General features: G+C 38.2%; 10 protein-coding genes, 1 non-coding gene and 1 pseudogene across 19 annotated transcripts in view; 4 read left to right on the top strand and 8 right to left on the bottom strand.

Annotated features, from left to right (window-relative positions):
* The first annotated feature begins 4,752 nt into the window (after positions 1-4,752).
* Positions 4,753-7,614, top strand: LOC114827088 (uncharacterized). The gene is made up of 5 exons (XM_070805351.1): positions 4,753-5,101; positions 6,700-6,771; positions 6,888-6,977; positions 7,239-7,281; positions 7,378-7,614. Exons 1-5 carry the CDS (start codon positions 4,913-4,915, stop codon positions 7,515-7,517), a joined length of 534 nt encoding a protein of 177 aa, XP_070661452.1. The 5' UTR covers positions 4,753-4,912; the 3' UTR covers positions 7,518-7,614.
* A 79-nt stretch (positions 7,615-7,693) lies between these two features.
* Positions 7,694-9,006, top strand: LOC114826730 (uncharacterized). Its single transcript, XM_029107510.2, has 4 exons — positions 7,694-7,822; positions 7,908-8,101; positions 8,484-8,553; positions 8,641-9,006. The coding sequence occupies exons 1-4, from the start codon at positions 7,784-7,786 to the stop codon at positions 8,767-8,769; spliced, it is 432 nt and encodes a 143-aa protein (XP_028963343.1). The 5' UTR covers positions 7,694-7,783; the 3' UTR covers positions 8,770-9,006.
* A 106-nt stretch (positions 9,007-9,112) lies between these two features.
* Positions 9,113-9,326, top strand: LOC114827230 (small nucleolar RNA U3). The gene has a single exon (XR_003776448.1). It is a non-coding gene; the product is annotated as a small nucleolar RNA U3 (small nucleolar RNA).
* Positions 9,327-10,554: 1,228 nt separating this feature from the next.
* LOC103416429 (uncharacterized) lies at positions 10,555-13,732 on the bottom strand. The gene is made up of 3 exons (XM_029107871.2): positions 13,196-13,732; positions 11,048-12,516; positions 10,555-10,870 (listed from the first exon to the last, which is right to left on the bottom strand). Exons 1-3 carry the CDS (start codon positions 13,508-13,510, stop codon positions 10,669-10,671), a joined length of 1,986 nt encoding a protein of 661 aa, XP_028963704.1. The 5' UTR covers positions 13,511-13,732; the 3' UTR covers positions 10,555-10,668.
* Positions 13,733-16,372: 2,640 nt separating this feature from the next.
* Positions 16,373-18,477, top strand: LOC114826929 (uncharacterized). The gene is made up of 3 exons (XM_029107872.2): positions 16,373-16,574; positions 16,862-16,885; positions 17,818-18,477. The coding sequence occupies exons 1-3, from the start codon at positions 16,373-16,375 to the stop codon at positions 18,162-18,164; spliced, it is 573 nt and encodes a 190-aa protein (XP_028963705.1). The 3' UTR covers positions 18,165-18,477.
* A 1,482-nt stretch (positions 18,478-19,959) lies between these two features.
* LOC114819168 (fatty acid hydroperoxide lyase, chloroplastic-like) lies at positions 19,960-23,760 on the bottom strand. The gene is made up of 3 exons (XM_029107873.2): positions 23,064-23,760; positions 21,225-21,606; positions 19,960-20,797 (listed from the first exon to the last, which is right to left on the bottom strand). The coding sequence occupies exons 1-3, from the start codon at positions 23,496-23,498 to the stop codon at positions 20,157-20,159; spliced, it is 1,458 nt and encodes a 485-aa protein (XP_028963706.1). The 5' UTR covers positions 23,499-23,760; the 3' UTR covers positions 19,960-20,156.
* A 2,616-nt stretch (positions 23,761-26,376) lies between these two features.
* LOC103416430 (condensin complex subunit 2) lies at positions 26,377-30,636 on the bottom strand. Its single transcript, XM_029107874.2, has 13 exons — positions 30,216-30,636; positions 29,957-30,058; positions 29,682-29,799; positions 29,183-29,256; positions 29,044-29,104; positions 28,752-28,952; positions 28,351-28,637; positions 28,084-28,228; positions 27,744-27,988; positions 27,615-27,645; positions 27,296-27,435; positions 26,955-27,065; positions 26,377-26,720 (listed from the first exon to the last, which is right to left on the bottom strand). The coding sequence occupies exons 1-13, from the start codon at positions 30,483-30,485 to the stop codon at positions 26,532-26,534; spliced, it is 1,974 nt and encodes a 657-aa protein (XP_028963707.1). The 5' UTR covers positions 30,486-30,636; the 3' UTR covers positions 26,377-26,531.
* Positions 30,637-33,143: 2,507 nt separating this feature from the next.
* On the bottom strand, positions 33,144-36,267 carry LOC114826930 (glycosyltransferase BC10-like). Its single transcript, XM_029107875.2, has 10 exons — positions 35,556-36,267; positions 35,267-35,383; positions 35,071-35,171; positions 34,877-34,948; positions 34,679-34,760; positions 34,466-34,546; positions 34,300-34,341; positions 34,100-34,192; positions 33,837-33,983; positions 33,144-33,606 (listed from the first exon to the last, which is right to left on the bottom strand). Exons 1-10 carry the CDS (start codon positions 35,844-35,846, stop codon positions 33,430-33,432), a joined length of 1,203 nt encoding a protein of 400 aa, XP_028963708.1. The 5' UTR covers positions 35,847-36,267; the 3' UTR covers positions 33,144-33,429.
* A 521-nt stretch (positions 36,268-36,788) lies between these two features.
* Positions 36,789-38,583, bottom strand: LOC114826931 (uncharacterized). 2 transcript variants are annotated; one of them, XM_029107876.2, is made up of 5 exons: positions 38,318-38,583; positions 38,065-38,221; positions 37,927-37,977; positions 37,621-37,713; positions 36,789-37,112 (listed from the first exon to the last, which is right to left on the bottom strand). In XM_029107876.2, exons 1-5 carry the CDS (start codon positions 38,455-38,457, stop codon positions 37,053-37,055), a joined length of 501 nt encoding a protein of 166 aa, XP_028963709.1. In that variant the 5' UTR covers positions 38,458-38,583; the 3' UTR covers positions 36,789-37,052. The 2 variants fall into 2 exon arrangements, with proteins under 2 accessions (XP_028963709.1, XP_028963710.1); XM_029107877.2 differs by having other exon boundaries at positions 37,621-37,679; positions 38,318-38,542.
* Positions 38,584-41,729: 3,146 nt separating this feature from the next.
* LOC114826932 (uncharacterized) lies at positions 41,730-44,768 on the bottom strand. The gene is made up of 3 exons (XM_029107878.2): positions 44,404-44,768; positions 42,443-43,744; positions 41,730-42,294 (listed from the first exon to the last, which is right to left on the bottom strand). Exons 1-3 carry the CDS (start codon positions 44,584-44,586, stop codon positions 42,067-42,069), a joined length of 1,713 nt encoding a protein of 570 aa, XP_028963711.1. The 5' UTR covers positions 44,587-44,768; the 3' UTR covers positions 41,730-42,066.
* Positions 44,769-59,529: 14,761 nt separating this feature from the next.
* LOC103411271 (AP2/ERF and B3 domain-containing transcription repressor RAV2-like) lies at positions 59,530-60,734 on the bottom strand (annotated as a pseudogene).
* Positions 60,735-64,312: 3,578 nt separating this feature from the next.
* LOC103411273 (uncharacterized) overlaps positions 64,313-68,494 on the bottom strand; it is an 8,400-nt gene continuing 4,218 nt past the window's right edge. For 4 of the 8 annotated variants that reach the window (XR_011571432.1, XR_011571425.1, XR_011571426.1 and 1 more), the window contains 2 exons: positions 64,982-65,113; positions 64,313-64,783 (listed from right to left, as the gene is read on the bottom strand). The gene's annotated coding sequence lies outside the window, so the exon portion shown is untranslated. Of the gene's footprint in view, positions 64,784-64,981; positions 65,114-65,541; positions 66,115-66,872; positions 67,054-68,494 lie in introns of those variants that run through there. The other 4 variants (XR_011571431.1, XR_011571428.1, XR_011571423.1 and 1 more) reach the window with 2 other exon arrangements.

The raw sequence follows: 68,494 nt of genomic DNA on the forward strand, positions 1-68,494 counted from the left end.
GTTTCATTCAAAATTCTAAATGTTAAATCGTGTACAATTGCTGTGTTTCTGCAATTGTGCACAATGTATATTTGATGTGTGCCAGCCGTATATCTTTGTGTCGTGGTTCAACAATTTTTCTGTGCCGTGTTTGTCGCTACAGTATTTGCAAATTTGCCACATTTTGCAGTCTATGTTACTATCTTACTGTAAATGAACAATGTTTAGGGTATCTGTGTATCAGTGTCGTTACAGCTTCTGCCTGGAAGTACTGTCTACTTGGTAGGATCTCACCAAACAAAACAGTCTAGTTTGGTAGGATCTCATCGAATAGAGTTATCCAATTTGGCAGGACCTCACCAAATAGAACAGTCTAGTTTGGCCGATCAGTACCGAAGAGAACCGTGTTCTTCAGCAGGATTTTCCAAACTACCTAGTATGCATGTTATACCTCTCTTTGATCATGTAGTGCTCATTCCATCCCCTCTGAATATTCAAGAGGTAAGTATTTTAAATGATAATACAACTCATCATAATAATGGTGTCAGTACTTACAAATTTTCAGCAAGGCAAAATCATGGTGTCCGACAAGTTCTCTGTGGAAGGAAAAGTAAATTATCCAATTGCTAATTACGTATCATGTGAGCAATGTTCACCAGAGCAAAGGACATTAATAAATCACATGGAATTAATCAAAATTCCAATTAGGTAGAAGAAGGCCTACGAGACCTAAGTGGATACAAGCTATAGAAGAAGAGATATCAGCTTTGTAGAAAAATAAAACCTAGGAGGTAGTGCAGTTACCAAAAGGGATGGAATCTGTTGGTTGTCGTTAGGTGTTTACAATCAAGTATAAGGTTGATGGATTAGTGGATATGTACAAAGCAAGGTTAGTGGCTAAGGGGTACGCTCAAACATACGGTGTAGATTACCGAGAAACATTTGCTCCGATGGCAAAAACAAATACGGTACGTGTTTTGATTTCCTTAGCTACAAATATGGATTTGTCTCTTAAACAGTTTGACATGAAGAATGCGTTCCTTCATATGAACTTGGAAGAAGATGAGTGCAGATTGCATGTCTCTTTATGGACTCAAGCAATCGCCCCATGCTTAGTTTGATAGGTTTACTTAGGCAATGAAAAAATACGAGTATCACCAAAGTCATTTAGATCACACTTTGTTTTTGAAGCATAGGCTTAGCAAATTGACTGCTTTATTAATTTATATGGATGATATGAATATTACAGGGGGTGATTCAGAAGAAATCCATAAGTTACAAGTAAATCTTGCATCTGAATTTGTGATGAAAGATTTGGGAGAGTTGAAGTATTTCTTTGGGGGTTGAGGTTGCTCGTTCACCTAAATGTATTTTCTTATTGAAACAAAATATGTGTTGGATTTGTTGAAAAAGACTGGTATGTTAGGGTGTAAACATGTGGAAAAGACTTGTATGTTAGGGTGAAAAAGACTCGTTCACCTGATGGAGGTGGATATCAAGGACTTGTGGGGAATTGATTTATTTATCTCATACTCGTTATGATATTTCTCTATTATGAGTGTTGTAAGTCAGTTTATGCACTCACCCAATGAAGATCACAAGGTTGCGGTAATGCAAATTTTAGCATATCTGAAGTTTGCAACCAATAAGAAAATACTTTATTTGAAAACATGGGTATCTAAAGGTTAAGCAGTTTACAGATTGGGAAAATCATCTCCCTAGTTTATGAAATAATAAATGTTGTAGTTTATATATATATATATAAAATTTAAATTTGATTCTTGTACATTTTCATAAAATTAAGTGCACTTGACATAAAAACGATGACGCAAAAGAGGACAAAGTTGAACTTATCTTCATAAAGTTACATAAGTTAGGAGAAGCAGGGAGTGCAAATCTCTTCCTTCTTAGACCATCTCCAACCCTGACCTAAAACCTAAAAATATTTAGCCCAGAAAATTTAGGTTTTAGCCCAGAAATAGCTTTTCTACTCCAACCCTTTTGGCCTAAAATTTGAGCCCCAGATTATCAAAAAATGAATTAAGGCTATTTTTTTTTAAATTAACTTTTTTTTTTTTAAAAAAATTATGTAGACTATCCTAAATTAATTTTATGAACATTTTAACCTAAAAATATTTAAATTCCGATAAATTTTGAAAAATCACTAAATCAATACATGAAAATCATGATAAACCACATAAACTTAAAAAAAAAGACAATTAATAAACCACATAAATTTTAAGATTATTCTAGCCATTGGATTTAAATTTGGACCGTTAGATCTTTTTTTTTTACTGTTAGATTTGATTATATTCGATTTAAACCGTTGGATTCAATAAATATATAAATATAAAACAAAAAAAAATTGAATGTGGACCGTTGGATTAACCAACGGTCCAATTACCACCACCACCCGATGAAGAAAAGTAGTCGTTGGCTACAGGACAATGCCCACTTTTCACTCTCATCCGTGGGTCCCAGCAGCTTTTGTGGGCTAAATTTGTGACCTATATTTGCCTTCATTTTAAGTTTTAGGTTTTGGGTTGGAGTGGATTTGGGGGGAAAAAAAAGGGGAAAATTTAGGTTATAGGTCAGGGTTGGAGATGGTCTTAGAGCCTCTCTAATTTTGTCCTATGTAATTTTAAGTTAATTTTAGTTAGAAAGACTAGAAATCTATTTTAAGAACTCTTTTTTATACTCCAAACTGCTCCCTAGTTTATGGAGTAATAAACATTTAAGTTCTTTTTTTAATTCTATATATATATATATATATATATATATATATATATTATAAAAACGAGTGCAGGGTGGCATATAAACGCAGACAATGAAGCAAAGAATAAAAAATTGAGCTATTTGCATGTCGGGATTTGGAACTAAGGGCCGTTGCACAAACTAGTAGAAATAAAAAGTGCAAATCTCATCCTTCTTAAGCATCTCCAATCATGCTTTTTGTTTTAAAATTGTAGTTAAAAAGACTAAAAACTTACTAAGATCGTTTTATAAATTTTATTATACTCCAACCATGCTCACTATTAGAGAGTAATAATATTTTATTAATTGTTCAATTGAATTTTGATACTAGGTAAATGTAAAATTCTTAAAACCTAAAGTAAAGATTCGTTACTCGATCAGTACTATGGTCTGGTGGTATTCCTCTTTGCTTAGAAGTGAGAGGCATTAGGTTCGAATCTCGTGGATGGCGAATTCGATACTAAATGCTTAGCCGAACTCCCCCTCCCTATAGTGTAAAAATATCGATTCACTAAAAAAAAAAAAAAGTAATGTGCAAAATAACCTTAAACATTAGTCATTTGGAGCCAATGTCTCTCTTCTTATCTTATAAAGAACATGTTTGAAGTTGAGTATTACTAACTTAATAAATTTTAACTTAGAAGTTCATTCAGAGTATGAGAATTCCCACTATTTTTCTATCTTCCTTTTCTTATTAACTTGTGTAATAAAAATTCTTATTTTGGTCTAATAAATAAAAATATAATCTTCAAGGAAGATCCACTCATTTATATTTAGTGAACCTTTTTTTGGATATACTTTATGACATTTGGGAGAAGAGAAGTGGAATGTGTTGAGTTACAACACAAGGTAAAATAGTGTTAAGTGTGAGTACAGAGTAGAGTTTTAAGTACATTACCATTGGTGTTTACATTCATTTAAAAAAAAATTTCATTGTAAAAGAAGAAATATTTGCCACATAATATTATGGTGTAGTAATATTCCTTTTTACTTGTACGTGAGAGGTTTTAGATTCGAATCTCGTGAAAAGTGAGTTCAAAAAGAATTTATTCCCCCACTATTTATTGTAAATAAATCACTATGTCATATATATATATATATATATATATATATATATATTTCATTTCTTTTAGGCTTTTTATCCAAAATAGTCCATGAGATTGGTATAATTCTTTATTTTGGTCATTAAGATTTGAAATCGATAGAAGTGGTCCCTGAGTTTGTCTACCATCAATCATTTTGGTCTTTCTACAGTCCTTCTATGAAAAATCTTGTTAAATTAGAACCAAAATGACAAATATACTCTGAATTTAATAAACAATGGGCCAAAATAATATGACAAAGATAGAGGATACATTTGTCATTTTTTCCTTATTTAACGGAGATTTTTCACGAAAGTACCAAAATAATTAATGGTAGAGAAACTCAATTATCATTTCTATCAATTTTAAATTTCAATGATCAAAATAAAGAGTTATGTCATCTCAAGGGCAATTTGGCTAAAAAGCCTTTTTTTTTTTTTTTTTTTTTTGCAACGAAAAAATCATGTAAAATCATGATATGCATTTAAAGACTATATCCAACAAAAATTTGACTAAATCCAACAAAAACTAAGAATTTTGACTCACACTATGACATTAAATTATCGTTTACGATATTTGTAATTGTATTTAGAATTATGATTATATTCTAATTACGGACGAGAGACAAATGAATGATGGACGCGTAAGTTCATTGTATTATGATTAAGCATGATCTGGGCTCTCAGATGTAAGAATTTTAATTCAACCGACGCGCTTTCTCGCATGCAATGTACGTGACTCACGAAAAACAACGGGCCGCATTTACTGTGGGTGAAAGCCGGGGTGGAACAAGCGATGCGCATTAATAAATATCGCGAAAATTCCGGGGATAAAAAAGGATAAAACAAAATTTAAAAAAAATGGAAAAATGTAAAGAAAATAGCAAAGGGACACCTTTTGCTAGGCTATAAAACCCAAGAGGTTTTTTTGAGAGTCCAAGTCCCAACCAAACGCGTCCATACCAATCTCTTCAGTCTCTTCCCTCACTACTACACACAGTAATCAAAGAAATTGAGATCTGAAGAGACCAAGGTATACAAGTGCCTGGTTTTTTGTTCTCTTTAATTGTGCTACATTGTCAAATAAATTCTCGAACCATGGCTACTCTTCCAGAGTCTTTGTTGGCCGATCAATCGTCATTACCGGGAAACCAAGCGGGTCAACCTGCGTCCCGGCCACCCCAACCCGGTGACGGCGACCAGTCCAGAAGGGTTCCTGTGGAGCAGTTGATTCTAGAGCTTAACGATGATCGTACCCGAGAAAATGCCCTACAACGCCTCTCTAAGGTCACGATCATAATTCATATATTCCTTTTATGATAATTTTCTCCCTCTCTCTCTCTCTCTCTTTTTTTTTTTTTTTTGCCTTATTTCTTTTCTAATCGAATTGCATGTTATATACATGTATTTCTTGGTTTATTACCTCAATTATATTTTTTTTGCATCAACAGTGGCTTTGCATGTCACGCTCAGAGTCTTGTGTGTCACGTACACTGATTTTTTTCAAGTTATAATTATAAAATTAATATTTTTTAGGGAGCAGCAATTTTTTATGGTGCAGTTCTGTTTAATTCTTGTTTAGTGATTGACTTCTTCTTTTAAATGTTTTTATTTACCCCATTTTTGTTGGTTCCTACTGATGATAGAGAGGTTTTATATTAAGAGGTGCAAATTAGCTATTAAAATTAGAGGATAATTGCGGGTTTTTCTATACAGAACCTCAAGTTTCATCTAACTATGGAGTGTTGTGAAAATATAGGTAATGACAAGGGGTTGCTTCATATGATACATGCATATGGACTATGTACAGATATAACGCTTAGCAGATCAATTTTTTATTTATTATAAGGATAATACTTTTTCCTCAATTTCCCATTAAATTGACATAAGTAGCCAATATAAAACGTCATAATAGGGACTATTTGTCACATCCCGGCCCGGGGTGGATCCCTTCCCGGGCCCGCTTCACTACCGTAGCACGATATTGTTCGCTTTGAGCCTTGACCACGCCCTCACAGTTTTGTTTCTGAGAACTCACGAGCAACCTCCCAGTGGGTCACCCATCCTGGGAGTGCTCTAGCCACCTTCTCGCTTAACTTCGGGTTCCGAAGCCAGTAAGCTCCCAAAAAGCCTCGTGCTAGGTAGGGATTAGAATATACATTTAAAGATCACTCTCCTGAGCGATGTGGGATGTCACAATCCACTCCCCTTACGGGCTCGACGTCCTCGTCGGCACACTTTTGGCCAGGGATTGGCTCTGATACCATTTGTCACATCCCAGCCCAAGGCGGATCACTTCCTAGGCCCGCACCACTACCGTAGCACGATATTGTCCACTTTGGGCCCTGACCACGCCCTCACGATTTTATTTTTGGGAACTCACGATCAACTTCTCAGTGGTCACCCATCATGGGAGTACTCTGGCCACCTTCTTGCTTAACTTCGGAGTTTCGACAGAACCCGAAGCCAGTGAGCTCCCAAAATGCCGCGTGCTAGGTAAGGATGGAAATATACATTTAAGGATCACTCCCCTGGACGATGTGGGATGTCACACTATTCATTTTCTTTGTCATCATCTAAAAATCTATCTGTAGAAAAATTTATATGATTCAAATATGTGTAGTCATTCATATGTGTCAAACAAATCGATGGTTCATCATAATTGTCGATTTGTTTGACATAAATAGATGACTACATAATTTTCAAATTGAAATAATTTCCTTAGAGATGATCTTTAGATGATGATAAGAAGAATAAACAATTTTAATTATGAAGCTTGTACAGTGAAATAATGTCACATTAAAGGAAACGACACTTGTACTAACTCACATCTTACCTAGTGAAAAAAAGTTCTTATTGATAATTATCACTCTCTCTAAGTTCAGATTAGGGAAATTCGTGAAGACTTGGCTCCATTACTGTGGCACTCATTTGGTACTACATTTACGCTGTTGAAGGTATGGCATGCATGTCACTTGGCTGTTTTAATTAATAAATTTCAATTAAAATTGAGTGAATTCCCAGATTAAAATTTACGATGATTTAGTTCGTTCATATTTTTCGTTATTTGCAGGAAATAATTGCAGTGTACCGCTTACTTTCAACCCCAAATCTTACTCAGGAATCATCAAATCGGGCATGCAATACTCTCTCTCTATTTCAGGTCAGTACTCTCACAATAATTTTAATTCAATTTGTCTACAGTAAAATGATTTCCACAGTACTCTTTTTCTGTTTCACACAGTTGCGTTTATTTTGGTTAAATTGAGTAAATTAAAGAAGAATCACTGAACAATAACAAAAAGGTGCGCGTAGCTGCTGAGCTAACGACTTTTGCTACTGTGATTTTGGTTAAATCATCATGTTTCCTTTGTGTTAAGCTAATGACATTTGCTACTGTGAATTTGGTTTTGATTTTTAACAGTGCATAGCTGCTCATCCTGAGACAAGAGAGCCATTCCTCCGGGGTAATTTTCTTTTGCTAAATAAATCTGTATAAACCGTGACCTCTTATGACCCCAAAATTAATGATAAACTTAAATGAGTTTTGATCTTGTTTGCAGCTATTGTGCCGTTCTATATTTACCCTTTCCTCAACACGACCGAAAAGGACAAGCCTCATGAATACTTAAGGCTGTCGAGCTTAGGCGTTATTGGTGCCCTTGTCAAGGCATGTACATATGGAATCATGGATTACATTTGAGAAATGCACAGATGAAACTAGTTACAAATATTTAATCCAAACAATAATCCATATACAAACAACGATTTAGCACCTCTTTATTGTTTGTTTAGTGTCCTGCAAATAGTTTATACTTCTTATATATCCCATTTTCATGTCTTTCTATGAGCTTGAATGTTCATTAACATAATGACATAATTAAATTTGGATTTCCCTTTTCCCCGGTTCAGGACAATGATGAAGAGACTGTTCTTTTCCTTCTTCAAACTCAAATATTCTACCATTGCATGCGCTGCATTGAAGTTGGCACTGGACTGTCAAAAACTGTAAGAAACTAACAAAGGAAGTTTATAATAATTAATTATTTCTAAACTTAATTATGCTGAAAAATCTTTTTTTCTGTATATGCAGGTGGCCACATTCATAATGGAGAGGATTCTGATGAGTCCTGAGGGACAGAAGTACTGCTGCGCTTTCCATGATCGTTTTTTCGTAGTCACTCAAGCTCTTACCAAGATGCTCGACAGGATTACTACAGAAGAGCCTTCCCTCCGGCTGCTTAAACTCATCGTTCGTTGCTGTATGAGGCTCGCAGAAGGCCAAAAGTAAATTACTCTTCATACTTAATACTTCCAGGTCTAAGCTCATCGCGAGTCTCGGACTAGACAAGATTGGAATTGAGTTCGAGCAAGTTTTAATATATTTGTGTCTAATACAATTAACTAGTCCAGTCTCAACAATTTCAAGTTCATTAAATATCCGTTGTCCTTTAGTCTAATTTAACTAAAATATTCGAGTTCAGGATCGAGCTTGCAACACTCTAAATAAGACTAGTAACATACAATGTGTTAGACTGGTCTCCACTTTATCTATAAGTTTACCGAATGACATTAGTCTAATTTAGTTGAAATAGTCGAGTCCAGATCGAGTCAGCAAACGAGGAACATTATTACATTTGTTAATTGGTGTTTGAATTTTTCATTGCAGGGACGCCGACTACAGAAATTTGTGTCTTCCTAAGAGCTTGAAGGATCCTAAAGTCATTAACCTCATCGCTGTAAGTTCTTCGAACACTTTTTGTTGGATTTCTTCCCACAGCCCCTTTATTTTTTACTGAAACAATTCTTCTTGATTTAATTTCCAGGACGACCCAACATCCATGGCATGTATGAGACGACTTGTTCAGTGTCTTACAACTACGAGAAGGGCTCCTCCGACAGACGCAGGCGCGGAGGTCGAAAACGGGCACCCGGTGAAGACTGAACAGGAGTAGCAGACGAACCATGTTATCATCACCCATGCTGGTCAATCCCCACCACAGATGAAATACCAAAACCATGCAGACTGAAAACTGTTGTAATATGTTGCTTCTAATGTGCACTTTGTTTTTCGTTGTTGTAATTTTACTTTTAAACTGTACCATGTTATTAGCGCTTGTACTTGTTGTCGAACTGCTGTAAAATGTTCTTCCTAGACTGAAATGTACCTGTAGACCGCTGTTTGTGTTAAAGTTGCCTTGCTTTTTATTGCTTTTTGGCATTGGTTGAGTTAGTCCCACATCGACTAGTTGAGAAGAAGATATAGACTTTATAAAGCTCTTTCGCGCCTCATTGGTCACGACCTTACTTGAACAGGATCTGTTCTATAGGTTGTACATCTGTATCCTTGATTTCTAAGGAGACAGGAACCCCAGTCTGGTGGATGAACCATGACCGTGCGATCAGAGCGTGATTAACAGCACTGTGATCCTTGGATCATTCGAGCAGTAGATGATCGTTCTCAGCCGTTGTAACAACCGGCTGGGGTGGTCACACGGTTGTCTGACAGACCCCCTTCCCCAACCTTTTTGGTTTTTTCTTCGGTTAAATTTCACATTCCGTCCGGGCAGAGGCATTGTGCCCGCCGTATTGCATCCCGTCTCCGATCGCCGGGTCAAAAATACTTCCAGTATATGTCTTCCATTCTCAATCATGAACTCAATACTCTCATTTCTTTCTAGTCTGGCTTTAGCATTTCTTAGACCTGACAATTTCTTATACGACACGAAAATAATGGGTTTCTAATCAACACGATAACTAATCGGATCATTATCGGGTCACACGATAATAACGGGTCCTTAACAGATTTACACGAGAATGACACGCGAGTAACTTGTTTCGACACGATAAGAAAAAAGTTATTTTGATAATTTTATTTTTTTTAACTACAAAAAAAAACGTACAATAAAATACAAAAAATATAATGAATATGTATATGTTGTTTATTAATTATTATTCTATATAAATTATAAAATTTAAGTTTTTTTTATTTATTTATTTTTATACTATATTATAGGCAAGATTGAAATTAAAAATTATAAAACACATTAAAAATAAAAATATCAAGTAATTTAAAAATACAAAACACATTAAAAAAAATTATAATAATTAATTTACATGTGCGAAAAATATGAAAAAATATGCAAACACTCGTAGTCACATCCTCTACACTTTGAGGATGAGTCTATGATCGTTTGAATTTTTAAACCATCCAAACTCTTTTAAGGGAGTTCAAAATAAACAAAATTCATAATCATTAATGTATAAGTCTGAAAAATATGAAAGCATAACAAACGTTTATAATTGCATCATCAACACTTAGACGATGGTTACATGGTTGTTTAGATTTTTAAAACCCTCCAAATCTCATGATCAGTGTTTTTTATTTGAGTGCCAAATTAATAATAATTATTGTAGAAATGTGCAAAATGTAATCACTCGTAATGAAAAACTTTACAATTTTCATGAAATGATCAACTCCAAAATTTAGTATGTATATACTAATTTAGTATTATGTTTTACTTTTTTTTTGGGTCAAATTATGTTTTTCATTTTCATTTTTATTGATTTAAAATATATTTTTCTTAACAGGGTAACAAATCGGATCATCTTACCTAATAATATTAACGGGTTGATTTCGGGTCGGATCATATTACTTGTTTACTTTAACGGATATTACAAGATACGACCCGTTAAGCTATCGGGTATGATATAAAAACAACACGAACACGATAAACACGTCACGAATGCCATTTCTACACGATATTATAAATAATAAAATACAAAATTGGGAACAAACAGAAGTAGAATTATATGAACATCCATCATGTAGAACCTCATAAACGAATTCCGTCTCAATCTTTAGAAGGGGGATGTAATTCGTCTTGCTTGGGAGGCATTGAAAGAGTGCTTTCGAGCATGAACGAGAGATCATGCATCTGTGACAGTATTCTCTCCACATCGTCAGATTTTGATCCTGCTCTTGCACTGGAAACATCTCCGCCCCCCGCCACATCTTCAGATTTTTTTCCCTTGTTTGTGCTTGCATCAGCCAACCTAAACACGCAACAGAAAAGGTGGTTAAGATATGTTCATCAAAGAATGTACCGATACATTTTCCATGAAGCTTCGTGTATGAGATTATTGAAAACAGCAAATATAGCATTCCACGGTGGCTCCAAACAGGATTCTGAGGTTATAATAGCACCCATATAAATTGGCTTATACACGCACCTGTCTAATACAGAAGGCTCTGGCTGCGCTCCATCCACTACAGTTGAACCGCTGGAGCTGTTAAATGCTCCTGCCGATAAATCTGGTTGCAAAAAGCTACCAAAATCCAAGTCACCAGAGTTGCTAGCTGCGCCGAACAAATTTACTTCTGAAGTGTGATCAACAGGTGTTGTCTGATTATTACTTTGTTTTACAGAACTATCTGCAAGATTTGATGCATTATTTGAGCTAGTAAAATCATTCCAAGCGTCGAATGAATCGTCATCCGGATCAGTAGTCTTATTATCAGCAGCCTTGTTGACAGTGGTCTGCAATTGGTTGTCTTGAACCCAATCAACACCACTTTGTTTTACAGAACTATCCACAACATTTGGTGCATTACTCGAGCTTGCAAAATCATTCCAAGCATCAAATGGATCATCATCCTCATCGGTGGTCTTATTATCAGGAGCCTTGCTGCTAGTGGTCTGCAATTGGTTGTCTTGAACCCAATCAACACCATTTTGTTTTACAGAGCTATCCACAAGATTTGGTGCACTACTCAAGCTTGTGAAATCATTCCAAGCATCAAATGAATCATCATCTTTATCTGTAGTCTTATTATCAGAAGCCTTGCTGCTAGTGGTCTGCAATTGGTTATCTTGGACACCACCCTTCACCTCCGCAAGCGTTTCGAACTGTTCGGGCCCTCCAGAAAACCCAGAGTTGGAAACGCCCAACAGATCATCTTGAAACCAGTCGGTCGACATGGATGTAGACCCAGTCAAACTATGGTTTGATTTTTCATTCGTTGAGTCCACTACAGACCCAAATACTGTGTCTATGTGGGTAGAAAGATCCACCGTGGAACCCACAAAGGGGTCAAGGGATTTTGATTCTTGGGGAAAGCTTTCAGAAGCTTGAGGAAGGGTTTCAGAAGCTTGAGGAAGGTTTTCAGAAGCTTGAGGAAGTTTTTCAGAAGCTTGAGGAAGTTTTTCAGAAGCTTGAGGAAGGTTTTCAGAAGCTCGAGGAAGGGTTTCAGAAGCTTGAGGAAGGTTTCCAGAAGCTTGAGGAAGCGATTCAGAAACAGCAAACTGAAAACTTGCCGCCCAACCAGAATCGCCACTCTCTCCTTCAGTAGTCTGCACAACTGTCTCAAAAGGCTTTACATTCTCAAACAAACTAAGAGTTTCATGACCTTGGAAACTCTCTTTACTGACAATCTGTGTGTTAGACCCAAACAGCTCTTCAGAACTACTTGAAGCATCATCTTTGTTTCCTTCAAAGAAAAAGTTGTCAAGATTGACTCCAGCCAAATCTGGTAATTTGGGCAGATTGGGGGTCTCATTTGAGAGATCAGTCTCAATTTTCTCTGGCCTAGAGGTCCACTTTATTTCAAGATTTAAGAGATCAGACAGACTTAACTCATCCTTCCGTGCAGTCTGTCCTCTGTTTAATTCATTTGTTCCAATAGGTAAATCCACTATCTCCTGCAAACCAAAGTCTCAAACTTCACCCCAAGTATTCAAGAAGTCCCACAAAATTAATATCAAAGTCTACAATTTACGTTAACGAGAGGACAATAATCCTCATTTCTAGCAAACAAATGATAGGCAGACAACTATAATTTCCCACATACATGATATGGTTACTGAAAAAATGGACTACAAATCTGTAGCACCTACAAAATTTCGAGTGTGATCTGCTTATAATCTCACTAAGTAGATTTTGATACAAATCATATACAAATACAATGTATTATTTCTACATCTCTGCATAATCTCAGAATCGCCTTTAAGCATTCAAGCTTTTTAGTTTTCTATGCACTGTAGATTAACTCAATTAGCTTCGAATCAGAAAACGCAATTAACGAAGTCATTACTCCGTTGGGTGGCTACAACAAGCTGGTAAAACACATTAAGTACACTAAAACAATCAAAGCTTCGATCTTTTTCATCATCCGGAAGCACCAAAACAAATAATTTGTTAAAATCCCTGCTTTTTCCTGAAAAACAGAACTTCATTCCACAAGAACGCATTGATAATTCAAATTCCGTTTCTTTCTAGTTTTCGCATCAACCAAATAGAACAAGAATCCCCTTTTTATTCCCCATCTTAATCTCAATTTTCTCATCAACCAAACAAAAGATAGAAAATCAAGTCGCATACCGATCCACTTAAGCTCAGGGACTGGAGCAGCCACCGGTACCCAAAAGTATCCCGGAAATTGATGGGGTCAGGAGGGAGGTCCTTGCAGAGTTCTCTGCCGCAGAAGACGCAGGTTAGCGTCTGAACGCCCCTCAGCAGCCGCCCTTTGCAATGCTTGCACCTCAGGTACGGCGGCGATGGATCCAACTCCGCCAGGGTTTCTTCGACCGAAGGCAGATTGGGCAACGGCGTGTCGTCTGGGTCGTAGGACGACATGTTCGCTTCTTTCCGAAGCGAGATCTGCACCTGCTTTATCACATCCATCGGGATTTCCATCGCCACTTTCAGGGTTGGTGGCTGTCGATGCGTGTGGTGGAATAGGGCGGTTGAGTGATGAGGGGCACAGAGTGACTAGATCGCCCTACTTCCCACCACTTTATGTTCAACTCTCATCACTCGTGATACGGTGGTAATCTCCTAAAATCATCTCCAAATCTGGTCTAAAAGCCAGATTACCTTCCCCAAAACACTTTTCAATACATGTTAAAATTTTAGAATAAATGCCAAATGTTATTTATGGGTCAAATACCCCCAGCTTCCCCCGGGCTAAATGACAAATGTTTATCTGAATTTAAATTTTTTTAGATTAAAATGTTCATAAAATTAATTTACAATAATCTATATATATATATATATATTTTTTTTTTTTAAATTGATTTAAGAAAAAAATTAGCCTAAGTTCATTTTTTAATAATTCCGGGCTAAAATTTTAGGGCAGAAGGGTTGGAGTAGAAAATATGTTTTTGGGCTAAAAGCCAAATTTTCCGGGCTAAAAAATTTGACTTTTAGCCCAAGGGTTGGAGATTGTCTAAGAGGTTAAATTATTATTTGTTGTATTAACGCCTCACATATTGTTGAATATACCCAATATACTTAACACATCTCATATATGTTTTTTTCAATTAAAATTTATCTATTACACTTTACGTAATTTTCCATAATACCCTCACACTCCTAACATACATCTTACATCTTCTACATACATTCCATATTTTTTACATACACTCCATATTTTCTACTTACACTCCACTCTCTTCATAATGGTTTCTTTATTCTTATGTCATTTGATACAAAATCATTCATGTCATGAAGGATTTGCTCAACTTTTTTCCCCTAAATTATTTTTTGGCAACAAGGATTTGCTCAACTTTTTTTCTAACTAGTGAACATTGATTAGTGAAGGTGTGTGTCCAAAAAATGACAATACATTTTAACCTTCATCCACATGTGATAGTACATTTTGAACACAGTTTGAGCCATAAGTTAAGGCAGCTCCCAAGTGAATTCCATAAATGACAATACATTTTAGCCTTCGTCCACCTGTGACTGTACATTTTGAACACAGTCTAGGCCAGAAGTTCAAGCGGCCCCTCGGAACTAGGATTAACTTCTCAATGTTTGAGGATATAGAGTTACTAAAAGTAGCTTACTTAGATATATGTCTTATAGCTGTGAAGGCCAAGGCATCCCATCCCGCCCATGACTTGGATATCTATCCTATATTCGCAAAACTAATCTACTTGAATCAACCTAAGTGTAATTTATGGTGGATTTTCGCTTGACTGATTTTTAGTTGGGCTTCTTTTCTTGCTGCAATGCATGTGTGTGACAAGCTCTTGAGATTCCAAACAAACCGCTACCCTATTTGCCGACAACCAGTTGAGAGACATTTGACGATAAAGGTCAACAATGGCCCTTATGAATTAGTCATCAGTGGATGTGTTCTACAAAGGAAGGTGAAAGTGCTTTTGACAAAAAGAGTTGAAGTCTTGAAGAGGATAAATAATTTTGGGATATACACATTAAAACTGATTTGAGATGTATTTAGAATTTTCTAAACCCTATAAGGTCGAACTTATCTTTACATGTTAGATATAGAAGTCTTTTAACATTAAATTTTTAATGTAAAGTGCATTCAACATTACGTGTGATGCTAATAAAAAAAAGTCTTGGTTTTTTTTTTTCGTTGGGTTTTTTATTTAATTTTTAATTTTTATTCTCATCCTTTTTTTTAACAAGAGAATATATAATGTCATACTCAAAAAAAAGAAAAAAAAATAGAGAATTTATTTTGTTTTGTAAAAATTGTTTTTTTTAAAGGAGACCATCTAGTGGTTACATAACAATCTACTTTTTTGTAAGCCGAAAAGATTCACAGAAGTATTTTAGTATCCCATGTCCACTGTCGTGCGATTTACCAACGCCAAGAACTTTATAAAAAATTTACTATTATAAATTTACTAAGAGAGAAAGATTATTCAATTCGGACACGTAAGTAGAACTTAACACTCTATTCATTAAGACCAATGTAAAAGAAAGCGAAGATGTTCCATTATAGATGTTAACTTTTAATCATCAGGACGTCTACAAAGACCAAAAACATTAATTGCAACATCGAAAAACTAATTTCACTTATATATGGTTTGAGTTTGTATGCACTTGATTTCTTTGGGTAACTGACCGAAATGATGAATTTACAAATCTTAAAAATTGTTTTAACAAACTTCCATCTTGTTTTGTTTTGGACTTCGTTGGCATACATTTACTGATTCACTTTGAAATAAATAACATTGTTTATTTAATTCACCTACACTATTAGAGATGCTCTAAAACTGTTTTCAAATTGTTTAAAACATTTTCCTAAACTATGCATGCTGGCGATTGTGACGAAACTCAACAATCGCATTCTTCACGAAAGCTATTACTCAAAAATTTTAACAGATTATGAAGAAATTTAATTTTGTAAACCCAAACGCTACTTAAACACAAATAAACTGAGATTTTTTTTAATACATCAATATTTTTATACTAAAAAAAATAAAAAATTCAGCTAATAAATTGAAAAAATTATTTACTAAGAAATAAAAAAACCGAAAAAATGAAACCGTTTCGTAATATCGCGTAGTCGGACCAACTGGCAATCTCACTCCCAAAACAGTGAATTTTAAATAAAAATAAAAAAAGCAGCGTCAGTGCGTCCCTCCCCACAAATCAGAAAGCAGCCATCTTTGATCTTCGCAAGTCTCAACTAAACACCGGCGGTCGAACCATTGAGAATCGACTTCGCCGACTCCCAATTCCGCTACTTCCGATCGATTCGATTTCTGAAGCTGAGGAAGAATCGAGATTAAGAGAGAGATGGCGATGAGTCCGGCGGTGCTGAAGGCGGGGCTGGTGATAGTTGGGCTGTGCATAGCCGGGTACATAGTGGGGCCGCCTCTATACTGGCACTTCATGGAGGGCTTAGCCGCCGTCTCCCACTCTTCTTCTTCCTCCTCTTCCGCTTGCCCTCCTTGCACCTGCGATTGCTCTTCTCAGCCTCTCCTCTCCATCCCCATTGGTAATTTACTCTTTTTTCACTTGCCCATGATCCATTTTTGCCAGATCTGATTAGATCTCTTGCATTTTTCACTTTTTGTTCTGTTGGGTTTTACACATTTTGTGCTGATTTGATGCCAATAAGCTCAAATTTCCATTGGATTCACTGATTTCAATCCTTTCTGGGTTTTTGTTGAATTTTTAAAGCAACTGGTTTTTACTTCACTCGGCTAATTTACTAATTTATTAGTTGTTGATTGGCATTATTATCGGATGTATACTTATATTGGTTTGTTCTTTCGTCTGCAGGACTCAGCAACATTTCCCTTGCAGGTTAGTCTCTTTTTGTATATATGTTTATATAAACTGATTGGGTTATGATATAATTGACTGCTTTATATCTCTCTCTCTGTGTGGATATATATATTTGGCTGTAATATGTATGTATGATTCGAGATTGAATGTGTTGTGGTATCAATAGCTTCTCCTTGCCATAAAGTAGCGTACTTTCTCATGTTTATGTTGAATAATTAATATTCCCCTGAGGTGTTACATGTTAAGGACTGTAATAATGGGGCAAATATTCAATACAAAGTGTTTTCGAGGAAATCCGTCTGAATCCCAAAATATCATTCAATCCGAAGTAATATTTTCTCGTTTTTTTTTCACCTTTAGATCTTCCCTGATAGACAAATTTTCTTGGGGAGAAATGTCAAATCTTGCAGTTACGTAAACTTTCCTGTTTACCCTATTTTCCTTAAATTCCTTTTATACATACATTCTGTCTCTCAACGTTACGTGAGTTGATTATGTAGATTGTGTGTGGTTTCTCCTCGTTACAATCTTTGAAGTTAAGATTGCAACCAGAGCTCTGGACTCCTAGCTTTCATTAGTGGGACTGGCAATTGATCTGGTCTTCTGATTTTACTGTCCAATTTTCATTGTTTTGGAATGAACCCAACCACCCCTTTTCCTCAACTTGCTTTTTATAGTTGTTGATTTCACTTTGTAGGAAGAGTTTGTGTCATTGATATCTATGTGTTATTTTCTTATTTTGGTTGAACCAACCTTCGGATGTTGAACATGGAGGTTAAGTTGAAACTCAAAATCATAGAATGCGGACTTAGTTTCCTAAATTTGGTTTTGCATTGCATTTGCAAGCAAAGTTGGTGATTCAAGTGATTGGCTACATGAAAGTTTCAGATTTGGTTCAATTTTTATATTCTTTTTACGGTCTGTTTATTTCTTTGGTACATATTATGCAGACTGTGCAAAGCATGATCCAGAGGTGAATGAAGACACTGAGAAGAACTTTGTGGATCTTTTGACCGAGGAGTTGAAGCTTAGGGAAGCTGAAGCTTTGGAAACTCAGCAACGAGCTGATATGGCTCTACTAGAGGCTAAAAAGATTGCATCCCAGTATCAAAAGGAAGCAGACAAGTGCAGTTCAGGGATGGAAACATGTGAAGAAGCAAGGGAGAAAGCTGAAGCAACATTAGAGGCGCAGCGGAAACAGACAGCATTATGGGAGCTCAGGGCTCGTCAGAGAGGGTGGAAAGAAGGGCTTACAAAGTCTAACACTCAGACGCAAGGAAATGTCCAGACTGTGTAGAAAGCTCCATAGCGTTTTTGGAACAACCAAAGGCTTCCTCTCTTGGTTAGTGATAAACTTTTACTAGGTTATTCTTCTTCACCTTAAATTGTGCATGCTATACAATCAATTTCATTTACCAAACTGAATTATTTGTATTTACAGTTAAAAGTGTAGAGAACTTAGCTGTGTTATCTAGCCTTCCAAAATCAATCGATGTTGTGGCAAGAACCTTAATCATCGCATTCTCCACCGAATTATAGTTGAAAGTTCCACTTGTATGACTGAAACCAGAAATTCTTCATTGAATGTCAGAGTATCGATGGTTGTCTAAGTCCTGGCTTGAGCTTGATTGGTTAATGTTGAGCTCTTTTGTATTTGATCTAGGAAATTTTCACTTCCTGTGCGTCTTCTGTGAAGTTGGTACTTCAATTACTCGATATGCTTGCATTTGAAATCCAGGTCCAATAATTCCTATAAAAGCTCAATTCCATTGACCATCGGTTCATTTTGTTCAAGCATACAAAAAACCTGGCTGCCCCGGCAACTCAGCTGACGACTCGACCATCATGTCCGTGGGGGGCGCAACTTTGTAAAATTTCAAGTGCTTTAGCATTGAAAAGTGCTTTTAGGACCTTGAAGCACGTCCAACTTTTTCTATCAAACGCTATCAAAAACACTTTTGATTTCCTGGAAAAAGTTTTAACCATTCTAAGCAGGCGCTACGACAATCGTTAATGGAACTTTTAGTTGTCTCAAAAAGCTACAAGATCTATGGACCAAATAATGAAAAACAGAGTGGGACGTATTAAATCACTAGCATAATCCTTGATTCTTGAAGAGGGGCATGCATGATTTTGAAGCCATTTGTGCAATTTTTCATCTATGGTATGCATGACTCAATGATTCAGAAAATTAAGTGTTGGGTCATCTTCAACTGAAAAGATTAGATATAGTTCCCTCTACAGTTATGCCTTGTAAGAAATTATTATTAAATGAACAATGTCAGACTATATCCATATATCATTTCCAACTAAAAGTAATAAACATAGCCTCTCAATCATTTATTAGTTTTAAGTTTATAATTTAAATTTATTAGTTAATTTAATTAAACTACCGTTTGATGTTTTCAAATTTAGCCTTTGAATTCGAATCACTAATGAAGTTGAGGAGTTGGGCCCCAAAAAATGGGAAAGAGATCATCTCTGGATCTCTTCCACCAAGGTCACCGAATCAAGTGATCCAAATCTTCCAAATTTCATCAAACGACTAAAAAATATTATAGCTTTTAAAGGATCAAAACAGGTGGACCGTTGGATGAAATTTGGAAAACTTGGATCACTTGATCCGGTGACCTTGGTAAAAGAGATCCGGAGAGGATCTCTTTCCCAAAAAATAGGGTTAGAGGAGGACTATGTTTGGCCAGCCTAATGCCTTTCAGTCAAATATTAGGCTAGTGAGCTCCATAGAATTATAGCCTAGCAATGCATTGGACATGAGTTTTTTGATAAATCAGATCATTTTTTATTTTTGAATGTCAAATCATCCCAAACAAAGTCAAGGTAAGGGAGTGGGCATGGGATTATGATTATCTCCCTTCATTTTTCCATCCACTTCCATCATCTCCTTTCACACTTTTTTTTTTATCTTTCGTTTTTTTATAAAAAAATTAATGTAAGATGTTAACGTGATTTAATTATGATCGTTCAAATAGGATCAGAGAAAAAGAGAGAAAAAAAAGGAAACATAATTCTTTCTCCGTGGGCATGATCCATCAAACGCTAAGTACCAACGACCAACCATCATCCACAATAAATTTCTTAAATTTCTAATTCACTTTATTTAATTGAACTGGTCACCCCAAGCTTTTGGCCATTTTCCCTCAAATATCTGTCCTTGTTTATTTAATTACCTACAAACCCCCTACACAGACACTGAATTTTACAAAAGCAAAGAAAAATTCATGTGTGATCCATCACATCCACATTTCAACGGCTGTGATCACACCACTCTTCACTTGGCCTTCTCAAGGGCTGTGATTGAAGTACCGCTCCCTGTGATTGAATCATATCTTTGAAATACATATGCCACAAGCAAAGTGGCAGTGAGGGTCACAGAGTCCTTTGCAGCGCACTGTTTGTTGGACTCACTTGGTGAACCGGTCTGCGGTCCGTTGGACCAGTACAAGTAGTTCAGTAACTCTTTGTTCTTCATGAACCGGTCCGGTTTAAACGTGTCCGGTTCATCGAAGACTTTCTCATCCCTCATGACCTGTTGTTGAAACCCACAGAGCAACTCACCCTTCTTGATGTCAAAGGCCGAGTCGTGTGAACTGAGTTGGAAGTCCTTCCTGGCTCGGGCAAATTGGAGAGGAACCGGTGGGTTGAGCCGGAGGGCTTCGTACACTACTGACTGAACCAGTTGCAAGTTTTTCACCGAGTCGAAACTCAAAGTTGAACCGGCGTTTTCTCTGACTTCCTTGACTATTTTGGCTTGTAAACCGGTGGTGTCGCTTGCTATTTTGCCTATCAAACTTGGCAGAAAGACAGAAAACCCACCATATGCATTGAAACCAAGTACAAAGAGAAGGTTGTGAATTGTTACTTCTTTGGTCAGTCCGAAATCGGTTTCACCTCTCTTTACCACTTCTTTACCTGTAAACAAGTCCATTTGTATTCATGAACGCATAAAATCAAGATACAGATGGCATTAAACTTATCGAGTAACATCATATGACATTTATCGATCACATCTCTAACATCGTGTATTATGTTGGCGCCCTTTATCGATCACATCTCTAATAGTTTGTACTATATTGGTGACTCCTATGGGATACGTATGGTAATGCTCTCTCTTTAGTCTTATGTTGACATACAAACGTTTATGTTGTCAATTTGTGAATTTGGACCGCACATCAAGCAATAATCAACTTAATCAATAGTCTAACAAAAAAAACTTTTATGGGAGATGTCGTCTATACTCTATAGTATGTTAATGAATGCAAGTAGAAAAAAGTTTTGAATTCAAATATATCTCAAAAGGAATGAGATTGATAGTTTGTTTAAGTTCCAAGTAACTTACCATGTTCTTCTATAAACTGGTAAAGCTGGTTGTAGTCTCCACTGACTAGAAAAGAAGGGTATGCAAAAGAATGGAGGAGAATCTCCTCCAGGGGCTGAAGCACACCAATCTTGACTGTGGGGAGGAGCTGGAGGGCGAGCCACCGGTCAAGCATGGCGTAGCCGGACTTCGCTATCTTGGGCGAGCTTGCCGGGTCAGCTCCAACTAAGCATTTAGTGAGAAACTTGAACATGAACTTCTGAAGTGGGATCAAATAGCTGGCACTCCCATCTTTGGAGACGTCTGCTTCTATTGTGTCAAAGAAGGTTGAGAGGTTGGCAGTGAGTTCAGGCACCCATGTCATGGAGCTTCTTTTCAAGATATCCATGGCAAAGTTTTTGATCTGTGAACAAGATATTAAGATGGTATTGGTAAGTTAATAGAAATTAAACTTACCAAAAGATGACCAACTATACAGTAGAATTCATATCTTGTAAGATGAAAACGTTTTTCACTTCCTGTCGAAATCAAATTAAGCATGCTCTAAGCATTTAGGTTAGCAAAGTAAATCCCGCCGTGGTACCAGATTACGTAAACCCTAAAGAGACGAAAGCCTTTTTCAAGAGTTGTACTATTGAAACCCGTTTGATCATTCTGCATAGCACATCATGTATCAACAAAAATAGAAAAAGCTACTGTACAACCTTCCTTAGTCTTTATGAAATTTTTAGTTCAAATTTCATAGAAGACAAGTAAAAGAAAAACCCTTAAATAATATTTGTTCATCTATCTAAAATATTTTTGTGTGGTTTCGAGTCTAGATCCCTAGTTTTACAATCTCTCATTCCAATGAAATACGGAGAGTGCGAAAATCACAGCCGAGAAAAAAAAATTACTCCAAAAAAAAAAAGAGAGGGAAAGAGAAACTGTAGGAAATGAATCCCATATATCTCATTTCCCACACTCATCTGCAACTAAAAATCACCACCAACCAATTGTTTAATGGTCCCTACGAGTACGAGTAGGAGTCGCTATCATATTCGCATACATTTTGGATTGATTTGGACCATCTGGGACTTTTCTAAGGAACACAAAAACCACAAACCATTCTTTTCTTCCGGCCAACATATCCAACCAGTCCCTCATCGGAAAATCCACTTCTGCTTCAGCAACAACTAGAAACAAATAATATCTTTAAATGCTCAACACAATCTTCTCTTCCTAAAAACCAGTTGACGTTCTTTTTTTTGCTATGAACATCTGAATCGTACATTCTAACATTCATAAATCATCCAAGCATTACGTTGCGAAAAACCAAATTAATCCACATTTACAGCCTGACAATCCATATTTATATATTTCTAGTAAAATACTGGATAAGTTAATTTCTTAACCACACTGCAAAAATCTCACTCAACCCTTTTAGACGATTGAAAATTTCAAGCTTGTAATTAATCCCAAAAAATAAAGAAATTCAAGCATGTACTAGCGGAAACTTTGAAAATCTGTTCAACCAAAAATCAGTGAACTATTATGATAAAATAACTTAATTTGGATTGCCATATCGATTGGACAAACCGATCATGTTATCCTTAATTATATACTCAAAAAAAATAAATTGAAATTGGTTAGTTTAGCACTATAAAATCATTAGAACAACCAATTTTCCCTAACTATTTCACCAACCTAAGCGTAGTTAAGTTGGTTAGAGTATGTGTAAATTCAAGCTTGTCTCACTTCCGCTCTCGTAATTTAGATTAGATTAGTGCAAATATCGCTCTAATACAAAAAGAAATCTATAGGTACCGAATATGTAAAAGAAGAAGAGAAAAAGAAAAGTTGATACGAGTTGATTCAAACCTGGGAGTGTTGGGGTTCGGATGTATCAAGATAAGCGCAGGTCCTCAAGTTGCCGGTGAACTTAACACTCGGCATGAAGTCGCCGACAAGAACATTCTTCTTCTCGACCAACTCCATGTCGAACATGTACGAGAAGGACTTGCAGTCGAGGACGGCGATGACGTTGGGGTTGACGTTGACGAATAGCGGGAAGCTGGGAGGGACATTTGTGCGGAACACCGTGCTCTTGTACTTCTCGGTGCGCTTCTTGAAGAATGTTTCGGGACCCTGGAACCAGAAGTAGTCCAGGCGGTCCGAGATGGGGCCCAGGAGCGGCCAGCCGTACGTTCCGGGGATCGTACGGACTGGCAGAGATGCTGGTGGTTGTTGGTGAGAGAGCGTTGGTGGTGACGGTGACGGTGGGATGCCGGGGGTTGTGCTCATCATGAAAGCCATGATTTATGTTATTTTTGTTGGATATTGAGATTTTGTGTTGTGAAATGAGAGAGGCGATTGTGGTTTGCTCTTTCCAGATGTGAGCTTAAGAGCTATGGCTATATAAATTTGGGAAATATTTGACTTGTTATATTGTGAAACAAACTAATAAAAAAAGTTTGAAAACTTTTGAGTTTTAACGATAAAGATAAAATAAGGGGTAAAGTGATTCTCCTCCGATGGCGGTTGGTGCTGCTTTGTTTTCTGACTATGTTGGCTTGTCTTGTCTAGTCACCACTTTTCAAATTAATATGCATGTCGGCATCCAGGTTTGTCTTACTTTTTTTTTTCTTTCTCCTAACTTTATGGTGTTGTTTGACTTGTTTTGCAGGTTTAGACTTTTATGTTTGGTTCTAGAGGGGTTAAGTTTCATGTCCCCCCTTCTTTTCTTTGTATCATTCTAGTTTTTGTTTCTAGAAGGGTAAGTTTTATGTCCCCCTTCTTTTTAGTGTATTCCTTTTTGTTGTCTTTGTTTTTTGAGGGGTAAGGTTTATGTTCTCCTGACTATGTGTAACTTATTTTTTTCGTTATCAATAAAATTATCCTCGTACTGTCGAGGTTTCCCAAAAAAAAAAAAGTAAAGTAAATAGTATCAGGAGCTTTTAGTTAAAGTTCTCATATTGTAAACTAAATCAAGTTGTATTATTTCATTTGTTATAATTAAAGTAAATAATGTGATCGAGATATATTATCTATATGATAAAAATTTATATGGAATTGTTCACTCATATTTGTGGCGTCCTGGTTTAATTCCGTTGAATGTAAATTGCTCTTCACTTGTAGTTGTATGATATACTAACACAAATTCACGTCATACATTTTGAACAAATAAGTGACCGTGTTTGAAGTACATGTTCAAAATTGCTTGTTATATATATCTCAACTACGTAAACTATGTTGTTAATAATTTATTTTATATACGTAACAATAAGTAAATGAATAGATTAGTATCATACTAGTCATCTACGAGATTTGTACTTAAACTTATCACTTGCAATTCACAAACGAAGATGAATCTACAAATAATAACTTTCTATATGCATAAAATAAATGTAATCAAATTTCAATCGACAGATAAATCATTAAATGCTTTGAGCGTGATGGGTGGACAAGAAAGCCCGTGTTTCTTATTAGTTTATCAGATACAATGTTTCTTTATATTTCTTTTATTTCGTGGATAAGCCATTAAACTTTAGTGGATTTTTGTTTGTTTGTTTGTTTGTAAGGGGGACAAATAATAGTACACGTTTTCAAGGCATACTCTATTTTTATTTTAACAAACTATAGAATATCTATATTAAACTATAAAGATGAAAATTTAAGTACAAGACATGGGGCGTAAAAATAAATGTTCTTAACTAACTAAATTACAAATTACTTGTCTTTATTTATGATCATTAAATTGAATAAATAAAAAATGAATCAAGAGACATGTGCATAAAGAGAAAGATGGCCGATTTTCACTCTTTTTAACTTCTCACACACACTTATTTATTTTTGACCATCAGATAAAATAAAATAAACAAATAGCATACAAAATTAAACAATAGTGCGTTAGAGGAGAAAAATGACATATATTTGTGTGGAAAATTTATTTTTCTTCTAGAAAACATATACTACTCTACTAGAATGAAAATGTTACACTATAACGAATTATTATTCATGTTAAACAAAACATGTAATTTAAATGATTAAGAACATTTATTTCACCGTTTCGACTTCGTGTGTTAGAAGAAACACATTATATGTATTTCTAGTTCAAGATAAACGAGAAGCATGGAACTCGTCAGGCAACCGTGGTGACATGACATGTTGGGCAGTTGATTGAAGACACTGTTTATTACGTTGTTGGTAAGGGACAAGGATTGTCTACCATCCTTGTTCCCGTGCCCTCCCATGCCCTCTTATTTGTGTGATCACAGTTAAGCCACGTCAACATTTTATATTACTATTCATTTTTTCTTATTATCTATATAAAAACATAATATAAAATGTTTACGTGGCTTAACCATGACCACACAAAACAGAAGATTAAAAGAGGGCACGAAATAAGGAGGGCAGACAATCCTTATCCTTTAGTAAGAATTCAATGTATTGATACATCATACATGGCTGCATCCTGCGTGTGTGCACATGTCCTGCCTCCTCTCTTTTCTTAAAGAGATTTTTCAATGTGACCGGTATACGGGTGATACATTATGTGTCATTATACAAATTATAAAATATGTGTATTAAAAAGTTAAGAACTTAAAAAATAAAATTTTCCACCACTTCTATTAAAACACGTGATGTACCACTTATGTTCTCGTCTCGTTATAACTAAAAATTTCTTTTCTTGAAGGGAAACGTGGCCTACTGCTTTGATTGATATTTTCCGTGGTACTTTCAAAATGGAGTAAGCTTTATATTGTATGACATCGAAATTAGACTGAATAATTGGGAGGTAGATTCTCTGCCCTTTCACTTCTTGTGTCCTTCTGTTTGTATGATCACGATTAAACCACATCAACATTTTATATTACTATTTCTTTTTGTCTTATTATTTTTATTAAAAAATAATATAAAATGTTGACATAACTTAACCGTGACCACACAAAACAGAAGAGCATTGCAGGGTACGAAAAATGAGAAGGCAAAGAATTTGCCTCCGAATAATTGAATGTTGAGTATGTTGCATTGTAGAATTCACTTGCTAGCATCACTCTATTTCTTCACCATTAGTAAATTGACTTTTTATTGCTATTTACCTAGCAATTGACTTTTTTATTTTACAAGCGACATTGGAAGGGAAGAACTTTGAACATAAAATTGCGAGTGCAAAAATAAACGCTCCTAAGTCTTAACAAATTCAACTACAATTCATTTTTCAACAATGTCACAATCTCTTCAAGACTAGTTTAAAATATAAAATTAAGTTGTAAAGTACACTTTTAGACACATTTCCGTTTTCTATTCAAATAATAAACAGGATGATGAGTTAAGCTCCAAACTTTCTCAGGTAAGGTGAATGCTGAGATCATCCAGACTGGTGGAGCCCAGGATCCTCAAACCATGCTCATTGGCCAAATGTAGAAGGCAGATGAAACACAGGTGAGGGGAGATGTCATTGATAGTTTCAGCAGCCCTGCAGTCACCCGGAAAGTTGCCCAACATTTGCTTGAAGGATACCAATTGTTCTTCACCCTTTACAAAAGCAGAAATATCAAATAATCAGAATTTACCTTCTCAAAATAATGTCATATCGAATATGAAACAGTAGGATGGTAGATGCAGAAATTACGTTACAAAGCACTTGTACTAATCAGCGTTTTTACTGGAAGCACTTCTATCAAAAGCATGTCATTTTTTTTTTATAGAAATAGAAGTGCTTCCTGTAAGTGCTTCCTGAAAAATATATAAATAAACAACTTAGCCGACCTGGATTGATGTTTGAACAGATTCTTGTACATGGTTCCAAAGAGTTTCTTTCAAAACCTGGACATCGACTTGTTTGGAAGTCTTGTCATACTGGACTTCAATTTTGTTTACCTGTATTGTTTAAACGTAGGAAGCAAACCATAAGCAAAAACTGCACAGATTTGTTTTGATGGGTTTTGAATTACATACTAAAAGTGTAAAACTATTCACAAGATTGCAATCTTATCATCTCCGGTATGAACATCTATAAAACTAGACATAATTCATAGGACATATGACACTAAGATTCTGACTCGTGGAGCCTACTCAAATTACGTAAAGCTGAAAAGTTTGGAACCTACCTGGCGAGGCTGAGAAACAAGTGTGCTAAAGTCCTCCACATCACTATGGATATTTCCGTCATCATATTGGCCCCCAAGTCCACTTTCATCATCGTAGTATGGAAATTGCCCATCATCGTCACATTGTTGCCCGGATTCATCTGACACCACACCAAGTACTATAAATTGCTTGCACATTTGATCAGTCATAAAATTAAAAAAAAATAAAATAAAATATATATATATATATATATATATAAGGATTGATAAAACAAATGGACGTTCCAAAAAATTAATTAGTGATATATCTATTTGTTATAAATGAGAAAGAATTTATTACCTGAGGACTTCCTGCATCGCCTTCCAAGGCACTACAGCAAAAAAAAAAAAAAAAAAAGGCATATCATGAAAAAGAAAAAGAAAAAGAGTACACCAAAAATTATATGGTATGATTGTTGACACACATTACCTTTACTTGAGGTAGAAGAAATAGCTTTATAAGCTCCTCTGGTTGATAGTGGCAATCCTCAGGAAGTTTTGTATTACAGGGTGCTCTATTTGCAGGGAGCAGTAAGGATTTTGGATTTTTGGGAGGAGCAAAAATATCTGAGAACTCTTCTTCCAAGGATTTTGTGAAATCAAGATCCTGCTGTGCTTTGGTCTTCTTTTGTTTAGCTGTTTCTGGTTGTTCTGCAGGAGGATCATTCTCGGGAACTGAAAAACCAGATTGTGTGATGTGTTAGCATACTATTGAACCACAATAAATACTCATACACATATTAGTTGATGACATGATCATTGCATCTGACCTTTAGTTTTTCGATACTTCCAATGATCAGGACCTGCCCAAGCATTTTGTTTTGAAGTAAATCCAAGACTTAAGAACAAATACCCATCAATTTTCTCAAGTCTCTCATTCGTATCAAGTTCATGGTAGGCACCCGGTTCATTTTCCTACAAAAGTTGAAAAAATTATCAGCGAATGAATTCATTGTTCAATTATTCATAAAACAAAAAAAGACCGGTGGAAAAAATATATACAATTCAAACTTTATAAGAATAGTATGTTCCAAAACCTCATGATAACTAGGGAGAGTTGAACTTTCACAGTTAAGGCCCTCCTCCACGACACTTGTTTGGTCATCATGATCATAATCCCAGTTCCCGCAATTCTCAGATACATCACAATCAAAATCAGCTTCATTGTTATAGGCAGCATCAACTTGCTCTGCTGATTCTTGATCACATGTATATATATCTGGTGGCCTTCTGTTATCCTCATCAAATCGATCAACTAAACTCCTGAGAGTTGGTGAAATTTCATCTTTGATTCGCATGTTCAATACCATCTGTTCTACATATTCTATAAAAGACCAATGAAAAGTTAATGCTAGTAAACCACATCATTCTTATTTGGAAAAAAATGGGAAGCTGAAATTTACAAAGAACTCAATAGAATACAGAAAACTCAACTCACCACTAGCAAAAGAAAGATCAATGGTATCTGATTTATCGAGTTGATTATCAGATGCTATGCACTTCCCTGGTACTTCGGAAGAATCAAAGAGCACTCTGCATCCAGCATACACTCCAAGATTATTCATTAAAAGACCCTTGGCCCCACCTTCATCAAATTGTGCAGACGTCTGATGATAGAGGGGATCAACTGCAAATGCAACTGAAAATACAAACAAAATTGTATTACAAACTTGGCCTTGCATCTCACATTATAAAACTAGTAATAAGGATAGCTCAGGATGAGTGATGACCGTCAAACTTTTTCACATTTAGAGCCTCAAAAGATGATTCCAGCGTTGATAAGGGAGATATCTGCATGTATGGATGTATGTCAGCATTTAGCATACCGGAGTTCAGTAAATCATTGTAGTGCTCAAGAGAATAGTAAACCTTTTTCTGCGTCTCATGCTTGGAATTAGCCGCATCTTTTCCATTGTCAGCATTGGCATCCTCTGCACTGGTATCTAAAATTACAACAGTATCAAGATAATAACAAGATCAATGAAGCACAAACCCAATGTGAAAGAAATTACTATTACAGATGAGATGAGCTGCTTAAAGATAATTATTCCACGTAGTCATCATTTCAACAAACCATAAAAAAATCACATTGCTTCTGCCAGAAAAGGCCATTGATTATATGTTGTCTAATTCATTATATAGGTTATAAAAAGCAAAGGTTAATACATCAACACTATCAATTTTCTCTACCTTGAAACAGTAGAATGACTAATATTCCAATAACGTAACTTTCACAAAATTTAGCTTGTCCTCGTTCGGAATCAAGTACAATACTATTTTGAAATCAATATACTTCTTTTTTGCTTGCAAGCGTAAACACTTGAGTATAAAACGAAAAGGCAAAGTTATAGCAGACAGCAAACCCAACCTTGTTCGTCTTCTTGGCCTGCTCTATTCATCCCACCAAGGACCTTATATGCCTCAGAGTGTACTGAATCCACCCTCATTGAGTAAATTTTGACTCCAGCTTCAAGAGTGCAGCTTGCCTGCACAGGTAGAGAAGTGATACGTATTTAAGCAAGCATAGCGTATCCAATTGAATATGTGAACTTATGGCCACTCACTTCAAAAGTGTTTTTACCAAATCTTGGTCTTGAGAGATTTCGATTACCGAAATGTCATAGTATCAAATGCGCAATTTACCTTTTGAAAATTCGTCTCTGCATCGTTTTCCTCTTCAACCTTAATAATATCCGTTAAATGGTCTATCAAATTCAGCTCCCATGTATTTTTCTGATTAATTTTCTGCACAAAACAGATAAATATCGACCATTTAAATAAAAATTTAATACAGTAAAAAGGGCTCACTAATTTGACAAATAAATTACTAGAAAATTTTAAACTTTTTGTTCAAAAAAAATTAATTACAAAATTTTGAATTACTAGAAAAATCTAAACTGACATTTTCACTGGCAAGTTTGATGCAATTCTGGAACAGCTCGAGGATCTGCTCCTTGCCGAGGCCGGGATCGGGGTCGCCCTGCTGTGGCGGCAGATTGAGCGCAATGGACTTTCTTCTTATCGCCGCGGCGCGTGCTGCGCGAGCCTGCGCACGCTCGCGGTGGTCGTCGTTGGAGCCGAGGAAGAAGGGGCTCGTTGGAGACTGGAGACGAGCGGCTATTGGGAGCCTCTGCTTTTGGGTTGCCGGATTAGGGCTCAGAGTGTCGGCCATTGCAATCGGGAAAATCGAATTGGGAAATTAGGGTTTTGAATTGGGAATGTTTATGAGAGTGGGGGGAGCGTTTGAGATGAGGGACGAACTGGTTTCCCTCCATTTGATGCGTTTGAAATTTATGCTGGTTTTGAGAGGTATGATACGCTGCTTCTCGTGCATACGATATGGACCTTTTGTATGGACCTTTTGTTTAGGACTCTTTCCCTCTCATCCGTTTCTTTAATCTAGACCGCTTAAAAGATATCTAAGAGCAACTCCAGCGGATGTTGGTTGCTCGGGCGACAGGGGAGGAGAAAGGGCCTGAGGGCCGGTGGGAGCAGCTCCAGCGGGGAATGGCCCGAGTGAGGGTGGGAGCCCGAGCGAAGGGGGGGTGGGGAGTCGAAGGGCCTGTGGCCAGAGGGTTTTGCAATTTTTTATTTTTTTTGTGTCAGAGAGAGAGAGAGAGAGAGAGAGAGAGAGAGAGAGAGAGAGAGAGAGGGTTTTTTATTATTTAAACAAACAAAAAAACTATTATTTTAATTGCTTATTGCCAAGAGAGAGGGTTCCAAGGGTGGAGATGTAAATGGCAATTACTGTTCATTAATGGTAGTTACTATTCATTTAAGGCAGTTACTGTTTAATATGGTGGATTGAATAGTGAATTGCCAGGGGGAAGGGCTCCATGGGTGGAATTGCTCTAAATGGCAATTACTGTTCATTAATGGTAGTTACTATTCATTTAAGGCAGTTACTGTTTAATATGGTGGATTGAATAGTGGATTGCCAGGGGGAAGAGCTCCATGAGTGGAATTGCTAATGGTTTAGAGTTGTGCCACATTTTCAATGAGTCGTATTTTTTTATAGTTATTTTCTTTTGTCGAATTTTATTGCGTTTGTTTAACAATCCTTCTTCTTATCCACTTCTGATCACAACACTGCTTACCCTTCTCTTCTTCCACATACCAGCCATGGTTGGCCATCTTCTATCTCCATTGGTGTTGAAAGGTTCAACCATTTGATGGAAAAAGTTGTTAAGGATCTGTTATTCAATTGGGTTTGAATAAAAGCAATAAAAAAATAACGCTCATCAACTATGTGGCACAACTTCAAGTCATTAGATATATATATTTTTTTGAATGGGTTAGATTAAAAGGAGGGGATGGGAGGAGAGAGAAGTAGGAGGGGAGAGAATCCTCCTTCTAAATTAGAGAGTATGATTAGAGTAGAAGGTGAGAGAATCTTTTGTTAAGATTAGAATTTACAGTGAGTGCAGGAGTATAACTTTTTCGGGACAAACGTTCAATTGTTTATTGAACTAGTAGAAAATTGGTGTTCTTTACATTTATAAGAGTCCCTTTATATAAGATTGTTTATTGAAATAGTAGGAAAATTGGTATTCTTTACATTTATAAGAGTCCCTTTATATAAGAAAGTTTTACACTCGTAAGGAGTAAATGACATGAAGTGAAAGTCCTAATCCAATTTACTATTTCATCTTCCTATTACTAGTGTACCTAAAGCCTTTAAATGGTGCCGCCATAGTCAAATGTACATAAAGCCTTTAAATGATGTCACCATAGTCAAATGTGACTGTTTGCTTCTTTGCTTTTTCATGCATTTTTTTTAAGAAATGACGACATATATTTCAATGAAGTCGTGAAGAGGCTAATTAGTACAAGGTACATGAACATCTTCCTTAAGAAAGTCATAGATTATAGATGGCGGAACATCTAACTAACTACAATCATTACCACAATGGAGAGCAAAACGAGCTAATCGATGGGCAACCGAGTTAGCTTGGCGATGGATGTGGGCAACACAAGCTTTAGCAACCGTAGACAGCAGGTGCTTTACATCTTCTATAATAGGTCCCATGTGCGACATATTAGTAGAAGAGTCTTGCAACGCTAAAACAATCTGAAGCGAATTACTCTTAAAGTCAATCATATTTAAGCCTCATTCAACCGCAGTCTCAAACCCAACTCTAATTGACAGCGCCTCCGCTTGAATATGAGAGAAAACATCTTCAAATATTCTAGAGACATCACCCAATTTATACATGAGCATTCACACCAATTTCACAACAAGAGTGATATTATTTTACTTTAATTTTTTTTTATATATATACATACTTAATGTTTTATCCTTATTTTATAATATTTTTATTGCAATCAAAGATAATGTAGAAAAATTAGGAATAAGATTGGTATTTTAAGAAAGGGGTTGACAAACACACTTCTCTTAATAATAGTATGAAATAGATTATGGATGTCCCGATTATAAAATTAGATAGTTCACAAACGTGAAGCATGTGCAATTACAAACAAAGCAAGAACACATCACGAATGTAGTGATAGTTACAAGTAGAGTGATTCAACGAATTTAGCTAAGGTTAGTGTGTGTGTGTAATTTGTGATTGTAAAAAGAGTAATTCAATGCAGTTGTTGCACTACAACGTCAAACACATCCAGTAAAAACTACATAGAACATCTCTAACAGATACTTTTAAAATAAAGATCACACCGTAACTTATCAAGATCATTTAAAGGCATATTTGCTCCAATGGGAACCCTAAATTTGGGATTCTATTGTACTAATAGTGTTAACCAAAACTTAAAGTTAACAACTGGAGCTTAATAACAAAATATATCACTTAGTGTTGCAAAATTGTGAGAATGAATGCCAATAGTAATGTATTTGTTATTATGTGAAGTTTTCAAAAAGGCCACAGTAGTTTGTTATTATGTGAAGTTTTCAAAAAGAGCAATCACTTTTGTTTTGTCACGGAAGTGGAGGTTATCTCTCTAACTTTTCCTATTTATAACACTAATAGAAAAAAGTTTCCAATTTTTCGGTTTGGTTGCCTGCTGTTTCTGTTTTGCCTTGTACAACCACAGTCATATTGGCAACTGCTTATGCTGCAAGCGTTGTTCGTTTCCATCTCTCTTTCCTTTCCAGAGGCCTAATATATATTTGGTTTTGAAGGAACATCATAAGGACCAACCACACCTTCTCTCATAATCCGCACAGCAGCTCCAAGAGTGAATTTTCTTGCAAACAAGTAGCAAGGAGCGACTTTGGAATTTGCGCGGCAGAACTCTGTTTGGCCCTCGGACTCGTCGTATACATGATCGATATCCTGTAGAACAAGGTGAAATCAGTGTTAGAGACTTGTTTTGAGTGTCATATTGTTTCTACGTAAGCGGTTTCCACAGTTCGGCGCTGCACTTTGTGCAGACGCACTGTCACATTGTCCGACTAGTACATTGCTCCCCTCGGAGTGGTAGCTAGGGTATCCGGGGAGTACATTACCGTTATTTGCACTTGAGAAGTGAAGCACCGGAGAAAAACCTCGATATAAGAACTCACCTTAATTTCCCTGATCTTTTGAGGCCCTGCATCTGCAAAATCAAACTTTATAGGGTGCCAAGATCTCTTTTTACTTCCTACCGCTGACTGATTCCATGATGTGTAGGTCAGTGCTCTTCGTTCAAGTTCGTCCTCGAGTCCACTTATCTTATTACAATACACAAATCATCAAGAGTTCGAATGAAAAACTCGCCAATAGACATTCCGAAATCAGCTCAAATTTAAAATTTTAACATAAAAAAGATTGAAAAACATCGGCTTACTGCAAGTAGTGTCTGGACATAATGTTCATCGGGGATACAATTGCGTTTTTGCTCAAATGTCTGCAATATATACTTGATATCGAAATTGAATGCCTGTGAAAAACAAACACATGCATATACATACTCTTAGAAGGTCAGAAAATGGCTAAACGTTTTTCTTCTTTCTCAAGTAAAGCTTAAAAAGGATGGAATTAACTCACAAGAAGTTTCCTCCTCCATTTTAAATCTCCAGGCGGCCATCGCTGAAAACCGAGCAACATTGCAAGATATAAACAATTTACAGATCACTGTAAAGTGACAGTCTTCAAAACTCTTCAAAATGTTCTGGAAAATGGAAATAGGACTTGAAAATGCCTCCCTGCATACCTTACAGAGTTTCCTGAAGACAGGAAAGACGGTCTTGTCATTGACGATGATTTCTGCATGTCTTCTCACCAAAGCTATCCACTGCGATCAAGTTGACATTACCTCAATGTAGGAAGAATTAATATGTTGAAAAGAAAAATTCCTAAACTATTTTTTTTTTAATAATTTTTTCTCAATTTAACAAATATACAAGGATGATAACAGATGTAAGACCTGGGATCCTTTACGCCATTTTTCCTTAGGTATGGTAGGTGCCATCTTCGGATCATAACGAAATGCATGACCATCGACAAAGCTATAACGCACAGACTAGAAAAATTTCAGCTTCACTGTTTCTTCGATGTGCAGGAAACACGAGTTTAAAGGTATTTCAAAACAAATCCATTTGCGTTATGCAGATACCATATATACCTGTCTACAAAGCTTTTCGGAGAAGAGATTGTGTAGTTGTAAATGTAACTGAAGTTGTATAGAGGTACACAGCTGTGCAATAAGAAGATGAAAAGAATTAGTAACATGATTCAGTGGTTTTTTTACACGAAAATTTAGAAACCTTGCTTGCAATGTGGTTAGAAGAGGTCAATACGAAAGAGGTGAAGAGCTACCTGTCTGAAAGGAGGACAAATCTTTGATTGGCTGGATCGCGCAGAGCTTCTTGGAGTAGTATGCGCTCTGCTTCTATCATGCTCGATTCCCCCCACCCTACCTGAAACAAATTTTTCTGTCAATGTTAAAAACAGCGTAAGATACGAACAAATTAATCTGTAATTGTAGAAGTACTTGAAGAAGCTAAAAGTGCACCTGAATGCTGTTGTTCAACTGTCGATCATGAAAGAAAGCAGACCTTGTGGTTGGTTCATCAAACACAAAACCAGGCTCCGAATGGATATAAATCGAGAAATTTGCCGCATCACCATTCTGCAAGGGTCACAACAAAACATATCAAAAGATTCAAAACCCCTCTCTCTCTCTCTCTCTCTCTCTCTCTTCATGTTTTGGTTATGATCTATGAACTCTCATTCTTGTTATTTGTTTTCTTATTCGGTCCTGATCCAACCATTTTAAATGGATGTAAGATTATCAAACAAACCTTGAAGAAGGTGTTCCAAAGAAAATCAAGAGGAAGATCCCGGCGGGCAAGGAAGAGGAAAGCAACTTTTGGAGGGCCTTCAAACTGATTATCATGAATAACAGCGGGAAACCTTGTTGGGGATGCAAAGACTGGTGGTTGGTCCTTGGACTGAGAATGGATTAGTCTAAGGAAAGCCAATAGACATAGCAAGATGCTGAGAACGATGAATAGCCTTGAAACGAAGCTCAAAAGCCGGCTCATGGATGCTGAAGAAGCTCTCTTCTTGGCCATGGTTACTTTTCCTCTCATTTCCTCGTGCAATCTGTGTAAGAGAGAGAGAGAGAGAGAGAGAGAGAGAGAGAGAGAGAGAGAGGACTGAAGGAAACGTTTTAAACCAAGTCAATCAATTAATAAGGAAAGCTGAAACTGCACTTTTGCGTTTCTGTTTCTCCATTTCTGTTATTTGTTTAGAACCCAGTGGCAATGAAACGCATCCCTTCCTCATAAATGGGGGTAAGGCTAGCCGACATTCACCTCTCCCAGACCCTGCGTAAAGCGGGAGCCTTGTGCACTGGGTACGACCTTTTTTTTATCTTTCTTTTAATTAAGTAGGTTTTAATTTGATAATATAGATTTTGGCAAGCACTGCCAGAGTAAGCATTTGACACAATGGAATGATGGACGAATCAAACTTAGGGGTGGTTTGGGAGTGAGGTGCTTAAAAAAAAAACACCCATGAAAAAAAGCTGTGAGGGTTTTAGGTGTTTGGTAAACTAAAAAAAAAAAGCTTATTTTGGAAACTGCTGTGAGAATAAGCTGAAATCAAAGGAAAAAGCTGAAGCAGCTATTTGCAGCTTTGGAAAACTGGCCTTTTTTCAAAGCACACGGAGCTACAGTGCTCCTTTAATGAAAAGACCCACTATCAGACTGTTTTTCTTTTTCCAATAGCACTTTTACAAAAAAGTTTACCAAACACTCTGCTGATTTATTTCACAGCCGCTTATTCTCACAGCACAACCGCTTATTCTCACCACAGCAGTTTTTTTTTCAAAGCACAGCAATACCAAACCAGCCCCTAATCTGATTTAAATCATTGTAGGATAGTTGCGGGACGGTCAAAAGGCTATTGTGTTGATGGACCAGCTACTCACATCCGCGAGAGTCATGTAAGAGCCCGTGAGGCGTGCAAGGGTAAATTACAGAAAAAATTGACGCGCAAGTAAGTAGGAACATCAGCTGGAACATCAAGAGTTTCACAAGGGGGTGTCTTTTATTCAGTGAACGTAACTTCTGTATACACAAAAAGAACAATGTTCAAATCCATAAAAAATTAGAAGTCCCCCAACATTTGGGTGGAGGCCCCTATTCCCTAAACAACTTTACATTACACGCTTTCAGTAAACTAGGAGTTCATCTTACATCAGCTCTTTCTCTGTCGTTGCCAAAACTACTGCATCTAGTTAACAGTCCACTAGTGTGAAGCTCAAAGAATTGGTATTTGGTCGCAAAGGTATCTTATTTGGTGTTACTCATTAGGTAAGCTACTATGCATCCCAACACAGCACCTGCAGCAACCTGAGACCAAACCAAATGAAAAATGTCACTGAGACTTGCCGATTAACTACGTTGCATGGATATTTTAGCCGGAATTATTCTAAAGCAAAACCTTGTGATTGTTTCATATTGATAAAATTATTAGTGATCAGAGAAAAATACACGACGGTCAATGAATAACACTCCAGTCTTGTCCGGTGAAACAACATCTACCAAATAACATCATTTCCAGACACAGAAAGAGGAGTATTGCGTACGTTTAAACGAATTATCATTAGACAGCTATGTCGCACATCGTGTCAGTGCTTACAAAACATGTTCAACTGATTTACTTCTCGGGGTAGGAAAACGAATTATGAGAAAAACAATCCTTTTATCGTTGAATCAGAGATTCTGTATCGATTTGGTGGGTAATTTGAGGACCAAAATGCAGAATGGGATCAACAAATCATATGCAGCTAACACAGCTAATCTAATGATATACTCAAATCTCAAGGGATGTGCAGCAATCAAGAGTAGTGCAACAAACCTGTAGCGGAGTATGTCCAAGTGAATCGCGCAGAGGTCTAACGCTGGACAAAGGATGCTCTGGAGGAAGCTCACACACAATTAGGTTCAGCAACTGCAACAATAGTTTGCGATTATCACACACACAAGTGCGAAAACATTCTCTTATCAAGCAGTCTGATATGTTACGTGCAATACTAATAACTCGAGGCACATATCCAAACAAAAACCCACCCAATCGATTTTTCAAATTGACAGTCTAACAACATAACGAGTCGAAAAAAACACAAGATTACATTTTTATGTAACGCAAAGCTCAAAGAGTTACCTCGGCTTGCCGACCAGCATGAAGTCTCACTCCTGAGGCATCATACATAACCTGAAAACGTTCACATATGTTTACCAAAACGGCGACGTTGCAGCTAAACATGAAATGAAGGAAAAAGGTTGAAACTTTTGTACATACAATGCACGCTAAGACAAAGGCAATGGCGAAGGCAGGTCCTCCGGTGCCGTCCTCAAGGCCAACGGCGACGGCCAGAGCCGTCACCGTGGCGGAATGTGACGACGGCATCCCGCCGGAATCGAGCATTTTCTTCGAGTCCCATCTCTTTTCTTTGTACCTAAAAACACTCACAAAAGACTCAATTCCACACCAATTTGACCCTAGAAATTCCAAATCGCAAAATTGAGCTGCAGAAATGAGAGATTGTACTGACCAGGTGGTGAAGAGCTTCAGGAACTGAGCGAGAGCGCATGCTAGGAGCGCAGCGAGGAGAGCGAGGTTCGATGGGATCGCCGCCGCCGTCGACGGCGAAGACGACGTCGTCGCATCCGCAGCCGTCATCACCTCGTCCATTCGCTCTCACAAGAGAAGTCAGAGACGGGGAACCAGAAAAGAAGGAAAGAGGAGGAAGTATGAGTCGACTGGGCCCCACAGCCGAGTCCAACCCGCCAATCAGATGTGAGCTGGAATGCATTGTCTGTTTTGATTTTTTTTCTACTTTGATCACATTAAATATGCACCATCCAATCAGGAGAAAGGGTCTGATGAATTTATTTATTTATTTTAAGAGAAATTAGATTCATATTTTTCTTTTTGTTATTTCATTTATTAAAATTCTATTCATTTTTAATTTTTGATCAATGTCATTGAATATTAATAACATCATTAATTATTTGAATAATAAAATATTTTTATTTTTAAATATATTCCTTTAGTGTTAAAAATGTTACAATTAGTATATTTATATTTATAGCTAAAATTTTTATCATATATTTCTATTTTTAGTTTTTTTCATTTTTAATTTGTACCCATATAATAGTTTTTTTTTTGTGCCCATGTTTTTTAAAGTTTGATTTGTGTTTGTACCCATATGTATACCGTCACGTGACATTGTATATTTAATCAATGATAGAAAAATTACATATGGTATATTTATGTTTTATGCCTAAACTTTGTATCGTATATTTATATTTTTAGTTTGTACCCACCTTTAATTTGCAACATTTTTTTAAATTTGTAGTATTTTCTTTTTAGTTTTATTTTGTACCCATGTATTAATTTCTTTTAGTGCCTATATTTTTTAAAAATTCATTTGTACTCATAATTTTTTAATTTTTTTATCTGTATCCTAATTTATTTATAATGTACCCATTCTTCTTTATTAATGTACCACTTTGTTATATGTGAAATGTACCAATTTTTTTTAACACTATGGATACATTCTTTTGCCATTTATTATTTCTCATTTTTACATAGTTTTTGTCCATTTATTCAATCAAAATGTTTGAATTTTTTTATTGTAACCGTTTCTAATAGTATTATAATGAGAGATTTTAAATTTATAGGATTATAAATCTCATAAAATATGAAACAATTAATGTCAAAACTATAAAAATATAAATATTAATTGTAATATAATAAGGTATACAAAGTCAAAAGACTTTGATCAAACTTTGAATAACATTAAGGTTTTAGTCAAAGAATGTTAAGGATTAGATACCGCATTCAAAGTATCCCTTTATTTTATTTATTTTCCAACATTTTTTTGGGATCAATGCGGTGGATTTGGTTTGTGGAATTTTGGTTCTCTGTGGAAGAAGCAAAGTAGTTTCGAAGAAATTCTACCATTCACAAGGATAAGTGGAGTTGGAGATAAACTTTGCTAAAGCTGTCTAACGAGTCATTTTTCTACTTATCTTTTCGTATGCGGCACTAGACATAAGGAGTAGAGAGACCTTCTTGAGATTAATGCATAGTTTTAGTAGCGTCATTAGTTCAACGAATGTTGCTAAAAATTGGTCTCAATATCTGTGGATATTTGCAATGTTACATTAGAGTATCTCTCGGGGTCAATTACACAGTGGGTGGGTCTAAGTACGATGCGCATGCTGCCTAGGGCAGCTCTCACATTAGGTCCGATTAGCGTGGATCAAGGGAGATCAAAACATAGAGATCTCGTAATTTGAGATGATATATAAACGTGGTTAGACAGCCCTACCGAAGTACTTTTCATAACAAGAAGAGCATCGGCAGCAGAAGGCCTAATAACTCTCCCTACAATTCCTTTACAATGCCCCCTCTGGACTGCAGATATGTCGACCTCCTAAGCCGAAAAACAAAAGTCACAACACCCTCTTAAGGGATGACCTTCTGAGCATCGTCCTCGGGCGTTGATGCTGATGAAGAACCGCTACATTTGCTTGGCAATGGTGTATTCCTTTGAGAACTGCGTTTTGTCAGGACAACTGCGGGCTCCTTCTCAAATTCCCGGGCAGGGGGATCGTTCTCGCTGTCATCTTCACCGTTGAAAACTGGGTGGCTCTCTTGTGCGTTCTAATGTACCTTTCGTCGTTGCTTCCTGCAATCCACCATAACAAAATGTTCATCGCAGTCAAATCACTTGGACCAACACAAAGGAGAACTAGGAATGTCAAAATGTGAATTTATATTTGTAGCAATCAATTGGATACAGTAGCATACATTTCGGCTGCCCGCACTTACAGAAACGTGACCCACATGTGATTAAAACCCCACTAACAAAAACGTGACCCACATGTGATGGTAAACTCCACTTTTGTTAGAGAGGTTGATACAAATGTGGTATGAAGAATGTGATAAAAGTAGCAATTTTGATAAATATAAAACATAGATTGAGTGAATTTACGGGTGACTTGTGACTACAGAGAAAAAGAAGGTTAGATTGATTGAAAAGGAGGGAGTTAAAGACGGTTGAGAAGGGAGGAAGGTCGGGTAGGAGTTTAAATCCTAACAGATATTTGACAGAATTCTTACTTGTGGATAAAATTTGTTAACAAGCTTTACCACAAAAACTTTTTTCCGAATAACTTATCACCACATGAATTATTAATCCGATTTGGCCTTGCAAACATATGATACAAGTTTGCATGTCCCTCTTTGGTTACTCGTCTCTCTGAACACATGAATCACGTGATGATGAGAAATTAAAAGGTGACAAAATTGTTGCAGGCAAGTTGTTTATTACTCTTAATGCAACACAACGTTGAGTGAGAGATGGGTGGAAAGTGTGACCAACACTTCCTTATTTTCATCCGATTGAACCTCTCTTGTACTTCTTGTGACATTCATTTTGCATTGCCAACTTCCACATTTAACAAGTCCATATGTTTAGTACCAATCACGAAAAAAAGGGTTCTTTGCAAAAGAAACTTGTATTAGGGTGTGTCGACAATGTCTTTTGTAAGACACATGTACAAACACGTCCCACACAGATCATTCTCTATATTTATAGTACCGTTTGGTACGTGGGACGGGACGGAATGGAGTGGGACGAGACGTTCCGTCCCACATTTGGTGCGCCTAAAACGGATGGAACGCGCTGTTCCACATGACGAATTTTGGATGAATTTTTATTCCGCCTCACCCCTCTGGAACGACTCGTTCCACATCCGTGGAACACAAAATTATAACCTCTCCGTCTCCTTCTTCCTTCTTGTTTCCATCCGAAAGCATCTTTACTTCCTCTCCGTTCCGTTTCGTCCCGTCCCATTCCGTTCCGTCCCGTCTTGTTTACATACCAAACAATAACGGATCAGTCTCTATATTAACGGATCATTCTCTATATACTAACGCTAGTTTATCAAGAATACACAAGAAAAACACACAGGATATCAAATTGGGACTACAATGTCTTTTGTCAGACAGCTTAACAAACATATTTTCTTTGTTAAACAGCTAACGTGTAGCAGTACAGGCTACAGCACAAAAGCACTACAATTGGCCAATATCACAAGAAATTATTAACACAAATAATCCGCAGCAGCGAGTGGGCAGACATCTTTCCCAAATGTTTCCACTTGTTTGTCACCATTTATGTCCAAGACAACACAGATGCATCGTCACATGCACAAAGGATGCAATTCAAACACACATGCAAGCAAGCTTAGACAATGCCGGGAAACTTGGAACTCGCGTGTGACGATTTTAGTTCTTTTGATGCACGGCAACCCGGTGGATGTCCATCTCCTTCAGCATGACAGAACGCCCGCATGAGTCGCACGGGGCTGTTCTCGACCCACATGCACTCTCGTGCTCAGACAATCCTCTCATTCTGTCCCGAACATCTATAGCGGAGTTTCCAGCTTGAACCATGTCCCCACAGAATCGACATGCGATTAGGCGAAGGGGGCAAACGGAGGCTTGGTGTTGCACCTGAACACACGGCAAAAACAGAAAATTTCAGCCATTAGGGCCGTTACAAGAAATTCATAGTTAATGATCTAATTTGAAAGAAATTTTTTAGCAATGAAATGAAAAATGTAAAGATGCAATACGGGAGGAGGGGTAGAATAGTTCTTACCATCTCTTCCTTCTCGAGCACAATTCCACAGGAGCAGTGAAGTGGCTCATGGAACACTTTCATGTGCTTTTCCATTTCCCCCTGATGAAAAGCTTGCTCACATTTCGGACAATGGACGTGATTCTTGGCCTCCTCAACCCTGAGAACAACTCCGCAACCAGCATGCTGACAAACAACATTATGTCTGCTACAATAGGCTTCATGAAGCGATATTGTGCGACTGGGTATATAACGCTTACAATTCTTACACTCTACAGTATCCATGTCCATTGCTGATGAGGACGAAACAGCCTGCTGACCCATCGTCCGATTACTGTCATCTTGAACATTCACTGATGCTTGGTACTTGGTTGTTCCCTTAAACCCATACACACCAACACTGTAAGTTCCTGCTTCCAAGCTCTTGTCTTTTGAGCCAAGGATCAATACCTTCGAACCAATGTCATGGGATGACCATTCATGCTGGTGCCTTGTTGGGAATATGAGAGGATGCTTGGAGATGTAAATATCGGTATCTCCAGAATTTGGCTCCGCTTCTATCCTCACCTCGACTTTTGCATCCCCCGACGCAATTTTCTCCCAAGTATCATTATCTATGGTAAACTTGTAATACGTGTAGTGCCCTTCGTCAACCGTTCCAGATTCTAATGTTCCAAATATAAGTGGTTTTAGGACATTTTCATGAGTCTTCTCCGAATCATTATCAGCACCAACTATGTCAACTTCAATATCCGTTTCTAGAACAGATACACTTGAAGAGGGTTTTAACTCAAGGACCTGTAACTTATATACCAGCTCCCCGTAGTTGACTGTAAATATATCGTCCTCAGAAAGGGTGGCATGCTGACGAAGGCTTGTTTCGAGGATGGCCTTGTGATTGGGCAAGTCTGAAAAACCCACCCTAAGAGGTTGAAGTTTTGCATAAGTCCCCTTAGAAAGCCAGACATAGAGAACTTCTATCAAAGGAATATTTGGTGTATCTGTCGGAAATAAGTTCTGCCATACATGAGGAGGAAGCCCAACAAAACCTTCATCTGCAGTGAACTCCAAAACGCCCGAATGGGTGCTCCTACCCTTCTCCTTATCAGCATCAATCATTTCTGACGAACCCCCTTGATGTACTGTTGACAACTTAAAGTACAAGGGTCCTTGATCAAACGCACCTTGATCTTGCAATTCGTTGAAGCAGGAAGCTGGCAACTTAATCTTATCTCCACTACCCTGGCAACGTACAGCTTCAAATACGCGGTAAAACATGACTCCCCGTCCAACAAGTAAACTTTCTTGCATTTGTTCATCAACCTGAAGAAATATAGTTGGAATTATAAATAAAAAAAAAAACAATTAATCAACTGAGAAAAAATTTGAACCTCCCACATCACTACCCTAATAACAAAGATAAAATACGGCTTTTTTAGGTAACGTAGATTAAAGGAAGCAGGTCCGTACCGATTCGAATTCATGGGATACATATTTGGTACATTTAGGACTGTAGGAACAAATCAATAGCCATTAAGATTTACCCGGGCACATTGTAATCATAGGGCCTATGCTCCGAAAAAATAAGAATAACATCTGGCACTAGCTATTCGATTCCAACAACATTGATTACCAAGGCATTGTGTGTTCGAAAATTTACTGGGATTAACGAAAAAAGCGAAGATTTGCTATCAATAAAGTCATAAATTTTCAAAGAATTACTCAATTTTCTATGAATCGAGTCATAAACATTTGAAGAACTACTCGATTTTCTACCAATAAAGTCATGAGCTTTCGAACAACTATGCGATTTTCTACAAATAAAGTCACAAAAGTTCGAAACCCAATGAAATTTCAAACACTCTTCCTAAACAGTTGGAGCAATCAGTGTACAAAACAAGCTAAAATTCAAGAAGAAAAAATGACCAATTTCAACAATCAAAGGCAATCCGGAAATTAATTAATGGGAATTGAGAAGGGACCTTGAGTTGGGCTTGGGCGGCATCGAAGAGGCGTCTGGACCGCTCGGCGTCAATGGCTTCTCTCAGCTTCTTAGCTTCCTCTTTGGCCTTCCTCTCCTTCTCCAATTTCCGCCTCGCACTCTCTTTCCTCTCCTTCTGCTCCTTTTCTAGCTTCTCTCTCGCTCTTCTCAGCTCGAAATCCATCTCTCTCCCTCTCGTCTGTCTCTCTCTCTGCTCGTTGGTCGTATTTGGAAGCTTTTGATGTTCTCAGAAATCAGAGTCGGAGTTCGTGTTGGTTAAGAAACCACAGAATAGGCAGAGAAATTAGCTTTTCTTCTGGGTTTCTGTTGGTTCCAGCAGTTTTCTTTGACAGTAGATTTGTGGATTCCAGAAGGATCTGGGCCCTTCGTTTAGGAATACGTCTATTGGACTGCTTCATGGGCCTATGAACCCAAATAGATTGTATAGAGGCCCAATAGAATATGAAAAAACCAGTTGACAAATATGAAATTGAGGAATGGGGAGGATCAGGATCCTCTTCTGAGCAGATGGAGAGGATCATCTGACCAGGCCTATCGGGCAGTTCAATTTTTATCTAACGATTATAATTATTATCATTTTTAAAGGGGCCCCCTGTTTGTAGCCGTTGGATAAAAATTGAACGGCCCGATGTGCCTGGTCAGGAGGATCCTCTCCATTTGCTCAGGAGAGGATCCTCATCCGAATGGGGATTCAAATCCTTGATTTTTTACTTGGAACTTGAAAAGTAAGTAAGGGGTGAGGGTTTGAAACTGAGTTTGAACCCAGACACAATTAATGTGTTGAACAAAAAGATCATAATTGTGGATGCAAATTTCTGTCTTTTTTTCATTTGACGAAAATGCATCTACAAAATAATAACACCTAATATTAAGGTCAAAAACCTCACGCGCTCATGATGAATGGGGGGGGCTTTAGCCGAAGAATTTCCGATGACAAAGTTAGAATTTGAGAGAAAAAGTTTTTGAGAATTTTTGGTAGAGAATGAACTTAGGTTTTTGAAAAAATGTGGGGCTATATATAGGGGTGTGACCAGCCCTATTTGGAGAAATAGGGATCGGTCACTTATGGTGGAATTTTTGCTCATATTGCAAGAGCTTATGTCAAATAATATTTTGCAATTAATTTGGTAATTAATCAATTAATTTGGTAATTTAATCCAATTTGAAAAGAATGATTGGGAGTTACCTTGTGGGGAGGATTTGATGATGAGTGATGAGATGATTTTGAATAAATACCATTTTGATCACTTTTGACCTCGACTAAGCCGTTATTGTCCGTTGCATGCGCATGGGAATCCCAGTGTGCCTTAAGGGTAATTTTGTCTTTTTTACTCAAAAGTCCACATATTGCCTCCATAATTTTCTTGATTACTTTTTGCTCCACAAATGCCCCCACACTTGTTTGGCTACTTGCAGGAAAGGGCAATAAGTGTAGAGATCTTTTCTTATTTTAGGAAACATAGGATTGTTTCCTATTTTGATTTAGAATCCCTCTTTAATTGGAAATTAGATCATTCTAGGAAAGAGAAATAAATTACTTCTAAAGTCTATTTAATTCTACATTAAGTAGATGATTAAATCAACTTTAGAGAGCAATTCATTCTACCCTACAAGAGAGAGAAAGCTAGAGGATATTTGTTCCCCCTCCCTTAGCAATCTTCTACACTTGCCTGTGCAAATGACCGTCTTTCGTTGCTTTCTTCGTCTTCACACCGTACCAAGGTAAGAAAAAATTAATTTTTCCTTGTCTTCGTAGTTTTTTGGGAGCCTTGAGGGTTGAAATTTGGCTTGACGAGGGTCGAGAAGGCTTGAAAAATGGCTTGAATGGGCCACGACACTGTTGTCGTGGTCAGCATGGTTCGACAGTGCCTCAGCTTGGGCTAAGGGCTGGCAGCGCGAGCCTAGGGCTCCGGTGTGTGGCTGGCTTGGGCTAGGATGTTGGGCGCTGGACTGGGCCTGGCACATGCTAGATTAGTGATGGGCCAAGGAGGTGCGAGCCTCATTTCCTTTTATTTTTTTTGTTTTTTTGCTAGGCTCGGGCCCCGTGCATGAGATGAGAGAAAAAGGGAGGCGTGAGGGCACCAGCCCCCTTCCATTGGATAAGGTCGCGAGGCCATTAGGCCATAGGGTCTGGTGCACCATGTTTTTTTTTTTTTTTGCGCAGCCGTCTAACGAATTTTCCTCGCGTCTTTGTAGAATTTCCTCGAGCATGTCTTCCTCAAGCCACAAGAGTGATGATGGCATGCCATCATTGTATCGTCAAGGTGGGTCTTTGAGTAAGGTAGGCTATTTCAAGTTTGCTCACTTCAAAATTAGCTCCGATGACTCGTTTCAAGACTTTCTTGAGGCATATAGGCATGCCATTCCGTCGGGGGTGCGTGTGAAGCGTGTCAAGGAAGGTAGCAGCTGTGAGCCATGTAGTGGGGCTCGAAGAGCCATAAAGTTTCACCCCTACTACTTTTTTTTGGGGATTTACTTTTGTCATGCCGCATTTCTTCCAAGAAGTGCTTTGCTCCATGAAGTGTGCCCTCGTTCAATGTTCTCCAAATGTGGTTTGTGTGATGGTGGGGTTCCTCAATCTAAGCCAATTCTTTAACTTGGATCTAACTGTCAACGAGTTTTGGTACTTCTTTGACATAGGCCATATCGAGGAAGTTGGGCAACTGCAATCCCGCCATAGGCTCTTTGATCATTCGAGCAAGGGAGATCATGACTGGGCTAATGAGACTTTGGAGATAAGTGGAGAGTGGGAATCTGATTCTTCCCCTGAGCTGCGTGTTCTGATAACTTTGATTACTGGTAAGTAAATTGCTTAGTCGCTTGGCTGATTTGTGAGTAGATTCCTGGCAGGAGTATCATGCAATTCATAGTTACGAATGCTATGTTAATGCTTATGATTTTCAATGAACTTAATGATTTTTGATATGTATCTCTATTATGCAGTTCATGTAGGGAACTTGATAAGAATAATTTGGTTGCGTCGCTGAGTCCAATTCAATGAATTTAGGAAAATCTGATGGTTAATTTATGCAGTTCACGGTTAACTTGGGGCATTGTCATTCATGGTTAATAGGAAGAATAACTAGAAATCAATTTGTATGCATATGTGTCATGTGTGGAGAATGACCATTTACCTAGCCTTTCACCCAATTTTCGTCCAAATTCACTTTGTTTCTGCAATTTAGTTGTTTTAGTTCAAAATTCATCCAAAACCCCCCCTTAGTTCTTAGTTTTTATTTACAGAGCTCTGGCTTTAAAAGCTTCATTTATAAAGCTCTAGCTTCAAAGCTTCACTTGCAAAGCTTCACCTACAAAAACTTCAGTGCAGGGTATACAAATACCGCATCCGAACAACAGCCACTTCGGCCCATACATGGATTCAATTTGAAGTCTTCAGCCAACAGACTCTATTGACTGAAGACTTGAGGAACTACATTATGTACCATATATTGGGCTTCAACTGGGCCTCATGAAAAATACTTGGGGGACTTAGCCTATTATTTATGTATTAATGAGCGAGCCCTTATTCTATAAAAGGGACTTCCTCACTTTCATTAAAGAGCACCCAGTATTCATGTATTGAGGAGCGAGCCTTTATTTTATAAAAGGGACTCCCTCACCTTCATTAGAGAGCAATGCCACCAGCTAAGCAACCGTCTCGCCGCGAGCATCACTCATAACCCATCACTTATGTATTGAGGAGCGATCCCTTATTCTATAAAAGGGACTCCCTCACCACCATTAAAAAGCATCGCCGCCTACTGAGCAACCGCCTCGCCGCGAGCATAAACTCTAACCCATCATTTATGTATTGAGGATCGAGCCCTTATTCTATAAAAGGGACTCCCTCACCTTCATACGCCACAAGCCGAGCCAACCAAGGCAACATAAGTCACGAGTCGAGCAGCCTCACATCGTGTGCTACTTCTAGTTGAGCATCATTTCAGATTGAGCACCGCTTCATATCGAGCATCAGTTTAAGACAACATCTAGTTACTTCAGCCCACACATGGATTGAATTTCAAGTTTCCAGCCAAAAGACTCTCTTGACTTAAGACTTGGGGGACTAATGTTTATACCATATTTAGGGCTTCGTATTTAGACCTCGTATAAATACTCGGGGACTTAAATGTAATTATGTGATAAGGGAAGGGGCAAATATGTAATAAGTGAGGAGTCCTTATTCTATAAAAGGACTCCTCACCCTCACAATTAGGGGAGGCCAATTCCTAAGGCTCCTCACCCCTTCTCAAAGCTCTCACTCTCAGAGCTCTCTCTCCCTCATATAAATACATAACAAGTGTGGACGTAACCCAAACTTTGGGTGAACCACGGTACATCTTGTGTTTTTTACATTACTTGCAGATTCACGGTCGGATTTACGTTGTTCCAAGACCTCAGGTTTTGTGCATCAACAGAAAGGATTTTAAAAGATTTTAAAATCTTAGTGTAGTCAACTAATGGATTTTAAGAATCCATGTAAATCTAGGTGTAGTCAATGGAGATTTTAATAGTCAGTTTTAAAGTTCATCTAAATCTAGATGTATACAAAAATTAAGGATTTTGTAGGATTTCATTAAGATGTGGATTTTGTAAGATTTGAGAGGAGGAAATATATATAACAAAGACCAAATAGAATCTTACCTCACACCATAGGATTTCAAATCCTAGTTTAACGACTCCTTTTTTCTCATTGCCAGCCACTTTCTTTGCTTTATCTTCTTCCTTCATTTTTGCAATATTTTCTTCAATTTTTGTTGTTGGGTTGCATCATTTAATGCATTTTTTTTCTTCAATTTTTGTTGTTGGGTCGCAATCTTTCTTCATGTCCGCAATGTTTTTGTTGCTGTTATGTGTGCAGCATGGGTTCATGAATGAATAAGGTGACAACGAATGAATTCATTTCTTCATGAATGAATAGGGACCGACCACTTATGGTGGAATTTTTGCTCTAATTGCATGATATTATGTCAAATAATATCTTGCAATTAATTTGGTAATTAATCCCAATTTGAAAAGAATAATTGAGAGTTACTTTGTGGGGAGGATTTGATGAGGAGTGATGAGGGGGTTTTGAATAAATATCATTTTGATCATCTTTGACCTCGATTGAGCCGTTATTGTCCGTTGCATGCACTTGGGAATCCTGGTGTGCCTCAAAGGTAATTTTGTCTTTTTCATTCAAAAGTCCACGTGTTACCTTTATAATTTTCTTGATTATTTTTTGCTCCACAATAACCACCCAAACAATCCATTACTTGAAAATAAGGGAAATTCAATTTTGTTTACATTAAAAGACGGAAAAAATCCGTAAGTGCTGAAATTAGGGTTGGTTTGACATTGCTGAAATATTTTCAAAAACAGCATTGTAAAAAAGTTGAGGTTAAAATTGTGTTTGGTAAATGCAATTATTATTATTTTTTTAAAATTATTGGTCCCAAAACAGCACAAACCCCTACTTTTGAAAACAAATTTTTTTTTTTCACACTACGACGGATTTGCCAAGGACTAGATGGTGGAATCTAAAAGAAGAAAAACAAGTCATTTTCAAAGAGAAAATAACCACCCAGTGTGTGTGGGATAGAGAGGGGGAAGCTAACCAAATGTGGGATTCCATGGCTAGTTGTATCCGAAAAGTAGCAAAAGAGGTATTAGGAGAGTCCAAGGGCTTTGCCCCACACCAAAAGGAATCGTGGTGGTGGAATGAGGAGGTACAAACAAAGGTGAAGGCTAAGAAGGAATGTTGTAAAGCCTTATACAAGGATAGGACCAATGAAAATGGTGAAAGGTATAGAAAAGCGAAGCAAGAGGCGAAGAAAGCTGTGAGAGAAGCTAAGTTAGCGGCTTATGACGATATGTATAAACGACTAGATACCAAAGAAGGAGAGTTGGATATCTATAAACTAGCTAGAGCAAGGGAAAAGAAGACAAGAGACCTAAACCAAGTGAGGTGCATCAAGGATGAGGATGGAAAGGTTCTTGCTACAGAGAACGCGGTTAAAGACAGATGGAAAGGTTATTTTCATAATCTTTTCAATGAAGGACATGAAAGGAGTGCTTCTTTAGGGGAGTTGAGTAACTCAGAAGAGTGTAGAAACTACTCTTTTTATCGTAGAATCCGGAAGGAAGAAGTGGTTGTAGCTTTGAAGAAGATGAAGCATAGAAAAGCAGTAGGCCCAGACGATATACCAATCGAAGTGTGGAAAGTTTTGGGAGAGACGGGTATAACATGGCTCACTGACCTTTTCAATAGGATTTTGAAAACGAAGAAGATGCCAAATGAGTGGCGAACGAGCACTTTGGTGCCTATCTACAAGAATAAGGGCGATGTACAAAATTGCATGAACTATAGGGGTATTAAGCTAATGAGTCATACAATGAAGCTCTGGGAGAGAGTCATTGAGCATAGATTGAGGCAAGAGACACGGGTTTCGGACAACCAATTCGGGTTCATGCCAGGGCGCTCAACCATGGAGGCAATCTATCTCTTACGAAGATTGATGGAAAGATATAGAGATGGGAAAAAGGATTTACACATGGTCTTTATAGATTTGGAAAAAGCGTATGATAGGGTCCCAAGAGACATTCTTTGGAGGATTTTAGAGAAGAAAGGAGTACGAGTAGCATATATCCAAGCTATACAGGATATGTATGAAGGAGCAAAGACTGCCGTAAGAACTCATGAAGGACAAACCGAAAGCTTTCCCATAACTGTAGGATTACATCAAGGCTCATCCTTAAGTCCTTACCTCTTTGCGTTGGTAATGGATGAGTTAACAGGACATATTCAAGATGATATTCCTTGGTGTATGCTTTTCGCAGACGATATAGTGTTGATAGATGAAACTCAAGAAGGGGTAAATGCAAAGCTTAACCTTTGGAGAGAAGTGTTGGAATCTAAAGGTCTTCGCCTAAGCCGATCAAAGACAGAATATATGGAGTGCAAGTTCAGTGCAAATGGAGGCCAAAACGAGTTAGGGGTGAGGATCGGAGATCAAGAAATACCAAAGAGCGACCGTTTTCGTTACCTAGGATCTATCTTGCAAAAGAACGGAGAATTAGATGGAGATCTCAACCATAGAATACAAGCTGGATGGATGAAGTGGAAGAGTGCATCCGGCGTGTTGTGTGACCGCCGTATGCCACTGAAGCTCAAGGGAAAATTTTATAGGACGGCAATAAGGCCGGCGATGCTGTATGGCACAGAATGTTGGGCGGTGAAGCATCAACACGTACACAAAATGGGTGTAGCGGAGATGAGGATGCTTCGTTGGATGTGTGGGCACACGAGAAAGGATAAGATTAGGAATGAGGATATCCGGGGTAAAGTAGGAGTAGCCGAAATTGAAGGAAAGATGAGAGAAAATCGGTTACGGTGGTTTGGACATGTGCAAAGAAGGCCTACTGACGCTCCGATTAGAAGATGCGACTATGGGACAGAGGTTCAGGGCCGAAGGGGTAGAGGAAGACCCAGGAAAACTTTGAGAGAGACCCTAAGAAAAGACTTAGAGTACTTGGATCTAACGGAGGACATGACACAGGACAGAACACAATGGCGTTCTAAGATTCATATAGCCGATCCCACTCAGTGACTTGGATTTTCCAAGTCTCCAACCGAGAAGTTGTCCTCGTTCGGGAAATTAAGGGAACACTACCTCAACCTACATGCTCCACTCACAAAGCTCCAACATACAAGCTTCAACAAAAGAAAATTCAAAGAACTTAGCGAAGAAGGCTTTGGTGATTTAACACAATACGTTGAAATGAAGGAAAGCTTATTTATTGATATCTTGATAAATTACAAATATGTACATATACTTGAGTCAAAATAAACAAACAAGAGGGAGCCTTCACAAAGGTTGCTTAGGAGAAGTCTCGGCAGTCGGTAGAGCCCCAGAAAGAGAAGGCACCGGAGGGGGATCATTCGGAGCCTCAGTACTGGACAGAACCCTAGAAGGAGGAGGCATCAGAGGTTGATCATTTGGAGCTTCATTACGCGGTACAGCCCCAGAAGACGAAGGCAATAAATGCCTTTGGAACAAACCCACAAATCTCTGATGATCAAGTAAAACCTGACCATCAGATTCCTTCATCTGGTCAAGCTTCCTCTTCATGTTTGTAGCATAGTCATGTGCGAGCCGGTGCAACTGTTTATTCTCATGCTTGAGCCCTCTAATCTCCTGTTTGAGACTCATCACTTCAGCCGCCAATGATTCAACTTGGCGGGTTCGAGCAAATAGGCGTTGTGCCATATTAGACACAGAACCTGCACACTGAACACTAAGAGCCAGAGAATCCTTAACAGCCAACTCATCAGACCGTTTGGAAAGTAGTCTGTTATCTTTGGGAGTGAGAAGGTTCCTGGCCACTACCGCAGCGGTCATATCATTCTTCATCACGGAATCCCCAACGGTAAGAGGACCAGTAGGGGAGACGAAGGATGGGCGCCATATGTTGTCTGGAGAAGGCGGGGCTGCCTCTTCAACAAGGTTCAAGTCAAAACGACGGTCGGAGGGGCCAGACATTTTCAAAGGTGTAGAAGAGAGAAGAGGTCGGACAAATCAAGTTCTTAGAAGTGCAAGAATGGAGCTTCTACAGGTGGATATTCAAGTGTGCTTTGGAACTTAATGTTAGCCTCTATAAAAATCTGCACTCGACGAAGCTTCAGAAATCGAAGAGGCGTTTGCTTTCTCAAAAGCTGGGCTGCTCAGAGACCACGAGGGTCGATCTCAGAAATCGAAGAGGCGTTTGCTTTCTCAAAAGCTGGGCTGCTCAAAGACCACGAAGGCCGATCTCAGAAATCGAAGAGGTTTGCTTTCTCAAAAGCTGGGCTGCTCAGAGACCACGAGGGCCGATCTCAGAAATCGAAGAGGTTTGCTTTCTCAAAAGCTGGGCTGCTCAGAGACCACGAGGGCCGATCTCAGAAATCGAAGAGGTTTGCTTTCTCAAAAGCTGGGCTGCTCAGAGACCACGAGGGTCGATCTCAGAAATCGAAGAGGCACCTACTTTTCCAGCCTTGTCAGCACCTGTCACACGCACACTCAGCTTTGCGGAAATTATGGGCATTCTGTCGAAGATTTCTGGCGAAGTAGAAAGCACATGAATCGTACTGTTCAATCACCCACTTCCCACACGCAACAGTAGCTCATGGGTACCACATATAACTTTGCCAAAGTTCTCTGACAAAGTTGAGACTACTTTTCCAGCCTTGTCAGCACCTGTCACACGCACACTCAGCTTTGCGGAAATTATGGGCATTCTGTCGAAGATTTCTGGCGAAGTAGAAAGCACATGAATCGTACTGTTCAATCACCCACTTCCCACACGCAACAGTAGCTCATGGGTACCACATATAACTTTGCCAAAGTTCTCTGACAAAGTCGAGACACGTGAAGCTTGCAACTCTCACTACATCGCTCTGACCAAGAAGGGTAAAAGAATAGCAAAGAAACAACACTAACAAAGTTTAGACACATAAATTTTGACGGCCTAGCTACCATATTATTACCCACAATGGTAAAGGAACAGTACCACTGCTGGATAATTGGAAAGTCCCGGTGTGTCAACCTCTGTGCTTCATGGCAAGATAGACTAGCAAACATGCCCAACCTTTACTCACATTCGAGAAAACACTCCCAACAAGATTGCTTGCCCCAAAATCGAAGAGGCATCGCCCTCCGAATCTCGAGAGCCAGATTCCCAACATGATTACTTTCTCAAAAATCGAATAGAGGGTAAAGGAACAGTACCACTGCTGGATAATTTGAAAGTCCCTGTGTGTCATCCTCTGTGCTTCGTGGCAAGGTAGACTAGCAAACATGCCCAACCTTTACTCACATTCGAGAAAACACCCCCAACAAGATTGCTTGCTCCAAAATCGAAGAGGCACCGCCCTCCGAATCTCGAGAGCCAGACTCCTAACATGATTACTTTCTCAAAAATCGAAGAGAGGGTAAAGGAACAGTACCACTGCTGGATAATTGGAAAGTCCCTGTGTGTCAACCTCTGTGCTTCGTGGCAAGGTAGACTAGCAAACATGCCCAACCTTTACTCATATTCGAGAAAACACTCCCAACTCCCAACATGATTACTTTCTCAAAAATCGAAGACACCGCTCTCCGAATCTCGAGAGCCAGACCCCCAGCATGATTGCTTTCTCAAAAATCGAAGACACCGCTCTCCGAATCTCGAGAGCCAGACCCCCAGCATGATTGCTTTCTAAAAAATCGAAGAGGCATCGTTCTCCGAATCTCGAGAGCCAGATCCCCGACAGGATTGCTTGTTCGAAAACCGAAGAGGCACCACTTTCCCAACTTCAAGAGCCGGATCTCCTTGGATAAAGCTTGTCTGTAATCTTCACACGCAACATCAGCTTTCCAGATACCACAGACCACTTTTTCAAAGTGCTCTGACAGAGTTAAAACTTGTGAAGCTGGCAGCTCCCACTACCGTGCTATGACCAAGCAGGGTAAAGGAATAACATTATTACTTGATGTTAGGGAGACTCCTATATATGGCGACCTCCATCCCCAACGGACAGGCAGACCTGCAAAAATGCTCAACCCTTCCTCTTATCTGAGAGGGCACTCCCAACGAAGCCTTTCAAAATATTCAGCTTTCTTTCCCCCCGATAATACCTCTGTAAACAAGCTATACTAGAGCAAGAATATCTCATATCACCAGGGTTAAAAGCAAGAGTATCCCATATCATGCTTTTTCCCTGTCTTTTCCTTTGGCCTTGTTCTTACCTGCAAGACAAGGAGAAAGAGAGCAATCAGTCAGCACTTGGAATCAAGCTTCCAGCCAGGAACTGACTGCCTGGAACCCCTTACCCTGGCATTGCTCTCGAGTACTCATCTTCAACATCTTATGCTTCCAAGGAAGATACCGCATCTGCCTGAGGATAGGGCAAGTGAGAAGGATACAAGGAAGCATGTGGAGACAAGCGTAACAGCACACGTGCCGATATATCCACTACTCTGTCAAAAGCAAAAGTATCCCATATCAGCAGGGTCGAACGTACTCTAGATTTGATGGACTTGTTTTGACCCTCAAATTCTTCAGTCGGCCTTATACTTTGGAGGAAACCAGAAAACCCTCCAGCCCAGTTCAAGAATAAGCCTGTGGAAAGTTACTTCTTCAAAAGCAAAAGTATCCCATATCATCTCTTCTCATTTTTCTTCTCTTTATCCTTCATGCTGCCTGCAAGATAGGGAGAATGTGAACAATCAGCCGGAGCTCTGATTGCTTACCTTGTCTGTTACCTCTTTCAGCAGATCCCCTAGCTCGGCGACTTGGGGGACTCCTACTACATGGTTTGTATCGCGCTTGACCAAGCCTGAAACTACAAGTAAGCTTCAAGTGACATTGATACATTACCTTGTGCATCTCCACCAGTTACAGATACCACCCCTGGATGGAGGAAGAGTACTTCCAGAGAAGATTCCACATCTACCTATGAGACAGATAAGGAAAGTCAAGCCGATACCACACTCCGGGACTTAGAAGTTTCGTGGTTACGAGATCATTCTCCCACAATATTTCCTAATGTCATTTGTACTAAATCATTCACTTGTACTCCCTAAAGGAGAGCTTGAACCTATGTACTTGTGTAAACCCTTCACAATTAATGAGAACTCCTTTATTCCGTGGACGTAGCCAATCTGGGTGAATCACGTACATCTTGTGTTTGCTTTCCTATCTCTATCCATTTATATACTTATCCACACTAATGACCGGAGCAATCTAGCGAAGATCACAAAAAGTGACCGTTTTCGCTACCTAGGATCTATCTTGCAAGAGAACGGAGAATTAGATGGAGATCTCAACCATAGAATCCAAGCTGGATGGATGAAGTGTAAGAGTGTATCCGGCGTGTTGTGTGATCGTCGTAGGCCACTGAAGCTCAAGGGAAAATTTTATAGGACGGCAATAAGGCCAACGATGTTGTATGGCACAGAATGTTGGGCGGTGAAGCATCAACATGTACACAAAATGGGTGTAGCGGAGATGAGGATGCTTCGTGGGATGTATGGGCACACGAGAAAGGATAAGATTGGGAATGAGGATATCCAAGGTAAAGTAGGAATAGCCAAAATTGAAGGAAATATGAGAGAAAATCGGTTCCGGTGGTTTGGACATGTGCAAAGAAGGCCTACTGACGCTCCGGTTCGAAAATGTGACTACGGGACAGAAGTTCAGGGCCGAAGGGGTAGAGGAAGACCTAGGAAAACTTTGGAAGAGACCCTAAGAAAAGACTTGATTACTTGGATCTAACGGAGGACATGACACAAAACCGAGCGCAATGGCGTTCTAGGATTCATATAGCCGACCCCACTTAGTGGGAAAAGGCTTTGTTGTTGTTGTTGTTGTTGTTGTTGTTGTACACTACGACGGATTTGGATCCCCCTCTAAGCTTAGGAGGCTGAGCCTCCTGAGCAAATCATACGAGCTGTTGAAATTTGATTCAATGGTTGTAATTATTATAACTTTTAGAGGGGCTCTATGTTTATAGCCGTTAGATAAAATTTTAACGGCTCAGATCTTTTGCTCAGGAGGTTCAGCCTGCTAAGCTCAGGAGGGGATTTGGTTTCCACTACGACAACCCAAAACAAGCTCGTAGCCTTCCGGTACCCTTCGGTGGCGGCTCATCAATTATCTGTTTCAATGATCTGTTTTGATGTGCTAAGTCTAATTTGATGGTTTTTCTTAAGTTTTAAAGTACATTGGGTACTTGTCTTTTGACCCTTCCGGTTCCGGATGAAAGATAACTAAAAAGAACTTTAGGGAGGTGGTGGAGTTGGGAGGAGATTAAAAAATTTAATGAATAAGTTTATAATAACTTGGCTAATGGAAATAAAGAAGTAAAATGGCCACATTAAAAATAGGCGAATTAATTAGCCAAATGACTATAACACGTGAACCATTTTGACATTTAGGCTTAAGATTATTTGTGGGTAGGTTTGCATAAGGGGACATAACAACAATAATTGCCTTAGAAGACAACTTTATAATCTTACCCAGAGGAACAAAAAAATGCAAATAGACCATTCCAAGACCGAATACATTGAACACATGTTCATATCACGGCTGAAATGATTTCATATAATTTCATATCAAATAGACGGCTGGAATGATTTCTTGATTTGATTTAACCCTACTCTTGGAGGATCGATGTTTGGCAAGCAGAGGGGGTCATGTGGGGCAAGTTACAAGGCAACCAACTTTGAATGCAATTGCAAATGAAGTAGTTTCACAGGGACCTCAGATGGTTTACCATCCTATTGCAAGTGAAGGCAGTTCAGAAGTATCTCATAAGGTTATCAATCCTACTTTCATTTCGGAAGGGTCACAAACTAAGTCATTGATAGCAAGGATATGCCAAACGGTCAAGATTACTGCTCCGAGAGCAAGGATGTGGAGGCCATAAATTTAACTAATAATTTGTCTACAATATGTTAAACGCTGGATGACTTTTGTGATCGCTGCCATGAACTTTAGAAAATGGCAGATAATTATGTTTTGTAAGCAATGGCTTCAGCTTTAGCAGTCTTTTCTTTTTATTTCGTTTTAGATCGTATCAGGTAAGGCATATATAACAGGAAAGTTTCAATAAAGAGTAATGTTAGAGATATCAATATTTTTAAACCAAATTACAAATTAAATGATGTGTCAATAATAAGAAATAAGCACGTTAATCGACACTTAATTAATAATCCAATCATCTATAATCACATCATTTAGTTTGCAAATTTGGTTTAAAAAATTTGATCTCCCTAACATTACCTTTTAGTAAAATAATGTAAAATTCTTTGTGAAACCATCCCACCTGCTCAAGTAGGTTTTACTATTAATACACCGTCTTACAACCAATATTTTTAACATCACGCACTTCTATAAATTAGAACGGCGATTGGTCCTGCCTATCTTCAACACTTGGAACCAAATTTACAGAAAAAGACTCTGGTTCTAGTTCTCCACTTCTTGCGAATCCAAATACAAACCCTGTTTCATTTTCATCTTTGTAGGTCAGTTTGCGAGAATCTCAATTCTGAAGAAATAAGAACTAATCAAACTTTTAGAGTGTGGAAGTCCGACCGGTTATTAGCATCATTTTCTTCCCACATATCAAATTACCCTAGAAATAGAGTTTGATTCTCGTTCTCTCTTCTTCCGTTCCTAATACCCTAGCTAGAAAACCTTCACTGCATATTCTCCACTCATTTTACTCTTTTTTTTTGTGTGCATTATCTAAATTCAGTAAGATTAATTAACTAATGGATTTGATGAGTTGCTGGAATAGAAGCACATGGGACTACTCAACAGTGATTGGAGCAAAGGCTGCAAGTTCAAACAAGTTGCCTTCTTCTAGCTACAAAGGAGTAGTGCCCCAGTCAAATGGCAGATGGGGAGCTCAAATATACGAGAAGAGTCATGGTTACTGTTGATGCACAAAACCGGAGGTCTTGGAACAACGTAAATCCGACCGTGAATCTGCAAGCAATGTAAATGACACAAGATGTATCGTGGTTCATCCCAAGGTTTGGGCTACGTCCCCACTGATTGTATTATATTTCTCTGAGAAGTGAGGGGGAGAGAGAGCTCTGAGAGTGTGAGAGCTTTGCTCTAGATAGGAGAGACTTAGGGTTTGTGAGGGTGAGGAGACCCTTTTATAGAATAAGGGCTCCCCCCTAATTACATATTTGCCCCTTCTTTTATTACATAATTACATTTAAGTCCCTCGAGTATTTATACGAGGTCTAAATACGAGGTCCTAAATATGGTATAAACAGTTATAACAAAACAGCATGCCGAGAAGCATTTTCAGGTTCAACTGAGTGTAGGGTTTGGTAGAGGGGTGTTGTTGAAATTTGAGGATGAGGTCGGTAAAGTGTGGAGGTTTCGGTATTGTTATTGGAGTAGTAGTCAGAATTATGTGTTGAGCAAAGGGTGGATTCGTTTTGTGAAGGAGAAGAAGTTGAAAACTGGTGATGTTGTGAGGCTTGAGAGATCAGTAGGGGAGGATAAGAAGCTGTTCATTGACTGTAGACCAAGAAACGTCGATGTGTCGGGGATCAGAGAGATGCATGGTTGGGTTGGTGAGCCTTTAGGGACGGTTCAAGATGATGGAATGGTGAGATTGTCCAACCCAACCATGCATCTCCCTGATCCTCGACACATCGACGTTTCTTGGTCTACAGTCAATGAACAGCTTCTTATCCTCCCCTACTGATCTCTCAAGCCTCACAACATCACCAGCTTTCAGCTTCTTCTCCTTCACAAAGCGAATCCACCCTTTGCTCAACACATAACTCTGACTACTTCTCCAATAACAATACCCAAACCTCCACCCCTTACCGACCTCATCCTCAAATTTCAACAACACCCCTCTACCAAACCCTACACTCAGTTGAACCTGAACATGCTTCTCGGCATGCTGTTTTGTTATAACCATGCAGTTCAATCTCCCTACATCGCTTGGTGTTGCCACTTTCTCGAAAAGCAACTCCCTCTCGCTACTACATGTGTCCATTAAATCAAGGTGACACTTAATACTCTTTCCGCCGGCATCAAGGCCTAGGGCACCACCATTGTATAACTTATGCTTGTACATCTCCAGCTCGTTGGCATAAGAATGTTTTCGAAGCATGTCAACGATCTCAGCCATGGAATGGGACTCCAAGAAAAGAGCCTGAGTGACATCACGTTCGTAGGGTGTCATTTGGTTCCGACTGAAATTTGTGACGGCATCAAGACCCCGGAACTTTAACGAAGCAATGTTGTAGGTTTTAGCAGCTTCTTCTTCATCGTCGAAGGTTCCCAACCACACACGATGACTCTCCTCGTATATTTGAGCTCCCTATCTGCCATTTGACTGGGGCACTACTCCTTCGTAGCTAGAAGAAGGCAACTTGTTTGAACTTGCAGCCTTTGCTCCAATCACTGTTGAGTAGTCCCTTGTGCTTCTATTCCAGCAACTCATCAAATCCATTAGTTAATTAATCTTACTGAATTTAGATAATGCACATAAAAAAATAGAGTAAAATGAGTGGAGAATATGCAGTGAAGGTTTTCTAGCTAGGGTATTGAGATCGGAAGAAGAGAGAACGAGAATCATGTTGGGGCTTAAAAAGACTTCACTACTTTGGAGATGTTTATCTCACAAAGAAGAATGTAATGCAGCGGAATTGATAGGTAAGAGAAAGACAAAAATACTCAAAGTATTACACAAGATTTTTATTCACTCACAAACTTAGTACAAGAGGAACCCTCAAACACTCTTAGAAGCTTTGTTGCTTCTTCTCACTACTTGCTCTCTTGGTTGTTTCATCACAACACACACACATACCTATATTTATAGGCATACTTTGCCGACTTACTACTGCCCACCGCCTTTGGGCTTTGCATTTCAACCACACAAGTTTACAATCAGCTAACCTTTCTAGATGCACACCAACATTGGCTTGCATAATGTCCTCACAATTTTTCTATAACTTTTCACTGTGCCTTCGCCCATGAGCGGTAGGTCTCGGGTTCGAGACTTGGGAGCAGCCTCTCCATAAATGGGAGTAAGGCTAGCCGACATTCACCTTTCCCAGACCCTGCGTAAAGCGGAAGCCTTGTGCACTGGGTACGACCTTTTTTTTTTCCACTGCATGATCATGCACACACTCCCACCGACTTACACAACTGGAATTTTCCAGCTACTATTACCGACATAGATTGCTAGAATTTTTTAGCATTTGCACATTGGCTTTGGGTTGGATCACTTGTCTTGGGCAGAAGATAAGATTACTTTTTAATAATCAAACTCTATTTCTAGGGTAATTTGATCTGTGGGAAGAAGATGATGCGAATAATCGGTCGGATTTCCACACTCTAAAGTTTGATTAGTTCTTATTTCTTCAGAATTGAGATTCTCGCAAACTGACCTACAAAGATGAAAATGAAACAGGGTTTGTATTTGGATTCGCAAGAAGTGGAGAACTAGAACCAGAGTCTTTTTCTGTAAATTTGGTTCAAAATGTTGAAGATAGGCAGGACCAATCGCCGTTCTAATTTATAGAAGTGTATGATGTTAAAAATATTGGTTGTAAGACGATGTATTATTATTAATAGTAAAACCTACTTGAGCAAGTGGGATGGTTTCACAAAGAATTTTACATTATTTTACTGAAGGATAATGCTAGGGAGACCAAAATTTTTAAATTAAATTTTGCAAACTAAATGATGTGGTTGTAGATGATTAAATTATTAATTAAGTGTCGATTAACGTGCTTATTTTATTGGTGACATATCATTTGGTTTAAAAAATTTGATCTCCCTAAGGTTACTCTTTATTGAAACTTTCCTGTTATATATGGCATACCTAATACGATCTAAAACGAAATAAAAAAGAAAAGACTGCTTCTAGAAATTAGAATTCCTTCTTCTCACCTCCTTAGAATAATCGTGTGTAATTATGTGAAAAAAGAATTATACATAACAATGCATTATTAAATAAGACAGGCTAGGCACCTTATTCAAAAGGTAGGGAAATTTTTTATTGTGACGGGAATACGGATGATACACCATCTCTTTTTATGTAAATGGTGGAAAATTTTATTTTTTAAGTTATTAACTTTTTAACACACAAATCTCACAATTTGTATAATGACACATGGTGTACCACATCGTGTGCCAGTCACACTAAAAAATCTCTCCAAAAGGTAGAGATTCATCTTTCAAATGGCCAGTGGAAGAATGCCCTATGGCTTATTCACAAGGTAGAGATTCATCTTTCAAATGGCTAGTGGAAGAATGCCCTGTGGGACTTGAGGAATAGAGTAGGGCGTAAAAATTATAAATTCTGTTGTAAAATTGGTGGATAAATGAATGTCCACAGTAAGGTAGACTTGGGAATAGTATGATAATAATAGTTGTGTAATGCTTTCAAAAAATGTAATTATTATGTTTGTTTGGTTTGTCACGGAGAGTACTTTGTGTGATCACAATACACACTGTGAAAGAAAAGAACTGAAAGCAATAATATCAGTATTCCTCCCTCACTCTTTTATCTACAATCCTTTTGTGTTATAGTTACGAAACTAAACAGTGTGATATTTTGCATCCGCTTCGCTCATGTCCCTAGCAAAGGTTATCTCTCTAACTTTTGCCTATTTATAACACGTTATCAACACGACTCTCTAATCCTGACCAGTTCTTATTTCCCTTCGCTGAAAAATGCTTCCTCCAAGGATTTTCATGTTTTTCTTCCTCCTCTGCCTCATCTACTGGATGTACTCTTGCGAAGAACTGCTGGGACCATGCTGCTTCTAGTTCTCAATATAACAATTATTTATATCTTTGATTTTTTTATTTGATGTAGCTCCTGATTACTAACCCAGTATTTATTTATGCTAATTTTATTGCGATCAAAGATAGTGCGGTATCATCGCCTATTTTGAATTGTAGATATAATTTTACAGCAATATTAGGTGGTGCGGTATAATCACCCACCCTATTTTCCTGATGCTTGAATGCCCACAGTAAGGTGGACTTGGGAATAGTATGATAATAATAGTTGTGTAATGCTTTAAAAAGTGTAATCATTATGTTTGTTTGGTTTGTAACTAATGTTGCTTTATGTTATCACAGTACACACTGCGAAAGAAAAAAATTGAAAGTAATAATATTAGTATTCTTCCCTTACTCTTTTATTCGTAATCCTTTTGTATTATAATTAGGAAACTAAAATATTTTAAACCCACTTCGTACTTGTCCTAGCAAAACCTATCTATCTCTCTAACTGGGTCTGTCAGACATCCTCAGGCCGTTGAACGATCGTCCACCGCTCAAACGATCCAAGAGTCATTGGGCTGTTAGGGACGGCTCTGATCACTTGGTGATGGTTCATCCACCAGGCTGAAGTTCTCCACAGAAATCAAGGATACAAATGATAGAACAGATCCCTATTCAAGTAAGATCGTGTCAAGCAATGGCGGAAAGGACTATATAAAGGCTTTTGTGGTTTTGCGCAGCGTCGATGTGGGACCGTGTTGTTGAATTTTTCAGTTAACTACTAGCTGCCAAGGTATTGCCTTCAATTTCAACCACATTGAAGCCAATTACTGTAAAATAATCGAGAATTCCAATTCAGAAAGATTATACTGCCTATATTAATAGGTGGCTCGAAGCTATATGAACATCTAATTGGATGAAAAAGCAACCCTGAACTTTTTTGCTTTGCTCACAAAATCAGAGTTTAAACAAAATTGAATGAGGCCTAAACGTTATGGGTCAAACTTGGTGGGTTGTGCAGGATTCCGATTATAACATGTGTATGGTTAAAGCACGTCAATCACCATGAGTGAACATGAAAGTGCACTTAGTTAGTACTGTCCGTCATTGTTACCTTTCGAGATATATATTTACTTGGAATCAGTTGAAATGAGTATTGGAATAATTCTAATTTATGAGTCGTGATTTTTCTGCGATTACGTGAATGAAGCAACACAAGCATCCCAAGTGAGAAGACGAATGCGCAATGCAAGGGCGGTTGTTAGTGAGCTAGTAACGGAGCTTAAAGGCCATGAGGACCAAGGACGAAAGTCGGGTTTAGTGAGACCTCGGACTCGAGAGAAACAAAGGAAGCTAAGAGGCATGAATTCCCCAAAGGCTAGAGATCGAGCTGCGACGACCACAGAGGGTACAACGACGGGAACCAAAGTTGGCAAGAGCCAAAGGTGACAACAAGAGTTCGCAATGAGCCAACACAGCACGAGGGCCAACAGACAAAGAAGCAAAAATGGAAGCCTTGAAGGCTCCGAACGACACAAGGCCATGAGTCAAAGGCCAACATACATTACATTTTGCAGATGCAGACTTAAAATAGTTGTACAAACTAAACGGAGGTTAAGGTAATATGATTATATTGCTTTCAAAACATATCCTCACGAGTCACAACCAAACTACATAAGAACATCGCAGTCGGTCTCGGTTTTACATTTACATACCCAACATAGGAAACATATAATCTCGCCGAGCAAGAACTCAGTTCTATTCAATTAGGTATATTTTATGCATACGCCAACAAAGGCCGCTTGGTCACCAACCATCTCCATTCCTTGCTTCCGGGGGCAGTCTTCAGTCCTGTGCTCATAACGCTTCCCACAAATCTTACAATAATTCGGAACAGCAATACCAACCCAATCGTTCGTACCAGGATGGCAACCCTCTTTTTTACAGCATGTACAAATTAGAGTAGCGCCACGCCCAACTTGTTCACCCTTCGGGACATAGTACTGATACGTGCAAGTTGGATTCGCATGACTCCTTCCCGCATGGTCTACAACTCAGGTCAGGAACTTGAGTCGAAGAGTCTGCACAATCATTCGGGTTAGAGTCAAGCATGGTAATCCTACACTTTTACCCCCATAAACGCGTGACACGTCCAAGTAAACATCAATGACAACTATTTATTTTTTTTACCAAATAGAGGACTAAGCTAGTACTTCAACTAGGGGGTACAACAGTGGCAGATTCAGATTGGAGAACAAAAGAAAAACACAAAAACCTACCAATTTGTGGGCAGTGCTTGGTCATGTGATCATTAATCTTCTTACAGATTACGCAAAACTTTGGAATCTCTCCACGCGGCTCGAGTAAAAACCATGCTCCCGTTTTTGGGTTCGTATATATTTGCGAATCCGCTGTTAAATAAATTCACACACTCAAATTTAAGATCAAAACAGGTTAATAAAATGTACTATTTAGTATTGTATAAACTGAAAGATTCAGAGATTGGCACACCCTAAACAATTACAAAATTCTGATCCCATCCAATTTTCTATGAATTCAGAAATACCGAATCCGATTATATGGATTAGGAAATGCATAGAAATTCCCTTCCCAAAGTGTTTAGATATTGAAAGAGAAATTTTATTGGAACCCATTCAACGTCTTTCCACACCCAATACAAAAAAAAAAATTCTTAAAATTCCTAATTCACCCTTTGATTAAAACTGAAAAAAGAAATAAACAAAACTGAAATCTCTTTCCATACCCGGTGGTTCTCTTCCACCTCAAACCCCACGGACAATTCACCGGCGATTCTCCATGGAAACTTCAATTTAAATTCTTTTAGCATCACAACCGCCTTATATGGCACACCATTCAATTTCCACATGTTTTGACTTCGAACTGTCCATACAAGATAAATGATCCCTCTTCAGCTCAACGCCTTACTCGTCGACGACTTCGCCATCCCTTCTCGGCCATAGACATTTGTGGTCCTCCACATTGCCGGCTCTGTACCACTAGGAAACTTGTAACTAGAGAGGAAGTTCTACACCTAGGTTTTCTCAATTTGCTTCTCCTCTGCATTATCAAGCACTATGCTTCGGCTTCTTCTCTTGATCTTCAGGTCTCCGACTGTTTGAATGAGTTGAAGCAAACGTAGCTTCAAGTAGTTGAACGGTAGCAGAAGCACCACACTTGTCAACGTACGGCTTTTGGTCTCCATTCTCGATGACGTATGCCGAATGCCCTAACATGGAAGTTGCAGGAAGGAGCTCCTTCTTAGCCAAGGACTACCGCGACACACCACCTGTGCAAGCTTCAATTGAAGCCGTCCTAGGGCATGTTTTCCGGCGAAGGGAGGGACGGCCGCCACTTCTCGCCCTCACGTTTCTTCGACTATGCTTGTAGACCTCTGATCCCAACATTATGATTGAAGAGCGTGAGAAATAAAGGAGGGAGAAGGACAAATGAGTAGGGAGATAATACGAAATAGGAGGTGGTTAAGAGACTCTAACGACAAGAGATTCAGGCCGACGACAAGAGATTCGTACAGGTAACAAATTAAGCCTCGCATGTCGAACTAAGGGCTAAGTTCGACCCGACTAAAGCTAAGTACAATTTGACTAAGAAGTCTGACCAGCTCGATAGCCCGAGAGTCATGTGCTATGGGCATTCTAGTCATTCTCGCCACCCAGCGTGCCACATTTTAGGCTAAAAATCATAGTCCCATAAATGGTCTAACTATGCTTCTGAGAGTGCATTACGCTCAATGATGGGTAGTTACTGACATACCACGGGTAAATCATTTTAGAATGACCTTTTTTTTTTCTTTTTCGAAATGTGTATACCATCGAATTCTGTGTTTGATTTTGAGCTAGCCAAATTTTACTCGTCCTACTTGCTTATTTGTCTCTAAAAAATATGATCTTTCGGAGTTTCAAATCATATTGTAGACTCGATACCTTTCATCAACCTCTATTTTCCTTTCTTGGTTTCTCAACAAAGAATTGTTTTGTTTGCTTTAAAATTTAAACCTTTACTCTCACTTAAACAACTAAGTAGAAGACGGTGACTAGGTGGATTGAGAGGAGGCTGGGGGAGAGCAGGGCGCGGGACGAGGAAAGATAGCTGTACTGGGAGAGGAAAGATATAGAAAACGTAAAAGTCATGAACTAAACTTGACTGAAAAGCTCTAGCACTCGAAAACAATTCACCAAACCCACATTGTATGTGAATATTAAAATTTAATACAATTCATTTCCAATCCTTCGATCAGACAAATTTCTTGGTCTTTATACTTCGTCAATCTTCTTGTTGCACTCTTCCAAAGATCATTTATCAATGTTTGGACCTGAAAATACATAAAATAAAAATATTAACACAAGTTAAATAAAAGAAGAGTTGTTAGTAAGTGAAAGAATAGTTAGTAACATGAAACTGCTAAAACAAGGAATACCATGATTTCCTTTTAATCGATGAAATCTACGTGACTCCTGCTATGCAGATCGGTTGTCATAATCACTTCCAACTTCTTCCTAGTTTCAACACATACTATAGCTGCCGGGTCAAAAGTTCGCTCTGAAATTTTCATCCACGTTAACGGTTAATTCCCAAAATCCTGAGTAAATATAGCATCGCTCTGGTCTTGTTCCCATTGTTGAACTAAGCCATTATAAGCCAAATATGCCACCTCTTCATATTGGATACGTAGGACATGGTATGGGAACTCCCAAGTCGTCTTCAACTCTCCGCCACAACCTAAGCAATGTGATCGCATAACATTCTTTTCTATATTATGTGCATATATATATATATATATTTAGTAACTTTGAAATATTAAATTTTCAGTTCATATGGAAATGTTATGCGATCACATTGCTTAGGTTGTGGCGGAGAGTTGAAGACGACTTGGGAGTTCCCATACCATGTCCTACGTATCCAATATGAAGAGGCGGCAGATTTGGCTTATAATGGCTTAGTTCAACAATGGGAACAAGACCAGAGCGATGCTATATTTACTCAGGATATTGGGAATTAACCGTTAACGTGGATGAAAATTTCAGAGCGAACTTTTGACCCGGCAGCTATAGTATGTGTTGAAACTAGGAAGAAGTTGGAAGTGATTATGACAACCGATCTGCATAGCAGGAGTCACGTAGATTTCATCGATTAAAAGGAAATCATGGTATTCCTTGTTTTAGCAATTTCATGTTCCTAACTATTCTTTCACTTACTAACAACTCTTCTTTTATTTAACTTGTGTTAATATTTTTATGTTTTTTATTTTATGTATTTTCAGGTCCAAACATTGATAAATGATCTTTGGAAGAGTGCAACAAGAAGATTGACAAAGTATAAAGACCAAGAAATTTGTCTGTTCGAAGGATTGAACTCTTTAGTTATTTGCAAAGTTTATTTGAAGAGGAGTGCATTACATTGAATTCTTTAGTTATCTGGAAAGTTTATTTTAAATGAAAAGTGCATTGCTTTTACTTATAGCAAAAGATTATGATGGTGCAACAAAGTTCATTTGGATGTCTTAGGGTAATATAAATACATTACACACATATATTCTATATTAAGTACATATATATTTTTTATTTAGTTTTTCTTTTAATATCAAATTTTCAATTCATATGGACATGTTATGCAATCACACTGTTTGGATTGTGGCGAAGAGTTACAACTTGGGATTTTCTGTAACATGTCGTGCTTATCCAATATGTGAAGTCCAAGACGGCAGTTTTGGCTTATAATGACTTAGATGAAAGATGACAACAAAACTAGGGCGG

Source organism: Malus domestica, chromosome 09 (assembly GCF_042453785.1).
Source record: "Malus domestica chromosome 09, GDT2T_hap1".
Taxonomy (NCBI): domain Eukaryota; kingdom Viridiplantae; phylum Streptophyta; class Magnoliopsida; order Rosales; family Rosaceae; genus Malus; species Malus domestica.

Coding starts and splice junctions, on each gene's coding strand:
- LOC114826730 (XM_029107510.2), top strand. CDS start 7,784: ATGCGCTGCATTGAAGTTGGCACTGGACTGTCAAAAACT. Junction 7,823..7,907: donor GCACTGGACTGTCAAAAACT/GTAAGAAACTAA, acceptor CTGTATATGCAG/GTGGCCACATTCATAATGGA. Junction 8,102..8,483: donor AGGCTCGCAGAAGGCCAAAA/GTAAATTACTCT, acceptor TTTTCATTGCAG/GGACGCCGACTACAGAAATT.
- LOC114826932 (XM_029107878.2), bottom strand. CDS start 44,586: ATGGATTTCGAGCTGAGAAGAGCGAGAGAGAAGCTAGAAAAGGAGCAG. Junction 43,745..44,403: donor CCGCCCAAGCCCAACTCAAG/GTCCCTTCTCAA, acceptor ATATTTCTTCAG/GTTGATGAACAAATGCAAGA. Junction 42,295..42,442: donor TGCTCGAGAAGGAAGAGATG/GTAAGAACTATT, acceptor CCGTGTGTTCAG/GTGCAACACCAAGCCTCCGT.
- LOC114826931 (XM_029107876.2), bottom strand. CDS start 38,457: ATGGACGAGGTGATGACGGCTGCGGATGCGACGACGTCGTCTTCGCCG. Junction 37,978..38,064: donor CCTTTGTCTTAGCGTGCATT/GTATGTACAAAA, acceptor GAACGTTTTCAG/GTTATGTATGATGCCTCAGG. Junction 37,714..37,926: donor ATGCTGGTCGGCAAGCCGAG/GTAACTCTTTGA, acceptor CTATTGTTGCAG/TTGCTGAACCTAATTGTGTG.
- LOC114827088 (XM_070805351.1), top strand. CDS start 4,913: ATGGCTACTCTTCCAGAGTCTTTGTTGGCCGATCAATCGTCATTACCG. Junction 6,772..6,887: donor CTACATTTACGCTGTTGAAG/GTATGGCATGCA, acceptor CGTTATTTGCAG/GAAATAATTGCAGTGTACCG. Junction 6,978..7,238: donor ATACTCTCTCTCTATTTCAG/GTCAGTACTCTC, acceptor GATTTTTAACAG/TGCATAGCTGCTCATCCTGA.
- LOC114826929 (XM_029107872.2), top strand. CDS start 16,373: ATGGCGATGAGTCCGGCGGTGCTGAAGGCGGGGCTGGTGATAGTTGGG. Junction 16,575..16,861: donor TCTCCTCTCCATCCCCATTG/GTAATTTACTCT, acceptor TTTCGTCTGCAG/GACTCAGCAACATTTCCCTT. Junction 16,886..17,817: donor CAGCAACATTTCCCTTGCAG/GTTAGTCTCTTT, acceptor CATATTATGCAG/ACTGTGCAAAGCATGATCCA.
- LOC114826930 (XM_029107875.2), bottom strand. CDS start 35,846: ATGAGAGGAAAAGTAACCATGGCCAAGAAGAGAGCTTCTTCAGCATCC. Junction 34,761..34,876: donor CCGAAAAGCTTTGTAGACAG/GTATATATGGTA, acceptor TGTGCGTTATAG/CTTTGTCGATGGTCATGCAT. Junction 33,984..34,099: donor ATGTCCAGACACTACTTGCA/GTAAGCCGATGT, acceptor TATTGTAATAAG/ATAAGTGGACTCGAGGACGA.
- LOC114819168 (XM_029107873.2), bottom strand. CDS start 23,498: ATGGCTTTCATGATGAGCACAACCCCCGGCATCCCACCGTCACCGTCA. Junction 21,607..23,063: donor CCGAACCCCAACACTCCCAG/GTTTGAATCAAC, acceptor TCTTGTTCACAG/ATCAAAAACTTTGCCATGGA. Junction 20,798..21,224: donor CCAGTTTATAGAAGAACATG/GTAAGTTACTTG, acceptor ACTTGTTTACAG/GTAAAGAAGTGGTAAAGAGA.
- LOC103416429 (XM_029107871.2), bottom strand. CDS start 13,510: ATGGAAATCCCGATGGATGTGATAAAGCAGGTGCAGATCTCGCTTCGG. Junction 12,517..13,195: donor CCCTGAGCTTAAGTGGATCG/GTATGCGACTTG, acceptor TTTGGTTTGCAG/GAGATAGTGGATTTACCTAT. Junction 10,871..11,047: donor GAGCCTTCTGTATTAGACAG/GTGCGTGTATAA, acceptor TTGCGTGTTTAG/GTTGGCTGATGCAAGCACAA.
- LOC103416430 (XM_029107874.2), bottom strand. CDS start 30,485: ATGGCCGACACTCTGAGCCCTAATCCGGCAACCCAAAAGCAGAGGCTC. Junction 27,436..27,614: donor GCGATGCAGGAAGTCCTCAG/GTAATAAATTCT, acceptor GTGTGGTGTCAG/ATGAATCCGGGCAACAATGT. Junction 27,066..27,295: donor TTGTTTCTCAGCCTCGCCAG/GTAGGTTCCAAA, acceptor TAAACAATACAG/GTAAACAAAATTGAAGTCCA.